This window comes from Haemaphysalis longicornis, unplaced genomic scaffold (genome assembly GCF_048455015.1).
Source record: "Haemaphysalis longicornis isolate Haplotype H1 unplaced genomic scaffold, Haemaphysalis longicornis Haplotype H1 scaffold_2, whole genome shotgun sequence".
In the NCBI taxonomy this organism is placed as follows: domain Eukaryota; kingdom Metazoa; phylum Arthropoda; class Arachnida; order Ixodida; family Ixodidae; genus Haemaphysalis; species Haemaphysalis longicornis.
In genome coordinates, this window is record NW_027526295.1 from 100,046,259 (window position 1) to 100,118,347 (window position 72,089).

The following is a 72,089-nucleotide window of genomic DNA, read 5'->3' on the forward strand; positions in this document are numbered from 1 at the left end:
AAAAGACTGGTGTTGATCTTAACATTTTCTTACTAGCCCCGCCCTTTCCTTCTAAGCGAAGCGACCATGAATGAAAAATACGTGAAATTGGCCAACGTACTGATGTTTGCAAGGGTTCTTTTTTGAAGGTAATAAGCTACCAGGTAATATTGTTGCTTGTACATCTGGTTCCGTGTTCCAAAATTATTTGTCACACATGCAGTTTTGAGTTCTTTTTTATCGGACGGGGACATTGCTAGTACATCTGACGCGCTATTTTGGTGATTTCTGCCCCACACAATCTTCCCTTTTCCTCCATGTGACGAATTATATTCAACTATTTGTGCATAACCCTTTCTGAAATTGCTTATCGGCGTTACAGCAAGGGGGTATGCACAAATGCCTTAAAACAAATAAATACATACATAAATAAATAAATAAATAAAAATATATATAAATAAATAAATGAATAATTAAACAAAAAATAATAAATAAATAATTAAATAAATTAATAAATAAATAAATAAGAAGTTGCAAGGGGAAGCCTTAAGAGCGTGAACATCAAAAACGTGGTGATCGTACTCGGAATTAGGTATGCGTTCCCTGAAATGATCGTAATTTTTTCGCTCTCAAAAAGTAGCATATACTTGCAGCGCTGTATTCATCAAAGCTTTATAGCTGTATTTACTGGTAAGGCACGCATGCATGTAACCATGTGAGTGCGCCGTCACTTCTTACGTCAGGCTTCGCGGGATGGCGGTACTTCTCCATGCTAAGCACCTGACGTGTGTTGGACGTTCTAAACTCTACCCCACCGAACGCAAAGTAATGTCTCGAGTCAAATGTGAGTGCCATTTATAGCATCTCTGTTAACACCACCATTAAGAATCCGATTGAAACGGAGCAGATTGCTTTTTTTATTTGGCGTGCGGGAGCAGAGCTCAAGCGGCGCCATGTCCATGGCGCAGCAGCCATGTCCGTGGCCATTTTCAGTGTTTCCAAGCGAAGAAAATGACAGCAAAACTTTCCAATCAATACCAGCTGTGAGAAAAGATGTGTAATTATTTTGCACTATATTTGGTGGTTGGCGGCACCGCACTAGTACTGTCAGTATTTATTTCATTTAGTTGCACGTACCGCAGCCACAATTTGCGGCTATGGCAAGAGTGATAATTGACCATCATCTTCATCATCATCATCAACAACAACAGCCAACTCAGGCCCACTGACAATGGAAGACGCCTTCGGCCTGCAGTGAGCATTGAATAAAACAATTAAAATATAAATTAAACAGACCAGTAGAGCAATACAACAAAAAGCACCATGAGGACTAATCACAAAGGCCAAGTACAAATTTTTCACCAGAAGGGAAAGTATATCATCAGTCAATCCGTTCCAGCGTTCAGCCGTTGAAAAAAAAGCTAAATATGAATATTTTAGTTCGACAATCGTAAAGCTTGATGTTAAGATGGTGTTTGCTTCTAGCAATAGACGGTGATACAAATGGGATGTCTGCATGATCAGACATGCGATTGGGTAAATGAATAAAATCGCATAACTCTTTAATTGAATGATTGAGCCGGCACGTGTCTACGGTCTCATGTTCTAGGGAGGATAGGGTAAGGAAAGGCGAAAAGCAGCGATAATGACGATAGCAAATAAATGTGGTAGCTTTTTTGAATGGCCTCTATATTATCGATTTCACCCTGCTTGTGCGTGTTCCACGCGAGAAATGCGTAGCCAAGCACAGGAAGAATCAGAGTTTTATACATGGGTAGTTTTGTGCCTTTGGGCGCGTGGGCCGACAACACTTGTCTTAAATAACGTAATTTTTTTAAAGATTTCGTGGAGGTACTTGATATCTGCTGAGACCAAGATAGATTGGTGGAAAGGACAACATTAAGGCATTTATATTTTGTTACTTTTTGTGGTGGATCTGTTAAAAGAATGGGCGGGAGGGGGACTTGCTATTGGTGAAAGGCATAAGCAGAGATTTTTTGAGAGAATACTCATTTGCCAGTTTATGCACCTTCACAGTATTTATTAACTGAATCACATATTAAATTCTGTGAATTTACTAAATGATGATGAGCTTCAGGAGTGCCAATGGATTCATACAAAACAAAATCATCAGCATAGAGACAAATTTTAGAATTCACGTTGCTATGCAAATTGCTAATAAACAGTAAAAAAAGTAGCCGTACAAGTGCAGAGACTTCTGGAACGCCTGAACTCACGCTAACAACATGGGAGTCGGCCGACTTATAAGAAACGTATTGCGAGCAGGCTTCAAGGACTTAAAATCCAAGTAGTTAGTGGTAGGATGTTCGATATGGTGTCTAGTTTACATTTTAATCTAAAGTGAAGTGCAGTGTCGACCGCTTTCGAAAAGTCAATGAATAAGGTGTAAACGTGATTCCAAATGTCCATATTACTAGGAATATTATGAACAAATTTGGTTAGCATTGTATTAAGTACTGTAACATCGCCTGAAACTGGGGTGGTGATTGGACAATACATCGTTAAATTCGAGAAATGCGATGATATGTTTGTAAATAAAATGCTCCAATAGCTTGCAAGAAAGAGGGGTACGAGTAATGGCCTTGTAATTGATGATGACTTGATTGTCACCAGATTTATGTAAAGGTGCTATTTTGCCATTTTTTTCAGATCTGGGAACGGCACCTGATTTTAAGGAATTATAAAAAAAAATTTATTGTGTGCACTGCGAGGTTCAAAGAGAGTAGCGAACGAGCAAGATGTGAGAAATGCCATTGGGGCCATTACATTTTTACTGTCCAAAATAAGTACGTGACTTACCCCGCCCTCTTCAGTGATCCCCACATCACGGATTGAAGACGTTGGATTCGAAGTGGAAAAAGAAGGAACAATAACATTTTCGACGGTAAAAGCAGACTGAAAAATGAATTAAAAGTAGTCGAAACGTCCGCTACTTTATCTATGATCGTGTCGTATATTTGGAAACAATAGCAGGAGGTATCAGGGCGGACGACTGAACGCAAAAATTTGTGGGGATTATCGGTCAGTAAACGTTGAAGGCGAGAGAAAAAGTGTACAGATACACTTTGCTGCTCCTGAAGTAACCTCTTGGCCTCATTAAACCGGGTAATACCTTCCGGATTGAACCATCTGCAGCACCCGAGTCTCCAGACTCTACGAGCTCAGTGCGAAAGTTTGCCGTTCATCCGATGTACGTCCTTGTTTTTTATTACTCCTTACGGGGATAAATTCTTTAATAGATGTTTGAACCAGCCTTTCAATAGCCGTAAGAAGTGCATCAAAATCAGCCGAAGCGCTAAATAGCACAAAGTCATCTTACCTATTTGCTAAACGTCTAAAACATAATGGTCATCAACACTTTCAAATCCGAAATACGTAGTTGAAAGAAATCATTGTATACAAATTTTGCATGTGAGGGAACCGATAACAGTCTGATAGTCAGGTACGCCATCAATTATTTCGAAGTTACAGCATTTACCCCAAAGGGCCGAGCTTAGAAATACGAGGCCGAGAGCAACGTTCATCTTGGTGGCGTCACAAACAATTTGAGACAAGCCGAAAGATACTGTAAAGTCAATACGTTCCCTCAAGATATGAGTTTCGCAACTAGCACAAGTAAGGGTGGGCAAGTAGATACGTGGGGAATTAAAATTACCCATGCAGATTAAGTTGGATGCACCAGAAATGCACTCGTACATACAGTTAGTAGATTTTGTAAAGATTCAACAGTCGAGCCAGGAGGCCGATAGAACACGCTGATAGCAAAAGCATATTTGCCGAGGCAAATCTTACACTGAAGAGGCTTGGTATCCGCGGGACCTAAAAAACAAATTTTAAGTCAGAACAGATGAGCAGAGTGACACCTCTTCCTTTCCCATGTACCAATCACTTCTATATGCCCTATTCTCGGGGGGTGAGAATTTGCAATTGAGAATACCAGCATGCAGATACGTTTCCGTTAGGCTGAGGAAGTTAGGTGAATTCTCCGAAACAAGGGAAGAAGCCTTGGTTCCCTTGGAAAGAAGGATGGTTCTTTACGAGAGGAAAGGGGCTCTGAAGATGATGTAGCCAAAGAGACCTCTGCTTGGGGATTGTTCGTTAGACCAGATACTTTGTTAAGGGTATCGGAGGTTGCAGAGGAGGATATAACAGGAGAATTCTCCGATAGACATAGTGCTTTGACAAGAGAATTCAGTGTTTTATGGCAGCAGTACAGTACCTTTTTTATTATAATGCAGCAGCCGACCGTTTTTTCGGACTCCAGAAATTCGGACTTTCTGGATATCCCTGATTCCCCGAGCAACCAGCAATTGTCACGTAGGAGAATATATCTATATATTAATATATTAATATATATATAATAATATATATATATATATGTGTATATATAGGGAGCAATAGAACGTTCAAGATGGCAGAGAACACAAGAAAAGAAAACTTTGAACAAGGTAAAAGCACGATTGTTGCCAACGTTTCAGGAAAGGCGAAGGCGTTTCAGCAAAAACGACCTGAGAAAAGCAAGTCTCTTTGCTGCAACTTTGGCAACAATCGTGCTTTTACCTTGTTCAAAGTTTTCTTTTCTTATATATATATATATATATATATATATATATATATATATATATATATATATATATGGACAACGGATATTTTGAACAATAGAAATAAATAAAGCCAAACAGTTCGGTTTTCCGGACAAAATATTCCGCTAGAGAACCACGGTGTGACTCTAGGACGACGCCATTTTAAATCCTAAACCACGTGGCTAGCTTGGGATCGGATTTGGATTGACGTGACTCCAGCCGGGGTAAAAAACTTTGAACTTGGAGGCGATATTTTGCATGTAGTCTCGCGGAATCCAATGTAAGCAATCGCGGAATCCAATGTATACGAAGAAAACGTGAAGCTTGCAGAGATGCACGCAGATGTTCTGACACGAAAGAGCAATTTAAGGCAAGGAACCCTCCGCGAATTCTTCAGCCCTGTTTAAGACATAAAAAGTTGGGTTGTGCAACTCGGGGATTTTCAAGTCCCATCAACGGGATGGGCTAACCAAGCTTATGCACCGCGCCATACGGTGAAGAGGAGGTAGTTAGGAAAGTCAACGACAAATATTTACCGCCTACCCCAATTGTGGAATATGGTCCATACCAAGGGCTACCAAACGAAAGGCTCGATCGGGAAATCGATATTGAAGAGGTTCGAGTAGCACTACACGACTTAAACAGCAAATCTGCAGCAGGCCCGGACCTAGTAACAAACAGGACTCCCAGGAACCTAGATGACCACTCAGCTTAAGAAATAACAAAATTCTTCAAGTGTTTTGTAAACAGGATCACTGCCGCAGCAGTGGAAAACAGCCAAGCCTCTTCTCATCCGTAAGCCAGGTAAAGCGCCGGACACCGAAAATCTTAGGGCCATATTTCTTACGTCGAGTGTGGGCAAGGTGCTGGAGCATGTCCTTATGAATCGATGGCAGGATTACCTGGAGAGCGAGGAACTATACCCAACCACAGTTATCGGCTTCCGAAAAAGATTAAGTACCCAAGATGCGATGATTCAGTTGAAGCACAGAATCATTGATGACTCTGGTGCCTCAGGAGATAATAAGGCGATCCTAGGGTTTGATTTCCAGAGTGCTTTAGATAACGTCAAGCACTATACGACATTGTCGCAAGTTTCTGAGCTCAACATGGGTGAACGGAGATATAACTACACCCTGGACTTCCTAACGGGTAGAACCACTCAGCTGAGGGGAGGTCATTTACAACTCAACGATACGAAGCTTGGAAGCACAGGTACTCAGCAAGGGTCCGTGATATCGCCATTACTATTCAATCTATTAATGATAGGAGTATCCAAGAGTCTTGCCACAGTGGGGATCCGGCACACAATCTATGCTGATGATATTACACTGTTGATAGACGGTAGCGACGGTCACATTGAGACCAAACTACAAGAAGCAGTCGACGCCATTGAAGAATATCTGGATGGATAAGGACTCGTTTTTGCTCCCCCAGCAAATCAGAACTCCTAGTTATACCACCACGGAGGGGTGGCATCACGGACAGACAAGAAGTCACCATCAGGAAACTACACGGTCTGGTCAAGTTGTTCTCGAAGTCAGCAAGATCATAGTACTCTGAATGATCATTGAACGGCACCGAGCAAATGGCGAGACTGTCGCACGCATCACAGCCAAGACCGCGGACGCAATGAGACTCATCCGACGAGTCACATCACGGAAAGCTGGAATGAAGGAGGACAGCCTGATCATACTAGTCTACTCCTTTGTGATCAGCCACATCACGTATGTCGTGGCATACCAAAACTGGTTACAACAAAAGCGTAACACGATCAACGCCATCATTAGGACAGGCTATAAGTCCGCGCTAGGCCTGTTTGAAACTACAAGCACACCACTCTTCCTCAAGTTAGGAGTGCATAATACACTCGAAGAGATAGCGGAACAAAAATTATGGCCCAGCTCGAGCGTCTATCTACAGCGAGGACTGAAAGAAAGATTTTAGAGGACCTATGATATGTATGCCCCAGTGGTGGTGACAACAAACTCACCATGCCGGATGAGATACGTCACCGGATCAGGGTAGATCTCCCGAAAAACATGCACCCTGACTACAACAAGGGCAGGAGGGCAGCAAGGGCTAGAAACCTCGTCGACTTACACGCCCAGGATAAGCACGCTCGCTATGTAGATCAGTGTTGCGGAATGGGCGTCCCCATTCCATTCCAATTCCATTCCGGGGAATGGCAATTTGCCTAAATTCCATTCCTTTCAATTCCTCGGAATGACAAAACTTCCCCATTCCCACTCCGGGAATTGCCGGCCACTTTAATTCCATTCCTCTAATTCCTCAACGTAGGAAAGTCATGTTGGTAGTTTTATCGGGTTATTATAAAGTGGAGGACGATGTTATCTTCAACTGGCTTGAAACCCCTTTCTCTCGTTGGGCGTACTCCCGCTCGTGTTTTCTTTTTAGGTGCCGAATTAGACAAAACTCCGACTGCAGCATGTACCGTTTTGAAACAGAGCTTGCAGCGCGCAACTTGTTTGTTTTCTTCGCGGGTAATATCAAAAAACTGTTTCCAATGTGCCATGTTGGACTACTGCGTCCGTGAGCCGCTGGGCGCAGGAGCCAATGGGCGACTACTGTGCGGTATGAAAGCGGTTTTTATTTGCCATAAAAAGATAGGAAAAATAGGGGGGTGTAGCACAGAAAGTCAAGGGGGGAGCATCGCCCAGCTCTTACAGTACGATTGTGCTCCTAAATGAACCTTTGGGCTTTTATAGTCGTCCACATGCGCCAGCGCGGAGGCATTGCCAACACGACCCCCCCCACCCCCCGTTGTGACGCCTCATTTTCGCTGAAAAGACTTCGGAAGGTGGCAGGCATCAATAAGAAATGTACTGGTACCGTATCATCCGGCCAGCACCGCCAATCTTGGTAACCGGCCCTAAAAGAGAATCGGCGCTGGAAATGAGAATCGGCGCTGGAAATTAGAACCGGCGCTGGTTCTAATCTTGTACAGGGCCAGTGTATGTGTGTGCGCCTGTGTGCATTGAACTTCTAAGGATCGGCGACGCGGCACCGGTCTTTGACCCTGACGAAAGCTGTCCTGCCCGCCACACGGGCACGGCGTCACCGGGTCAGCAACGGCAATTTCGGAAGCCTGCGCGGAGAAGCGAGCGGAAGCTCCAATGACTCACCTTGCAGAGGGCATCTTGGTACCGTCTTCGACACCACTCAACTCCCACTCTCCACCCCTAACCCCCCCACCACCTCCCCGATAAGAAGAACCCTTTTTGTGAAAGCCTAAGTGGCTCATGTCCCTGGCGGACAGGAGGGGAGAGCGGTCACTGACGGCCTCAGAGGAATTAAAGAAACCGACGAGGGGGCCGATCGAAGGGGGAAACGGCCCGTTCGTCGAAAGGCCTTTCGTCATAGGTCGTTTCGTAATAGGCCGAATTACGAAAATTGTGCTAAAGGGACATGCAGAGGAAGGAAGACAAACAATGCGCAGTTGTGAGTTGCACATTCTTTGTCTTCCTTCCTCTCTATGCCCATTTAGTGCAATTTTCGTAATTCGTAATGCACCAACTAGCCCAACAGCACATTTTACATTTCGTAAAAGGCCGTCCGTTTGGTGACATAGGATCATTCGTCATAGGCCAGTTTGTCTCGTAAGAAAGTTCGTCACAGGTGCACAAAATGAATGTCCACGTGTTCTTTTTTTTTTTGTAACGCATTTGGCTCTCCGTAAAGTAGGCAGGACGGTTTGACTCTAAAGAGAGAAGCCAAGCAGTTTTTTTTGTGGCGGGGGGGGGGGGGAGGGGGGGCTAGTGGGTTAGTGGGTTCTTTTGCTTATTTTTGCTTTTTTGGAACAACAACGCATGGAAGAAAAGCGCTTTATTTTTGGCAAAATACGTGTAATTCCATTCCCATTCCATTCCGGGCAAAATGCTCTTAATTCCATTCCCATTCCATTCCTACAAGTATTACCACCATTCCATTCCCATTCCATTCCGGGGTCGCGAAAATGTGGAATGATTCCGGAGTCATTCCAATTCCGGAGTGGTAATTCCGCAACACTGATGTAGATGGGGCGAAATATAAACAGGAAGCCTTAGCTTCCGTTGTCATGAAGGCCACCACCGGAGACACTGTGTCGACCGCAAGCGTGAAGTGCACCGAGGCAGAACGCGGAAAAGAGGTGGCCATCGCCCTGGCCATTACCGACGCAGGCTGCCAGTCGGGGATCAGCGACTCACGAACGGCAGTTCGGACTCTACGCCAAGGGACGCACCTGGAAAGAAGCTTTGCAGGTGCTTCGCAATGCACGTCTAGAAGGCCCAAGCACTGTTCGAGTCAAGTGGATCCCGGCGCATGCGGGTGAGGACGCCCCGAGTAAGAACGCAAACCACAACGGGACGGCACGCGCGGAGGCGCGAGCACTCACCAACCGCGCCCCTGCAACTGACCAACGTGGTTCGGTGCTAAGGACCGAATGGCAGACTATGCGAAATCACCAAAGCCTACCGACTGACTTGTAGGATCTCCTCACTTCCGGACCCGGGGCCGAGCCGTGCGGAGGCAGTCCTACTAAGGCAGCTTCAAACCGGGTCCCTACCCACCCCGGCTCTGATGCACCGAATGTATCCGGAGGCATATTCGACTGACAAGTGCCACCTCCGCTGCAGGGAGCCTGCAGACCAGAAGCACATCTTATGGGACTGTGTCACGAACACAATAGAAGCGACGTCAAGAACCATCCCGCCACGGCTTCCAGAAGCCACAAGGAGGTACACACGCGAACATAAAGACTGGGCCATCCAGTAGGTCCTGCGGGCGCTCGCAAGGCATGAGACCCGTGAGTCGGTAACGGCGAGCTCACGTCTCGGAGGAGTAGCCCCTTGGACGACGCCGAGGAATGCGCCGCGGTGCGTAAAAACTTCGTTCTGCCGGCCTAAATAAAGTTTATTCAATACAATCGGAATGCTCTTTTATTCGGCCTATTTTTCGTTCTCCTCGAGGTCCAAAAAATCTTCCGGCTACTGTATATTCAAACCTGAAACTAGAACACATTATAGCACGGAGAGAACCAGCGGCGTCCAACATTTTTAAGCCGTGCATGCACACTAGGAGAGGAATCTTCGTTAACATCAATTTTATTTTCTTTAAGCTTCGCTAGGTTCTCAAATATGATCGTTTTATACCGAGAATCAAGGAGCATAAGTACGACAGGGTGGAGCCATCTGTCTGCTCTCTTCTCAGTCTGTTACACCGTTCAATCTCAGAGCATACCATCTGTAGCATTGCAGTAATAATGACGCTGTATTAGCCGCCAAATAATCATTGCCTTCGTTGCCTTCCGCTGTTATCCAGTAATATATGGGATTGTTGCGCCATCATCAATTTTTAGGATCAATTTTGGAAGTGAGATGGGCTGTGCATGCGTTTGAGGATGTTTTTGGGAGCTGAACAAGATACAAGCACAGTTAGAGTTGTAATCGGTGGAAGCATTTTCAAGCACGAATTTACTAGAATGACATGTTTCAAATCTCGGATCAAAACTGAGCTTATTCTGATATCACCTTCGATTTGCTGCCGAGTTGCCCACAGTTGCGAAAGCACAGTAGCGACATCACGTTTGTCAGAGGTACCTTAATCGGCGGTTCGGGACCTAGCACCACGCTCAGATGTCGAACCAAAATTCATGAAACAACGAGCTTCGCGACGAGTGATGAGTGTCCAGTTTTTAGCTGCGGCATAGTTTTTCTTTTGGTGGTGGGAGGCTGCGGAGGCAAGATTAAGTCCGACGTCGATTAATTGGGATTGATTGTGCGGTTTAACGTGCCGGCGCTACAGAGGCGAAAACTATGTACCTAGTGCTCCAGACCACTCGGCCATGTCACCACTCAATAAGGGACTGTTAAAATGAAAAACTGCATCTGAACACGAAACAAAAATTGTGGGCCAAGCAGCAGCAATAAACAACGGTTATCTCAACGAACTACGCACGCATTATGAAATTAACGTACCTCCGTAAAAAGGCGTTGTTTTAGCATAGTGTACTCGTTGCTGCCACTATGCCCACTGAAGGCGGAACCATTGGCCAGTTTCCTTAAAGCTTCCTTGCTGGACATCAAATCGGAGCGTTGGTGATGATTGGACGATCGATGACTGTTGTACGAGGGGGTGGAGTGGACATTTCTAGAATGCACGCTGAGGGCCGCATCGCATCTATCGCGCCAGGGTGGATAGGAAAGTGCGGGTGCGTGTCACCGCCGCAGACCACGTGTCCTCCAGGCGAAATGGCCCAGCAGAATACGATGCAACGCTAATACCGGGAACGGCAGTTGCGCCGAGCGTGGATCCGGTCAGACTGACAAGTAGCTGCGTCAACAAAGGCATCGTTTTCGCATAGTGTACAAGTTGCTACCACTATGCCTTTTTTGTGTTTTTTTATTTTTATTATGGCCTATCTGTTTTTGGTCTTTTTTGTTTCAGTAGAGAATATTCTGGTGGTTGTGATGAAAAATTACCTAGTTTACCTCCTGACGATTGATATATTATGTGAACACCCCAACTTTTCCATCTGCGAGAAAAAAGGCTGGAGTTCTAATACTACCAATGCGAAACCAGTGAAGCACCGATTTGTCTTGCTCCACTGGTACGCGTGGTTTGTTTTTCGAATTTCCAGATTGTGTAGGGATGAACGCATGCGCGTTCTCAATATCTTACGATTGAATTGGTAGGCCACTGGATTCCTAACTGTGCTTGTGCTTTACACTGCGTTTGTGTTTACAATATTTTTGTTTACACGTAAACAAAGTAGGACCATATGTTTATGCACTGTATCATCAGCCACAGAGCACAGATATTTTCAAGAACTTCGGGGCTTCTAGGTCGACTTCATAAATTAGCTGCGAATTAACCAATGACAGCCACATCTGCAATTTATTAACGTCAAGGCACTTGAAGTTGTGAGACTTTTAATGTCCCCAAGTTCAGTTTTAATGCAGATGTAAATCGAACAACTTTAAGAAGACCAAGAGATTTTTCCTGCCACGGTTGTGGGATCCAAATAAAGAGTCTTCTGCCAGGCACGCGGTTTCGTGCCTTTAATATCTGCGGGGTAGAATCGGCGTTAAACTATACTGTCGAATTTTCCTGAGTAGATTTTACTGCGCCTTACAATGGGGGGTGACCTAGACGTGCAAATACGTATTTGGTGGAAGTGACAAAATGTCGAAAATCAGAAAAGCAGGTGGGGCGTATGTGCAAGGCTTTTTGAAGTAGGCTGATATTTGTTGGAAATAGCGCGCATGCTTTCCCGGAACAAATAGATATGTGCAGGTGGTGGTTGACAAAGAAATATAATTGAATTGTCCATTTTGAAAGCAATTACAAGCGGTCGCGTTTTTTGTACTTCCCTATCAGTCTTCTTTCTGAGATATGAATCCAACTTGAAAACAGCGTATGAACTGGCATCCTGCGGCGGACATAATTACACTTCCATGCACTGCGCTCGGATGTGATTTCAAGCATCTGTACATAGCGCGCCGAAAGGGATCTCCCGATAAATAACGCCTTTCCGAGGGAAAAAAATATCAAGCCATTCGTACTGGGTGTTCGAAAGTGCCTCTCTGTGTCTGTTTGACTTTCAGTAGATTTTTGCCACAGATAGCGCGAGGGGCAGGATAAGCATGCAGTAAAGCATTCATTTCAGCTTACCGTGATGCTGCGGAGTAAAAATTTGCTCAAGTAAATACACACGAAGCGGCTCGTTATTGTAGTATTTTTCACAATACACCCGGATGCCATATGCGTGCAGCCAGCAGTAACATGTTGGTGAATGACATCGTCAGGAGGACGATTTGTATAAAGAAACCTGCCCGCGCTGCCGTACCAGCAGATGGAAAAAACTTTATGGATACCGAGTAAAAGTTCTTGCTTGCCCGCGCTCCTCAACTTCACAGAACTCAAGGGACCTTGCGACACAGGGTACGGCATAAAGTAACACTGACCCCGAAGTCAGTGCACATAATGGGACGCAACGACAGCGCGGACTGCGTTTTGTGTAGTTGACCAAAGAGCACTGACGGTTTCATTAGTCTCTACCCATGGTATACAAATGCGCAAGATGACTTTGAGGCAGCGTTACTACGTTTGCGCAATTGCCATCTTACAGAAGAATATATTTTGGGCCCGCGAGCTGACACCATGAACAAAATCGTGCCTTGAAAGCTCTGCTTGTATACACGTTAGTGAACCATCTCTTGATTCTCAGTTGTAGGTTACGAGATTTGACGGGCTGCGAAATACTTTCTCACATTTTTTTTAGTATGAGCGATACGTATGTGAGTTGAGTTAGCGTGAAGGTGTTTCTGCGCCTCGTTGCATGTGAAACATTAAGTGTTTCTGCGCCTCGTTGCATGTGAAACATTACATAGCTCATTGGTCGATTCCGCTTTAATTTCTCATGCCGTCTACGTTCACTTTTCTCTCATTACCTTTGCCCCAGTTGACAATACCAGTCCTTAGAACAGTGTCTCACATTAACCTTTGTCCTTTTAAAAAATGTATACTCTCTCTTTCTCTTTCTCTCTCTCTCTCTCTCTCTCTCTCTCTCTCTCTCTCTTTTTTTTTCTCTCTCTTCAGCTTTCTCTGTCTCAGTATTTATTTATTTATTTATTTATTTATTTATTTATTTATTTATTTATTATACCTCACAGGCCCATTGAAGAGCATTGAGTAAGGGAGGTTACATTTTTGTAAGAGCATCATAAATAGCGGGGAAAAAGAAGAAAAAAACAAGTACACAATATCAATTTTGGGTAATCAGCTTACGGACCTAAATGAAACACGTCATACACGTCTATAATAAATAATTATTACAAACACACACAGTTTTTGCGGAGTCGAAAGCAACAGAAAACACTCAAATACAAGGGGAAAACATCCATAAACAGTAACAATAACATTCTGGCAATTCATAATTCCATAATTCTTAAGAAAAATGTCGGTGCGGATTTTCGGTAAAGCGAAATTCGGTCAGAAACATCATTCCAGTGAATGATTGCTCGAGGCAATGAAAAATGCCTGTGAAACTATGACTATTACGAAGGCGTCGTGACGTACGTACTGGAGCGTTAACAGGCAGCGGGTTAGGCTTCATGCTAACTATGTATTTATAGAAAAGGCATAATATAGGGATAGTGCGGCGGGTATCTAGCGGCTGAAGTAATAACTCTTGTTTGATTTGGGTAACGCTAAGGTGACGGTCATACTTGCGTGTAATAAATCTTGCGGCTTTGTTTTGAATAGATTCCAGCTGGACGATTATGTAGTTTTGGTGAGGGGACCAGATGCTGACGTGAATTCTGGCTGTGGACAAATAAAGGTTACATACTCATGTTTACGGACAAGGAGTGGTGCGCATGGTAAATTTAGTCGCAGATAACCGTGTGATTTAGAAGGCTTTGCGCAGATGGCGGAAAATGTGGGTACTCCAGGAGAGATTAGGTGTTAGATGACAACCAAGATATTTATAGAAAGCGGCTTGCGAAACTGCACTCTGGTTCATGGAATAAAGAAATTCTGAATTATCGTGTTTCCAACTAAAAAAGATTACATTGCACAGTGCCAAAGCCCAGAACTCCATGCTTCAAATAGTCTGCGAATGTCTGTCGTTCGCCGGATTTAGTTTGTGGGTATTGTCCATTCGTCTTTAGAAAGTATTGCGTTGAAGCAAAAAATGGCAGTATCTCCACTCCATCGATGATGATGGCGAGGGTGCGGAGTAGGGGACTCGAAATGACATCCAAGTTGCACCCCGAGTGAATTCCGAATTGCGCCCCGACCGTCATTCGATTTGAGCCGGGAGTGTCACCTTGATTATTCCCTCAATAAAACTGCAACTCAAGGCTCAAATCTAAATTCTCTTAATTTTCGCTTGATGGTGATGGGCACGCGGATGGATGCGGACAGACATTGGGAGGTCCTAAGGTACTCCGCACCGTTTCAGGCGAGGGAGTAAGCCGTTTGACTATCAGGTAATAACTGGAGTTTGTAGCCCAATGGGTAAGGCGACTGACACCAACTCTGTCTGGTCGACCAGACACAAGCTCGAATCCTGCCGGTGCCTCTGTGATTTTTTGCGATTGTAAATGCTATGGGCACGGACACGGACGGACATTGTGCGGTCCTAAGGTGCTCCGCTCCTAAAACACGGAATGGCCTTCGTATGTGCGCTCCGACATGTACGCAGGGAATATGCACAAAGTAGGGCACTAACACACCTACCTACACCGTCCTCGCCTGATCTCCAAGAAACAATGTTTATCACCTGTAGACTTTAACATGAGACACTGGTGGGGACGCGGCTTAAAACGGCAGGGGTGATACATGGGTTTTTTAGCAGTTCTTCCACTATGGCAATCAAGAATAACGAAAATGTCCTTTTGGCCTCTTTCACTCATAACAAGAAAGAATATTGAGTAATCTTCGGGGGGGGGGGGGGGTGCGTTACGCTGGGGTATGGGCGTAAGGGGGGGGGGGGGGGTTAAGTAGGGCTTCACATGAATACGTTACAGCTGAACAGGAAAACAACCAAACACATAATATTTGCATCCGTTAAGAAAATCGCAGGACAAAAATATCGAAATTGTTTTCTTTAAAGGTAAGCTTCAGTGTGGAACAAAGGAAGATGTTTAGGCGTGTGGTTCCAGGAAAACGTCCACTGGAACGCTCACGTTGATAAATTATCTGTGCAACTTAACAGATTGATTGGTTGCTTATACAAATTGTCACGACTTATTCCATTATTGGTAAAGAACATTCTGTACTGCGCGCTTTTCTTTTCCAGGTTTAGTTACTGCACGAAAGTATGGGGAACCACGACGTGCAGAAATTAGAGCAGACTAACTGTACTCCAGAAAAAGATTTTAAGAGTACTCAGCCCACCTCGACTTTTGCATACTATCCCACTGATTAAGAAACACAATACATTTCAAGCAACCTAAATCTACCACCTCCGATATTACATGATATCAGGAACAACAAATTAACCGTCAGCGAAAACTGTGTCAAAAGTCAGTACGTGAAACCTGTTTATAGCGAATAGCAATATGCACCGCGATTAGTTCGATATATCCAGTTCGATATAGTTCGATATAGCCGTTCGATATAGTTCGATATAGCCGATATATCCAGTTCGATATAGCCGAAACCGCCTATAACGAACTTATCGTTACAAGTTCGCAATCCGCGGGAGCCCCCCCCCACCCCCTCCACCTCCCCAACTCCTCCATCCCCGCATGCAGAAACGAACACAGTAAAGTAGCCATTACCATACGCAAAATAATCTATTTATTGCAAATAAAGCTACTTTCCGCCGAACTGCCTAATTTGCAAACAAAAAAAGCGGTTATTTTTGTTTTCACTTTCGTTTGGCGGCTTCAACTAGCATAACATTCTCTACACGAAACATTGTTTGCACCAATTCGAGTCCGCGTCCTCCAAAATCTAAGAAGCGTTGGCGGAGCACGTCGACTGCCGAAAGCGCTTCATTATAAGCGTCGGACGGCTTTCATTCGCGACATCATAGGGAACGTTCACTGATTCACTGATTCACAGTTCACCGATGCTGCTGTCTTGGTCCGGACTCGCTGACTGCGCGGATTCCGTCGTGAGTCCCGCGCGTCGGAAACAGTTACGGAGAGTGTCGGGCGTCACGTCGCTCCATGCGAGGCGCAATGTCTCAGTCGTGACTCTTGCTACGCGGTCGCTGCCAATACACATCTCAATCGCCGCTCCGAGGCCATTCTAGGCGCGCAGAGTTCGATATATCGGATGTGAACTTCGTTATAAGGAATATGTTTCCCATGTATTTCCGTAACTGAATTATTTTTGTTCGATATATAGCATAATTCGCTCTATCCGGGTTTGTTATAGCCGGGTTTGACTGTATTACACTTTCCATAAACCGCATATAAAGAGTCCAATCATTACAACTATGGTAAGCAACACGTAAACTACCAAGTCATCACTCTTGTAAATGAAGTGGGCCACTCATGAACTTTAGTAATACCAGTTCAAGAAGGAGTATAAAACACTAATTATAAAAAAAATGACATAAAATTCTAATAATATTGGAGACTGCGTATTGAAAATAGCGTGCCCGAACTAGTCTGTTTTATGGATGCTTCATGTTTGGGCAAAATTTGAATTTTTATTTGCACCATGCTAACTTGGTATCTTTTGGTTTATTACGGCATGTAATGTATTCTATGGACGTTATTTTTTGTACATGTGTGCCATAATGAAATAGATTTTGATGTACATAACGATGTGTACTGTGTAACTTTTGCATATTATGTTCATCATGTAAATGCATAGTCGTGCAAGACCGCTGTTGGGGGAAAGCGTTTGTCAGGCTTCTAGAGATTTGCTTTTCCTACGGTATTTGCGTCATCTTGCCCTGTATGCGGAAAGAAAAAAAACTTCATCTGCATTGGTTACATCAAAAACGTATGTGTGAGCGAGAAGATCACCCTGTCTAACAATGGGAAGGTACGAGGTAGTAGCCCTCAATCATACGCCACCCTCACGCGCAAAAAACAATAAGGAGGCGTAGTTCTCAAAATATTTTAATCCGCTGCAGTTTGTAGAAGTTTTGCTTCCGCACGGGTGAGTGAGCCGCAGGTTGTTGCGTAAGTTAAGACTAAATTTCTTTCCTTACTTGTCCCCCTCTACTGATATGTCGACATCAGCCCGACTCAGCGTGAGAGCTGTCGGAAGAGTAGAGCAGTGATTCGACTCAGGGGCTGTGGCCATTCTCCGCTCTTTGCTACCACTCTTCACGCTCTTTCCCTCTCTATCTAACTCCTCTCTTGATGAGTGGAACCGAGGTTCGCTCAATGCTATTCAAATTTCCAGGCCTCGCAGTGCTCGCACGCCTTCTCCTGGGACAGCTCGCATCCTTTTTTTCTATCTTTTGTTTTTTGTTCTGCTTGCTTTCATCTCGCACGTGCTGGAGCCTCTCGGCGCCATTTTGAACTTGTCGTTTATTTTTCGGCGGCCACTTGTTTTGCTCGGTGACCAATGAGCCCTCCTAACTACACGGATGCGGTGACTGCAGGATAATTCCACACATTTTGCCTCAACTGTACCGACAGTTTTTGTTGCGCTAAATAATGGGGACACGTATGACAAGTACCAGAGGTTCCACGAGTTTCGAACGGTTCTGCTTATATAAGAGCCGTGTTCAAGTATCCTCTCACCTTTCGGCCGGAAGGCTGAACCGAGGCACAATCGGATATCTTTTCAAATCCTGTGTTTGGGTGCGTTACGCCACGTGACTGCGATGGCCAAATAGAATGGCGGCGGACGAGCTACCACGATAATCCGGTAGCTTTGGCTTTTGAGCTGGCGCCACCTGCTTTACGTAATGGTTTGACCACTCCGCGCGGTCAGGGACTTTAGGTGGCAGATGTCTTGTATTTGTATTTGCTTCTCGGTTGCAATAACGTGCGTGGGAAACGTACTATGAGTGCATGAGAGAGAGAGAGAGTGTGTGTTGGGTCACGTGACCACAGGTGGGGACATGTGTAGCATTGGTTGGTTCTTGTGGCCAATCAATAGATCATTATAATTATTTTGAAAGGGGTTTTCCCTATTTCTTGAACGCCCCCTTTGGAGGCGTGGTTTTTGTTATCAAAACCGGAGTGTTGGGTTTTGTCCGGGGTCGGTCGAGAGGGATCTAGATCAGTATAGATCTTGGCCGAACAAGCTGCTGCGGGCAGATTGACAATGTAACCGTCATTCTGTACCTGTGTAAATACTTGGAGTAATGTAAATGTGTAATATCCAGGAAGAAAGGCAGTCCTCATCCCTCACCTGCTCCAAGCATCAGACGTTGGTCATAGGAGCGAGTCGAGATCATCCTTTCGGCTCGGCAATCAAAAGAACTTCACTATTTCGTCTTCATCATTCACCAAGAAGATGGAGAGGCGAAATTTAACTAAGGCCTTAGCAAGTTCGTTTAGAATAGAGCTCTGCCTGACGCAGGCAAAATCTTTCGAGATATCAAGAGGAAGTATGAAGCCTGAGTGTTTTGTAGAGAATCAGCTGTCGATGAATCGGCGAAGCACGTCAGACTGCTGGTCGTACGGAGATTCGGGTGGAAACATTTTGGTGAGTACAGGTAGAGATTTACATTCTTTAGGTAGTGAAATATTTGATTGTTTATGAGTAGCAGCATGAGCTTCCTTCACACGGCTGCGAGCCGAATTACCCACACTTGCGGGAAATTGTTAGGAGAACTTGGTTTCTTACTAGGATTTGGTATCCGAACACATAGGTATACCTTGGGAAGCAGGAGTTGCAGCCTGGTTTCACATTAACCTATTTATTTGAGCCGTGACATTTCACCGAGCCAGTTCTGTGAGGTTGTGCAGATGGGTCCATTCTATGCCGTTGAATCCAGGGGAAGGGGTAAATGCCCAGTAATTAGTAGCTGTAGTGAATTGAATCCTTGTGGAACAGGATTTAAGTTTTAAGCATGCTAGTGGAATTGTAATTTTGGCTAGAGAGAATGGTGGAGGTGTAGAATACAATAATGTAAGATCCCGAGATGTTCGAATAGCTTCATCAGGGCTAGCCTACTCGACTACGTTTTGAAATTTGTCAGGTTCACGAAAAAAGAATTTATAAAAAGGAAGAACACGCCTTACGGTGGAAGTGGGAGACATCTCACGCAATGTTACAATAAAAACGAAAGCGGAATACGATATCTCGTGTATGCGACAGCAAAGCAAAGGATGGTGGCCTCTGATCGACGAAATTACGGCGACCGGATTGCGGCCGAAATGCGCAGCTGAATACGGCATAATGCGATACCAGCGGCAGCGGAGTTTCCTCTCCAGCACCAGATGCTAGTAACTGAGGCTGCAGCAAGTGCTTCTCATGTCATCTTGCCACCCTACCAATCATTATTCCCACTCTTTTCTTGTTTTTACTCCGTTCCCGGGCTCTGGAAGCCACCAAAGTTCAAGAGCACATCAACTGGATCGGCTTAAAAACGCCCAACTTGGTCACAGAATTCATAGTAACCCAGCTCATCAAAATTCCTGCCTCATATACTAGGGGGCCTGCAAGACCACGTTTAGGAGACCACAAAGGACCGAGTACAAGAAATCACAGCTGGCAATCTAGGTAGAAACAAGTGGCTCCATGAGCACTAATCTTCTTGGCCACATTTTGCGGTTTTTTTATGAAACTTACGCCTGCATTAATGACAGGCTCCTTTTAGAGCGAAAGCTCAATTACTCCAAGTACAAACCCAGAAATTGTCTCATTTCGTGAACGCGACCTCCAAGCTCAGCCAAAGTCAAGCCAGGGCCTCGTGCCGTTGCAGAATGATTACGCCTTCTCGCTCGTTCGTTAATAGGCGGTACTTCAGAGGTAGGAATAAGAGAAAAAAATCGAAAGGCGCATACCGTGAGAAAAACATACATCATGTATGACCTCGTGAGGCAATACTCGTACAGCTGAGAGGAGTTATGCACATTTTGTTATTAAGCTCACTTTTCTGGGCTTGGCTTAGATCAATAAAGGGGGTAATTTAGAGAGCCGGTCTTGACATTCAACAGGGTTGGTACAAATGGGAAAATTCCGCGTGAACAACGCGCATTGCAAATGGTAGGGGAGGTTGGTTTTTGGGTTGTATAGAGCACGCAGTGTGGTTTGAGAAGAAGCCCCTATTATTGTTGCGTAGGCATGGTCAGTTTATAAAAGGCTGTTGGAGACGGTGCACTAACCTAAGTTATGAAAAACCTTCCCAATGGCTACGAAGTCCGTCTTTTGCAGCTGGGCGGTGTTTGGACATTGAAATAGATTCTTCTGAATACGCGCAGCGACGTATTGCGATGTTGTCATGTTATGCGAATTCCAGTGGAAGATAGGAGTAGTGGTTTCCCACCTGTAGGAGCCATTGGAGGCAGGTTGGGCTATTTTGAGTAATTCTGTTTACGTAGATATGCGGTGGAGGCTCGTAGTTGAAGTCACTGGTTTGGTGGTATTGTGGATCAGGGTGGGCTGAGCCGCCCTTCATACTGGTGGTGGTGTTTGAAACTTCTGATCGATGTGTGTCAAAAGTTCTCTTTATTTAGAGTCCGGAACGTTACGCAGCACTATAAAAGTTACTACAACTTGTCCAGTCACTACGTACTGTTCGAATTATTGAAATTATTGGAAATCATGGAAAGCTAGCTAACTAGTAACTAACAAACTAGTCTTCTATATTAGATAACAATGTTTTCGAAACACATTAACCGAACACCTAAATTTGCTAGCGCGTTTATTCAATAAAATAGGAAGAAATGGACAATAAATTTGACATCCCAACGTCAAAACGTAGACAACTGAACCATTAAGCTATTCTCTGCCGCCGCAGGTCGCTTCGTCGAATTCCCAGCTTGGAACAGGGCAGATGTCGTCATATTGATCAATACAGTGCTCCGGTATGTTGCTCTTGACTTCGTCTGTGACCCACAGAATGCATTCTGCGTTGATAGGAAACAGCAATTTACATACCACCATATGGCCCGAAGGTAACAAAAGCTGGCATACCAGAACATAAGGTATGCAGGACAAAATATTCTTTTGTCACAACATCGGGCAGCTCTTTGGACTAGTACACAGGTAAAACATAACATTTGTACGTTTCTGGTGTAGCTTGTTACATTTGCTTATGTATGAGTAATGTTGCAAGCAAGGAACACATGTTTAGAGTGCTCCAAGCGAATACATGCGGGATAATAATACAGAACAAAGAGTATCTCGATGGGCATGGTTTAAGGAAATGTGGGTTCAACCGTCAATTCCTAAAGGAGAAATAAGAGTGAATCGCATGAAGATTCGTTAAGTTCCGTATAGTGAGAACGCTTCCCCGTATATTTCTCGTTCATTCAACAAAGTTTTGAGCGGTCGCTGTGCTTTGTATTCGCTTCCATTCGGGATTGGTTTTGTGTAGTTTAAATTCGTATAGTTATTTGGACTGTTTATCACTTCCCTCTCTTTTTTAGCTTACCATTACTTCTTCGAGGCAACAGCAGGCGTCAGATGGTATTAAGTATACAAAAATGCACTGGCACCTAACACACTAAAATTATTTTATTTACAATTTACTAGCAAAATTATACTTTCAATGATATTTTATTCGTTGAATAACTCTCACTTTTATTGTTTAAGCTGTTTTACTCTCGCTGACACGCAGCTTATACAATGCTCACGCCGAAAATTTGAAGAGATTCTATAATTGTTCCGCCAACAAATAATTTCAGCATAGGTAAGTCACTTCAACGAAGCGAATCGTCGTTTTGAGAAAACCTGATAACTCACGTTCGATGTCGTTGTAGGGAACTCTCACTACTACACAGTCCTTGTAGTCGGTATAAATAAATTTTGCTACGTTTTCCTTGGGGTTATCTGAAATATGTCCGTATAAAGACAGTGAGTCAAGCTTTATTCAACGTGAAAAACAAAATATCTTAAATACGAAGACACCTCTTTTATGTTTTTTCATACAAAAAGTAAAAGTGCAGGGTTAATTTTTAACTTTGTCAAAATGGTTGCCTCGTGTATGTTGTTCATCCAGTTCACGCGGACAAAGAGCGTAAACGAGGTTCTTGATCGTGTGCATTGGAGCACGGCTGGTCTGGCATAGTTCGCGAGCGCGTCCAGAGCAGCCGTGGTCAGACATATCGCTTCTGGTAAATGTATGATGTTATAGAAAACCTTGAACAGCACATCAATAAATAAAATGCGACGCTTGTGCTTGCTTCACAAAAAGTCTTCTCCCACCGACACACGTAACTCTTTCTCCTTTTTTGCTCTTAGGCTCTTTCCCTTTTTCGCTCGCCCACACGTGGGGTGATTTGTTTCCGAGATCACCCGCGTGTCTCCAGATCACCCGTGTAGTTATGTGTTTTCTTGTGCCAAGTATTTCGCCATCGTTCAAGTGTGCGCCGTCCCTCCCGACTGTGGTGATGCCACAAGCTGCCAAAAACGTTCAAGCTCGTGCATTGTTACTATTAATTTTTCAATCAAAGCATCTGTTTGCCTCACTGATGATGTTCGACATTGCGCCAAAACGCACTAAAGGAAAGCAAGCTTTACACAATGAATTTCACAAAACGATGATGATGATAACCGAAGGCACTTGAAGAGGCTCATAGAACAAAACATGGCGGCCTATCCTCTCAATGCGTTGCCAATGTCATCGACAACGATCCTTCTGCCTACCCTGCAACGGACACCCGCCGGCAAAACAAGTCGGGGCACGCGAGCGCGTAACAAAATACATCGCGGCGCGATCTGACTTTTGCACTCTAGTGTCGAGATACCGCTGTGCGCGTGTGCGTCCATCCCAGGTGTATTACCCTGTCTTTTCCTTTGCTTCATGCGACAAGGGTGGTAGCATTGAGCGCTTGGCGTTAGGGGCCACAATTTGTGCTCAATACATCTCGTTGGCACACTGTTCGGCTTCGGACGGTGGGGGTAATGCGGGTTTTGCTCTATATGCCTGGCTGTGACAAAGATTTATTGACTCGTACGCATTGTTTTTCACCTCCGTCTGAAACTCTGACAAAAGACTCATTGCAACGGGATTGTGATATCGTAGTTTTAAAGGTGATGTCGTTTGCCCGTCTAAAAAAGAAATTTCGGTTTGTGTTTGTGCCAACCAATTGAACGCGTATAGAAACACATAGTTTAGTTTTGTTCTTTTTTATCAAACCCACAATCGTGCCAATTTCTTCACGCGTTTTTCCCCTTGAGTACGTGGTTTAGTACGTGTGCAAGGTGACCTCTTGTTCCACTTTATTCAAATAGATTATTTCCCATCTCTATTCCTCCCCGTTTTGGTGTGCCCATTTTTAGTTACCAACCAACTGCAGGTTTTCGGCAGAAAATACAAGTACGCAATGGAATATCTATGGCAGGAGTTTGTCAGCGAGACGAGCAGGATATGTCAGCGCTCATTTCGGCGCACAGCGAGCAACGCACTCTTCACACTTACCTTTCGCCTCCGAAGCGTGGGCGAGCGAGGCATGTTAGACAAGACAGTGACGCGTATCGCCAAACACTGAATGCGACCAGCGTTTCCACTTGAAATGAAAACAAAAGACACCGTACTACACTGGGTTGGAAGCGCACGCGCACAACAGTCTCTTGTGAACTTTGAACGATGCCACGAAGAGAAGCACCGAACGCTTTCTGTAGTGTAAAAACAGCACATTTTTTAAGGCCTGATTTTTTTTTTGCTTCGGCAAAAATCATGCACCCTCGCATTCTTTTTAATTTAGAAACTGCAAATATCACTTATGCATTGATGTCTTGTCTGAAATACGCCTAATCTTTTCTTTTTGCTCAGCAATATTGACAAATGTAAACAATGCCACTCGATTTAGTAGTTCGGACATACTTTGCCTACATCAGCGTCTCGTTCAACAATTACTGCTTACTTTTGGACGGGCGCAAGAACCGAAGGTCAGACAGACACTGATATACAGACCAAAATGTCTTCGTTAAGTGTCTAATACAAAACAATCGTCTTTAAAACTCTTACAGGTGTCTGAACTGAACCTGAGTCTCTCGCCTTATGGAGCCAAAGTACATCGCATTTTATCATTCCGGCACGGGTGAAGCAGCATTTAAGATGAGCCTCTCTTGGCCTCACTGATGGCCACCGCCCCGTCATCGAAACTCTGTGCGCCCTGACAACGCCAACAACAGCGAACAGATCCCTCACGAGAACGCTGGGCGTATCAACCATTGTTGTCGTTATGAGAAAGGGGGATTGATTTTTTTGTGCACGCAAATGAGATACAACCACTGCCGGATGCCCAGAAACAGGCGTCGCAATAGGTGAGGCGTCTCTCTTAACGTGGCCATGCCGACAAAATACAAATTTGCTTTATTTGAATGATTTGGTGTTTTACATTGCTACCCCCGCTTTTCCGGCAGCAAACGATGCTTTATTTACTGCGAAAGTAATGAATTTCAGCCAGAAGTGTGATTCTCCCGCTAAATGGTGTTTTTTGACGTCTGCGATGATATATCTAGAACATGTGTTGAAGCGAATGTTAGTGCGCTGTTTATTCTGCAGCGAACTGCAGAACGTTTTGTTTACCGTCAGCACGCCTAGATGGCTCCACCATACCGTCAAAACGGCTGTCCGCCCTCGCTTTGTTTGTGACCGTACTTGCACGTGACTTGTTTTTGTTACAGTGGGTAGTAATCGTTTCGTGAAACATTGGGCATGCTCGACAAACAGGGTCACGTAAGACAATTTCACTTGGGCCAATCGGCCAGTGTCGTGTGAGATAACCCCAAAGCGCAGGACTGCTGTGCAGTGAAAATAAGAGCAGTGCGCACAGTACGACAAGCGGTACGCACTGGTGCTTGTTTGTTTACGTGTACTTTCGTAAATTTCATTGTTTACCCCGCCATTCATAATGCTATATATAGAATAAATATGTGTCAAATTTAAGCTGGAATAGCTCGTTCTGCAAGGTAATATGCCCAGCGTAACTGGCTTTTGCTTTTACCGGCTTCCGCCAATCGCACAGCTGCCCATGATACATCATAGTTTCTAGTGCGGGAAATGAGGTAGTGGGTCGCAGGGACATTCTCTTTTTGCCTAATTATATAGCTTATTGCAGGTAAATTTGCTTTAAAGGTGGGGTCAGTATTATTCTAGCAAGACACTCTTTCGAAGCAACCAAACTTGAATTTTGTCTGCATTACCCCTTCGGGATATGGCTCCATCCAGGTGTTACATAATTGCACGGCTCAAGTTGAAATGCCACGGTAAGACCAGCGCCAACATGTGTACGGTCTTATTTCGCAGTCACAAAGTTAACGGGAACTTAGGGATCCAATTTTCACTCAAATGTGTCCGCCACGTTAATCGAGCTAGCATGTTTTTAAGCGCTGTTTTGAAATTATCTCGCTGCACAAGCATGTTTTAGCGTATAACAATAACTTGGCGAGACTAGAGTAACTTTCAGATCGAGTATTTGCATCTGGTCTTGAAACACTGAATTAGAACTCGAATGCAATATTTTTCAGACTGTTTACTCAGCCTGTAGGCTTTTCGCCCCGGGGATATGATATCGAAGTAGTGAAAATTGGCATTCGTTACATGTGTATTCTATTCACTTCCGCATAGCATTCGTTACATGTGTATTCTATTCACTTCCGCATAGATTAGCGAATGAGTCGTTCTTACCGTCCCAGAAAAAAATAGACTCGTCCTTTGAACGTCCAGCAAACATATGCATGGTCGCGTTCTTTCTGAAAGAGCAATAATAAATGGTTACGGCATGCTAGTCTTTAAGTGCTACGGGTTACTCAAGTATATTTTCAGAGTGCGAGGTACTCTTCTAAAGCACCTTTTTGTAATGTAACACCGAGAAATACCCGTTTGGGAAGTATCCTGGCACAAGCTATGTGGGGGCTGTGTTTTTTTTTCAGGCAATTCAGGTCCGGTGTGATGCTGTGAAACGCGGGATTATAACCGCGGCCAATTAGGACCATATTCCCCTCCGACGTAATCGCTTGCTCTAGCGAGTTGTATCGTCGACCGGGTGCTCGTCCTGTAAAACCTTCCCTAGTGTTTCTCCAAGTGGATCCCTTCCCTGTTCGAAAGGGCTCAGCAGTCAACACACAGTTTCACGAGTGAACACTTACGTCAGCCTTCCTTTATGTCTTGCAGTATTTACAACTCCCCCCCCCCCCCCCCCCCCACAAACTTCCGGCTCTTCCTGAGCAGAGATCTTTGTCAGCGCTGTGAAGTTATAATCAGATGCTGAACACTGATTCCTCCCTGCTAACACCGAAGGATGTTTATGCCTTTCACCTGGTAAAGCATTCCTGAAGGCAGACGGTTTTCATCAACTGCAGGACTGCTTTTAAATATTCTGGCTTAAGAAACGGTTTATGCGTGTCATTGTGTTTAAAAACAATTTTTTCCCAATCAGCTTTTTCTCTGGCCTTTATGCATGGGCTTTAGTCTCAACTTTGCGTTGGAGGAAGAATTGCGTCTCCAACTTGTTTTGGTAGATAGTTATTGCTTTTTTAACTCCAACTTGTGAGTTTGTTAGCACCCATTCATGTTTTATTTGTTTGATAATACCCTCCGGCGGGGGGCTCTAGGGGTGCCTGAATAAATAATAAATAAATAAACTGTACGTTTCCGTGACTGAATTGGACATTTTCCCTAAGGCATGGCAATAAATAATTTTTTTGCATTTTCCCTCAAAGCTGCATTCTAGACCTACTATCGTTTATTAGGTCACATTTCGGCCTAGTACCGGTGGTTGAAGATGATCTCTGGAACATTTTTAAACACTGCTGAAGACGTTTGGAAAGTGGCCAAGGTACTTATTTATTTTGCATCGGGAATATTATGACAACACAGACAGCTTCGCTGTGTAGTAGTCTGGAGCAACAAGCTAATAACGCATATTTGCATGCATTCTCAAGACCCTTAATGACGATAACAATGATCAACGCGTATGGAGAAGACACCAACCCGCAAAGCCCGTGTTATTTCATAGAAAAAACAGAAATGAGGTTGTTCGGCGTAATTGTCGAGGGATGTAAATACGATTTAAAGGTGGTCACATTGGCTTTCACATATGTTGGTGGAGTATTAGACGCATGTAAGAACTACAAAAATCCAGCTGTCATGTAGGCACAAAACATGGTGTCATTGGGGGGTAAGGCACACATCTATGCAAACCTGTAGACTTGTCGTGTAATATATCAACGTAACTGGGCCGAAACTGCAGTCTTGCGAAGTAAGCTTTTAAGATATCTACTTATAAAGCAAATACGCGTACGAATAATGAGACATGATGCAAATCACTGGTGAACCATATTTTGGGTTTCGGTGAATTAAAAAGGCTGTCCCGTAAAAATAATACAAGACGGGCTATGAAACGTTAGAATTTTAGAGATACAATACACGTAGCTACGGCAGATTTATACAGCAGTATTTGTGTCGACGCCCGTATATTTTCATGCCGTTATAGGATTGAACGGCGATATCTTGTTGAGGTTGAGGATTGGAAACGAACCGGAGGAAGGTCAGCCGATTGCCACCCCAAACTCCTCGTAACGTTCAATAGTTTTTTATGTTTATTTTTCATGGTATTGCGTATGAAATACGGGTGTTACAGTAATGACCAGGGCTTTCTCCTTCAAGCACTCATGACATGTGGCGCCAGCCCACGGTGGACTTAAGAATATCAAGACCTTCGTTTCACGGCAATTTACGCATCGGCGGCCTTTTACGGCATCTACGATATCAAACCCAAAATAGCAGAAGGGTTTAAGAATCCCCTTTACAAAATACATAGGGAGAGTGTAGAGATTACTATACCAACGGGCGCATGAAGGTTGTTTCGAGCTGCCTTGAAGTAGAGTTCGCGAAATGACGCCATGAGGCGGCAAAACGATACCAGTGGCGGTATGAGGGGCCCCGTTTGTTGCTATAGTGCAGTCTTGGTATTTTGCCCTGTGCGCCTATCATCCGGCTACCCAAAGCGTCCCGTTACCCCTTGTACACGCCATGACCTGGGGTGTAGTGCTAGTACAGATGTGTGGGCGACAAAAGAACATGGAATCTGAACGCCAGCAGCGAAATGCAACATTGTCGTGTGAAAAAGGAGTGGAAGGCCGCCAATGCAACTGGTAAAGTGGGCAAACGTGAACATTGGGGCGCTTAGCATGCAAAGAACGGAGGATGCGGTGTGCGACGCTCGAGAAACACAGCCGTGCGGTCTCCTGGCACCAGAGGAAGGCGTCCTCATGAGGCAGAGCGTCATGTTCTTGAGGTAAGAGAAAGTTTCTCACGCATTTCTAAGTGTCCAGCAATGCATCTTTGAATAATTTTCGATGAAGGAACCATAAATTCGGCGTTGATTTTTGTGACAGTAAGTTACATCAGGCTTCTACCTTGTCACGCGAAAACAATGTTTTCTATTTTATGTTTTGCTTAAAATTTACTTTGTCAGAGAGAGTCAAGCAACAGTGACCTGGAAACTAAAGTACGTAGAGAAGTTTACTAGATAATATTTTATTCAATATCAAATGAACGAGTCACTGTTTTGAGTTGGCTATAAAAATTACATTGTGTATATGTATTGCCAATATTAGCGCTGTTGTCTTTCTCAGGCAGAATACCTGGAATGGCCTTTGGGAACCAACGACCGAAAAACAAGATCAGGAGTTTACGTGCACGCTTGGATATTCGCGCCTGTCCCACTTCGTGTGCTACGCAGTAGTACTTCTTCTGGTACTTTAAAAATTATCGGCTCCGGTGTACTGAAATGAACACAGTTTTTTTTTTAGAACGAGCAAGCTTAGACAACACACAATTGGACCGTACTGATTTGGTCCTATCGTTTCCTATTTGAAAAGTAATCAAGCACACGAAAACGCCATTTCACCCATTCCCCCGGCAGAGACTCCGGAAATGCATTTCTACTTTTCTATAAGCGCTGCCATCCTGCCTCTTTAAGCGAACCACTGCGGCATGGCTTTTTTCTCTGTAGTCTCTCTTTGGAGTCGGTAACTAACACTACAGAACGGCTCATAGTCTGGAGATAAACCTTTCAGAGCCTCCGTAAGGATGTAGACCGTCTTGCAACATATATGAACCCGCGCCTCTTGAGTCCCATCAAATCGTTCCCCTTCAAAATTGTACACCTTCTAGTAAAGGGTAAAGGGCTAACTTGCTGTAGTTCTGGGGAGCTTGCTGTCAACGCAATACCATACACAGCACCATAAATGCCACCTGGTTTCAGGTTTAAATCACCCTTGGGAAAGCGTACGCCTAATACTGTCAACGAAACGCCACCAATGTATATTTGGATATACAACCCCCACCCCCATTCCTCGCTTCCTCGAGACGATAGTCGTCTGCTACCGCAGCCACCATGACGGAAGTTTGAGAATATAAGAAAGCAACTTCTCTCACTCTATGTGAGGCTGTGCCTGCGGGCTTGGACCAAAGGAATTTTTGGCTGTGAACAGGGCCGTCTACATATATTATCCGGAACCACATTAATGAGGGCTATCACTTGGAGACGTGGGGTATCTGCGCAACAGTGAGGAAGAATGCGCCGAGAAAGACTATATATTTTCATTATTTTTCAGAGACCTTTCTACCGTCCGCACACTCATCTGGCATTGCGCACAGGCTGACCGATTAACAAGTTGCGTAAACGCGTACTGCCAGCCTTCATCATGGAAAGAGCGTTCTGATGACGTATCTTTGTTGCCCTGCAGATGGGAAAAGATGGCGGAATATGTTAAACTTGGTTGCAATAAAAAGCGCAACGCAAACGCACTTTTTCGACTTATCCCTTAAAAAGTAAGCTTCCTTGTATCGATTACATTTGGAACCTATTTGGCCTGTCTAGAAAATATTACTGTTGCGGGTTTCTCTGTTGTTCCCGTGATTACCTGTTTTTGCCGTCTTGGTCCTTGAGCATCCAAACGTAGGTAGAATAAGGAATGTCCTTGTTTAAATAGGTTCGCACGTTCGTTAGGCAGTCGAGGTCCCCGTCGTCGTCCTGGTCGAAGATGGCCACAACGTAGTCGAAAATGTCGAACAGCTGGGAGGCAAAACACTGGCGCTGATGACCCATCCCTAAACTTGTATCCTACAAATCTCTGAACGCAGACGAACGACTTCGCTTATCAATGAGCATCCTTAGAAAAGAACCGCGTCAAGTCAAAGCGGGCTTTACTCGGCCTTTGCGTTATTAATTCCAGTGGCGCAGATAGAAAGCCACACGGATGATGCTTGACAGGGCCTGTGCCCCTTGATACACACATATATAATACAGAAAGATTGCGTAAAGTACAAGAATGTTTGAGAAATATTCAAAGATTGTACAAGTAATTAGGTGCTTGTGCAGAACACATCGGTCACGGCAATATAGTTCAACAGTTCATGAAATAATCAAATTGTGGGGTTTGCAACAACCCGTACATAGCTGTACAATCTAAAAAGAACTGTGCGTTATCGCCATTTGTATCCTTCATTGTAGCGCAGCAAACATAACAAATAAGGCACGGAATCTACTAAGGGGTTGGATCAGGCAATACCGGTAGTGCGTAAGACAACGGTTGTCTTCCAATATTTCTACGAACTGAAGTTTGAAAATATTAGCCAGGGTTATGCTGGCCGGACAAGAAAGCAGTATTTGAAATGGAACAGAACGAGCGACTTCTATTTGAGTAATTTTAAGGTTAGTAGCATGGGACAATCGTAATCTTGAAAGGATGCCAGCGACAAGTGCTACTTCCTAAGCAACGATATTAACGCGTTAGGTGACAAATGAATGTTATTCGATAATGATGCCACGGCTTTTGAATGAGAGAACAAGTTGCACAGCAGTGGTATCGATCAGTCTCTCTGAAATAAAGTGTACCATGTTAATTTTAGGTCATTACCTGTTTCTATGCCGTTAGATACAAAGTATATGCGGTATTTACTACCGCCCACTCTATGGAATGTTATTTCGTCCAATATGCTCTACAGGAAATGCTTGCCTATGGAGCTTTTGTTATGAAACTTGCATGCGTTCAATCAAATTTTTCTATACAATTGCTCTCTTAGCCAGGAAAAAATAATTGCACCACCCAGAAGATATGTTGATGCTGAAAAATAGCGAAATATTACCTACTCTCTGTTTCACTCGCGAAGAAAACACCTTAAACGGCAGATGAGAACTGGAAAAGACATTTATTTGTGCTGGCGTAATGAGTCTACGAAAATGCTACTGAAATGAAAGGAAGACTTGTGGGGGGAAAAAATGCCCCAACGCAACTGCACTAACTTACAAATTTTTAAGTAACTGAGGAAGGAGTAAAATAATATATTTTCTACCACACATCCGGACAAGTTTCTTTTAGCTTAGGTGTGACCGCTTTTCAAACATGCACATGTCTTCAACCTGTGCCCAACGTTGATTCCTTTCTTCCTATACAAAATTTCTCAGACCAAACGGCAATTTTTAGTAAACTATATCTACAGTTTGCTAATGTCGTTTTGAAGAGTTAAAATGAAAGAATCGCAACATTTGGATTAGTGATAGAACTCGTAGGTTAGTGCATGGTGATCTTTTATTCATCTGGCCGTCTGGGTGAAGGGATGCATTAGAAACGGCCTTACACACAACAGAAACGTGTTTTCACATTGTATTTTGTAAGATTTGTATTGTTTGACTAATACCAGTGTCTGAGAGAGAGAGAGAATGCATTTAATGGTAAAAGCGAGGTTAGCCGAGCCATATCGCTTAGCATGCTACGCCATATGAGGGAACGAGAACATGAGAGTATGTGAACTGAAATAAATAAATAAATAAATAAATAAATAAATAAATAAATAAATAAATAAATAACGAGGTAATGCACACAAGTGTTCAAGCACATACACAGAGTTTGGAAGTTAAGTTCATCACAGCACTTGTTCCAGGCCAGTACTACGCAAGAACACCAGCAGAGCTTTGGTAGCCCGTACGGCCTGGCGTGGGTCCGACCAAGGGCCCATAACTGCCCTTAGTTCAAGGCCTGCGTGGTGTGGTATTGGAGAGTGTGCCAAGGCAGACTCTCCAAACATACCAGTGTCAGTAACATATATGGATATTATTATTATACGTATAAATTTTCCTTATAAAATATTCTTTAAATATTTTTAAAATTATTTTCTTTTTTAAGCAAAAATAGAATATAAAAAACATTGCTAGCGCTGAACGTACGATGAGGCCCGCTTTAGTCACTTGGTAACATCTTTATGACAGCGAAAGGCCATCCCACATAAACTTTATTGCGAGTTTCTCTAGCTTTATTACGGAACGAGCGCGAACGGAACGAATGTACGGTTTAAGGGAACATGTGCTTTGAAGTATAATAATATCAGTCGCACACATGGGCACCAGAACATCTGAATAAAATTTTTTTTTCCACTTAGGTTTCGATGGGAGCTGGTGAGCCCAGGGCGGCTGAGGCGGAATTTTAAAACTGTACGATTACTGGCCCCATATTGGCGAAATGAGTGAAATACTCAAACTGGTATAATCATTGAAACGCTGACAGCCATTACATGAGCTGTAAAGCCCAATACAAAACAGGGGCCATTAGGCAACCGCATTCGTTCACGTACACGTTTGTTAGGGTAGGCTGTAAAGGATGTTAACAACAACCACATGTGATGTAGATGAGTGAGAATGATAATTTTTATCAAAATATTGCGCTTCATAGGGGTACGAACGTTTACTAGTAATCATCATATAGAATTGACCAAATTTTTTTTCCCAGTCACTACAGGACACGAGGGTAATGAAGGAATAGAATATAATAAAAGGCTCTTTCAATAGTAAAAAAAATTCGCAGTGTATCTGCCCACTTTGCTGCAAATGCTGCCGAAGGACAAGTCTTTCCCTGCGCCGCTGTAACGTAAATGACTCCCTCCGCTTTCCCGCCAACCGCTCGCGCTCTTTCCCTCCCGTTTCAGTCGTCCCAACAAAACAACGTGAAGGTTTGATCAAGTCATCTCAACTTTAGCGCGATCAGGTGCTCGCGCGCCGTCTATTGGCACCTTTATTTACTGTTCAACTTGAAACACCAGCACGTGGTCCAGAATTTTCGCGTGCTGTACCTGCATTTTTGGGTCAAAATTGCTTTCAACGCGAATTTTTTGTTACAGCGAATATTGAGCATCCCTGTCTATTTAATAAAAATAAAACTGGAAATGCCTCTTATGTATTCATCAAATGTGCCCAATGTTGTTTTTTCCTGAACAATATTGCCAAGTAGGAAGTGTTTTTATATTAAGAGGGTTTAAAAAGTTGCGCCTATATAAAGCTATCTTTCGAGTATTCCTTTAACTTTAGGCCAAAAGTCTGAGACAAACAGACAAAACGTTTCCGCTATGAGTACCCCAAGAAAGACTATCGTCTTTTGTTGTGTGTGTTTATTATGGTTTACGTTTGTGTATTTCCTCTGTTACTTTGTTGAAACTGATAAGTGCACAGTCTCAGTGTTTTCCTTTCTGCATTATGCTGCGAGTTACTGTGATAGAACTGTTTAATGTATTAAGAGAATTGATGTATTAACGTGGAAAGGGGGCCGGGAACCCGTCAGGTGGTTTTCGCCTTTAGCCCTGGTCTCCTGTTAGACATGTACACTATTGAAGAACTAAATACAGAAAATAATGGTCGCGTACCTGCTCAATTTTATGCAAACGTCATCGAAGGACGGTTGTACTCTTGTGCCGCTCCTGCCACATCAACACATCTTTTCTTTCTTCCGCCACACTCTCACGCTCTTCCTTTCCCGTCTCTATCCTCCCACGATAAAAACGGCGGAGCTTTTTTTTTAATGAGAATCTTTATTCCATAAAACACGAAGTATGTACAGAAAACTGTTTGGGCCGATAGCTGCAAAGTCTAGTGGCCGGTCCAATATAAAATTACAAATAATTCACAAGCAATTCCAAACACTTAAGAGGGACAGCGTGGAGGGCTCAAGAAAAATTGAGATTTACACAAGGTTACATATCATACAACTGGACTTTTACACATTCACGGATCGACACAACAAATCCAACAGAGACATAATGACACTAAAAAGATGATTCACATAGCAAGAGTTTGGGATAAAATTCCACTAGGCTTATATTGCTGTTTAGCGGCCATTTTAAAATTTCTCGCTGTTTTCAACTCTATCGGAAGGTCGTTCCATATTTTGACTCCACTGAACTCAATCAGGCGTTCACCATATACAGTGTTACATTTGGGAAGGTTGAGATTGAAATTGGAGGCTTGTCTTGTACTACGATAGGGTAAGGTGAAAAGGCTTAACGGAAAGGGAGAATTGGTGTTTGTTATATTGTTGACCACTAGCGAAATTTTGTAGTTGCGCAAGGACTAAATTCACAGTACGTGATTATCCCGGAAAACGTTGTTCCTGGAAAGACTTGAATCAGTGGTCAACGCAGTCAATGCTCGTTTTTGCATACGAAGTAAAGGCGATAGGTAGGTTTTATATGTTCGCACCGAAGATTCACAACAATACCTGATATGTGAATGACAGAAAGCATAGTAGAGGGAGCGTCGTACATCTTACGGAAAATAATATCTCGCCTTAAAGAGCGCGTGGCAACCAAAAGCTAGTTTCTTGGATACCCTAATAATTTGTTCTTTCCAGTGTAAATGAGAGTCAAAAGTAACTCCTAGGTATTTGAAATGCGAGACTTGCTGTATTAACCAGCTGCCGAGAGTAAATGCAAAAGAGTTGTTGGTGGTCTTGTACCTAGAGTTAAAAATGACACTTAGTTTTGTGTACATTAAGTGTTAAGAGGTTTTCAAAAAACCAAGAAGACAAGTTTTTCAGCTGACTGGTTATTTTGGTTTGAATTACCTGAAGAGGTGTTCCAGAAACAACAACAGCGGTATCATCTGCATACATTATTAATTGTGAGGAGTGAATAGCCTTTGGGAGATCATTTATATAAAGTGAAAACAATATGGGACCCATAACGGAGCCCTTTGGTACACCGCAAGTTATCTCTTTAACGTCCGACAAAAAGCCATTTATAAGTACCCTTTGCTTCCGGGAGGATAAATAGCTATGAAAGAACTTAAGGGAGCTCTCTGTAAAGCCATAACTTCCTAATTTCTGCAGCAAGATGGGATGATAAAGCGTGTCAAATCCCTTTTTAATATCCAGGAAAACAACAACAGCTATGGTATTTTGATGCATCGCAGAATTAAGAGCTTGTGATAAAGTAAGTACGGCTGTTGAAGTAGATCTATTTTCTACAAAACCGTGCTGATTATGTGCAATAATATTATTTTCTTAAAAAAAATTTCACCTGTTGCGGAATTATTTTTTCGAAGAGAGTGTTCAGTGCACTCAGTACTGATATCGGCCTGTAACTACCTGGTTCCTTTGGATCTCCATCTTTGTATAAGGGGACCACTTTTGCAACTTTGAGTACATCAGGGTAACAGCTATTTTCAAGGGAATGGTTGAGCAGGTGACATAAATACGGACCAATGATATCAATGCTTTCTTTTATAACCCGCATCTGGATACCATCAAGACGCGATGCTTTATTTACTGCCATTTTACCGACACTGGAGCTTACATCTTCCATAGAAAGTTTATGGAAACAGAAGTTATTGTATACAGTTCTGGGTGCAGGTGTAGTAGATAACTGCAAAGGAAATTGCCGGGTGAGATCAGAACCAACATTAATAAAGTAATTGTTAAAATTATTCGCAACGTGAGGGGAGATATTACTGGGTGTGACCTTATTTTGGCGATCTATTCCAATTACGTTTTTGACAATCTTCCATAGTTGTTTGATGTCATCTTTGTTTTGTGTAACAATTTTCGCGTAACACAGTTTTTTCGATTTTCTAATCATTGCTACTGACTTGTTTCTGTAATACGTAAACTGCTTGCGGTAATACTCATTCGTTATGTTTCTTTTCCATCTGTTGTAGTACGAATCCTTACTCTTCAGAACAGCAAGTATGTCTCGAGTTATCCACGGGCACACAGGATCTTCATAATTATGTTTGACGTATTCGCGTGTAGATTGTGTAAGAACATTTGTGATGTAAGAAATAAAATTTTCAAATTCAATGTTTACATGGTCACTACCCAGGTTTACAAAGTTATCTTTTCTAACGCTCACATAATCAATACGAGTAGTTCGCTTTGGGTGACTTTGAAAAGGCGGTCTCATACAGGCTTGTGGTAAGAACACAAATGTTGGGCAATGATCGGCAGCAACGACATCGCATACACCGGCTCGCAAATTTATATCTAAGTTGCACAACCTGTGATCTATGAGAGATGCGGATTGATTGGTAATTCGAGTTGGGGAGTTAATGACATCTTTAAATTGAATGACTGCAAAAGGAAGACATAGTAACTACAATTGTCCGATAAAAGATCAATGTTAAAATCACCGCAGACTACGATAGGATTGTTGGTTGTCGCATATGACATCAAAATGGTTTCCATTTCAGAAACGAATTTTTGCACTCTAGAATGTGGCGTACGATAAATAACACCAATTATGAGGCCACACTGCAACTTTAGGAAAAGGGCTTTAGTTGCGTCGCTGCTGTGTTTCTTAACTTGAGAAGCGCAAAAGGCAAGTCCAGCTTTGATAAAAAACGCTACGCCACCACCGCGTGTACGGCTGCACCTACGCAGCGATAGCATTTTGTAGCCTGATATAAAATCAGATTCCCCTACCTTCAACCATGTTTCTGTGACGGCAATGACGTCACATCGGAAAGAAATCTGTGACAGGTAAGCCAGAAGATTATCGGAATTTTTACGGATACTTCTTACGTTGCAATGTAGAATAGATAAATCATCAAACGCAAGCCTAGCTTGCTCTATTTCGTAAATGGTAAAAGCCATCTGATTAAACAACTCTGATCAGGTCTTCTGCGCATGTCACATGGAGTACTTTTGTTTTTTCTGCTTTCTGAATTAAAATTTTGCCGTCGGAAACCCAAGTATATTTCCAGTTTTTCTCTCGCTTTGCTGCCAGAGCCTTTCCTAGTAGTAGCTTATTCGCAGGACAAAGATGTTTATTGATGAAGATGGGATCATTTTGCTCAAATCCTAGCACAGATATATTTAGCCGGCATTTCTTGGCTGCTAGTAGGACACAGTTTCGGCCCTTCAGGGAGGCAAACTTCACAATGATATTTGATTTAGTTTTATCTTTCATTGGGACACGGGGTATAACTTTGATGTCTGTTTCCTTGATATCCACTTTCAGCGAAGAGCAAATGGTCTGCATTGTTTCTCGGAGATTCTCATCTTGTGTCGAAGGGACGCCTTTTTTTCCAAATTTGTGTTCCTACTGTACTGCTGTAGGTCAACCACCTGACTCCTTACTTCTTTCAATTCTTTTACAAGGCGGTTATTTTCCTCCTTGAGGTGGCGGTTGTCCTCTTTTACAGAAGAAAGGTCTCTTTTAAGCGTTACTATCTCTGTCTTTAATTCTTGAAGTCCTTCCATTATCCCGCGTTCCACTGCTCACGCGCGATGTCGTGGAACCTTTCGTAACTATTGGACTTCTGCCACGACCCTAGGTACGGCACAAATGCTTTTTTTTTGTAATTTCGGGTCAAAAAATTGTTTTCACAGCGTGTATTAGTATTTTGTATCGAGAAAGCAAGTATTCACCCACTTGTACTCAACCCAACACTGCAAGTACCAATAGGGAAGAACTCTCCCCGAGGCACCCTGATTTTAGCCCAAATCTTTTTCTACGCTCGCAACTAGTTTTATTCCCTTTTTTACTGACAATAATTCGCCCTATACACCAATTTTACATAACCATCTTTTAACGAAAGCATGCAGCGTACAACTCACCTGAGACACAACATACTTTTTTTGGCGCTCTTTGGCCTTGAAGCCACTGCGCCATTACACACAATCATCATCGTCACCAATATGCATTGAAGGTTTGTCTTAAATATGCCCAATGATTCTGTTTTGCTGAACGGTGTTCACAAATATGAAGTGTGTTCCTGGCTTAGTGGTTTGAGAAAATTTACCATTGTGAACTTCTCGTTCAAAATTTTATTCTGCCTTTTGACAGAACCACTGAATTGAGCGACAGACAGACAGATACACAACGAAAAACTTTGTACTGAAGAAGCCGCAAAAACTATTGGCGTTAAAAGTAGCGGCGCATTCTGTTAAATTCAGCATTGCGTAGCGTTAAATTCGAGGGGACTTATCCTCCCCTTGAAAGAAAGCTTCGGTAGGCTCAACGAGGCAGCCATAGAAAAAGGAATGCTAGAGATAACACTCTGGGATAATAAAAAAGCTGACGAAGCTTGCACTAAGCCGCGCAAGGCTTGGACCACAGCGAGGATGCAGGATTTCTTTCAACGTCAGCACTGAAGGACACATCACCACGCACCTGTACAAGTTATAAACTTTATTTCATGTTCCGTCATCGCTTTCTACTGTGGTAGTGGCAGTCATGGTCATATGCATCGATATCGTCGTGTTCCTCAGGCCAAGCCTTACAGGCCCGGTAGCGCGTGACGACAGTGCTGGATATTTTTTTAAAGACGATAGTCTTTCTTGGGCTACATAAACCCAGAAATTTTGGTCTGTCTGTATTTCTGTCTGTCTGTCTGTCTGTCTGTCCGTCTGTCTGTCTGTGTGTGACTCGATTCAGCCACCCGGCCAAAGCAAAACAATGCCTGCGCAATAGTCTTATATAGTCACAGCTAAATCTACCCGTCTATGTCCGGTGTAATGTTCATACTTGTCAACATTGTTGAAGAAGAACAAAATATTACGCAAATATGAGACAACAAATCAATACAGAAGTGATATTAGCAGTCTTCCTTTATAAAAAATCAAACATGCTTGACTTTTGCGAAATTAAATACATCAACTGCAGAAAAATAATTCACTCCGCCGTCGCCTGCTGTCGCCCGCGCCACTATAGCTTCTGGCGCCATTTTAAGAAATCAACCGGCAACAGTTACGCAAGGTCCCACTAGATAGGTTCCACGTTCTGCTTGCAACGCACGTGGAGTAGGGAAACGCGGTTCTATAAACGTTGAAGTAGGGCGCCTCGATTAACGTGCGTCTTCGCCGCACGGCAGCGTTCGCATCGAGACACCCGGTTTGGAGCAGTGGAACGCGGGAAATTTAAAATTATTTAAGCAAACCTTTGGCGTCTTTACCTTGGGAGGAGCGCGACGCAAGAGGAACAACATGAGAGGTGAGCGGGAAAGCGAAGGGAGGCATTTACATCGCAAAAGCCGATAAAGACTATCGTCTTTTGACGGCATTTGCAACGAAGGGAGCAGATACGCGGCCAATTTTTCACCAAAGGCACTGCGCGTGCCGTGTACTGTCGGCGGTCGCCATGAGGCACGCGCTCACGAGCTCTCGGCATTTTCTTGGTATTTTTAACGCGTTACGCGTTACGCGCCGCACATTATGGCAAGCTGCAACAGCGTCGCTGTTAAAACGGCACCATGGATTAGAAAAAAATCGAAGAAAGCACAGTAGTTGGCATTAGGTCAATCAGTTAGGCTTGTGAATGTTACAAAATGCGGATGACGGACGGCAGTTGGAGCATCCATTGAACGAAATGGCTATCAATGGGGGTGAACATAATAGAAGAAGAGAAATCATCAACGGAGAAACGAAGAAACGGAAGTTCTGGCTCCAAACAGGAGGGTTGGAAGTCTCCTTCAATGACTTAAAGGAGGGGATGACGATGATTAGCGCTCGGGTTTCTGAACGGAGAAGATGGCGTCACATGGAGCATTGTTGAACGGCTCCACCTGAGGGGGTCAAAAGTATTCTTAAAAGAGCCATGAAGACAAAATAAAAGTTTGTATTATTCGAAAGATTTCGTGTTTTATAGCGCCCCCAGCGCTTGTCCAAATGCAAGCGATGCTTTAATCACTGATAAATTAGTTATTTAAGTTAAAATTTTGATCTCCCCGCTAAATCGTGCGTTTTCGTGGTCTGCAATGACATTTTACCGTTAATGAGCCTCGATGGCGCCACCATACCATGGAAAACCGTTTTCTGCCTTTGGTTTGTTTTTGACCGTATTTAAACTTGGCTTGTTTTTGTTCAGGGAGAAAATATTCGTTTCGTGAAACAAAGTACTAGCTCGACAAATACCGTCACGTAAGACACCGTTGGTTGCGTTAATCGGCCAGTGTCGTCTGAGACAACCCCAAAGCCCTGCAGTCCTGTGCCGGTAAACCAAGTATAGTGCGCGCAGTACCAACAGCAGCAAGCATCGGTACTTGTATATTTACGTGTGAGTTCGCAACTTCCATGGTTTGCCCCACCATTCTTACTGCTTTAAAAAGAATGTGCCCTAAATTTCAGCGCAGATAGCTCGTCCGGCAAGCTCATAAGCTCTGCCTAATTTGCGTTTTCTCTTGCCGCCCTCAGTCAATCGCACAGCTAGCTGGTATGACATCATAGGTTCTGTTGCGGGAAATGATCTAGTGGGTCGCATGGCCATCCCCTTTTTTTCTAATTATATATGTAGCTTATTTGAGCGTTGTTTATGTTAAAAGTGGTGTCAGTATGATTCTAAAGAGGAAATATTTTGAATGAACCAAACTTGTCTTTTCTGTTCATGGCTCCTTTAAGGATAGACAGTATTGCAACAGCTGAACATAAGAATAATAAAAACAATAAATCAAATACACGGCATCCATTTGTAATTTGAAGAAAATGTGGAAAACCCACATCTGCAAGGAGTTTTTTAGTTCCTGGAAACAAGATCACTAAATGCAAGGAGCCAATCTAGTGCATGCAACAACAAACATATACAGTCATACCCGACTATAACGAACCCGGATACAGCGAAGTGTGCTATATATCGAACAAAAATAAATCAGTTACGGGGATACACGCGAAGCATATTCATTATAACGAACTTCACATGTGATATATCGAAATCGGCGTGCCTAGAAAAGCCGTCAAAACGCATGGTCCTGGAGCGGCGATTGAGATGTTGATTGGCCGTGACCACTGAGCAAAGGGCGTGACTGAGACATTGCGCCTTGTACGGAGTGACATGACGGCCGTCACTTTCTTTAACTGTTTCCGACGCGCGGAACTCAGGATGGAACCCGCCCAGTGAATGAGTCCGGACCAAGACGGCAGCTCGCCAACCTTCCCGATGCTGTGCCGAAAGGAGTGTCCTTCGAAGATTTGTAAGCCTCTCGGACGCGGGCACCATCAGCAGCACCGCCGTAATTCTGATGAAGAGCACCGAGGAGGCAGAGGATGTCGCGAGTGAAAGCCGTCCGACGCTTAATGAAGTGCTTTCGGCCGTCGATGTCCTCCGCCAATACTTCTTCGATATTGAAGGACACGGACTCAAACTGGTGCAAACAATGTTTCGTGTAAAGAATGCTGTGCTAGTTGACGCTGGCAAAACGAAAGGGAAAACAAAAATCACCGCTTTATTTGGAAGTAGGCAGTTAAGGTGTTAAGGTGGAAAGTAGCTTTATTATTTGCAATAAATTGATTGTTTTGTGTATGGTAATGATAGACTTTATTTTGTTCCTTTCTACATGCGGGGATGGCAAGAGGGTTCCCGCGTATTGCGAACTCGTAACAATACAGTCGTTATAGGCGGGTTCGGCTATATCGAACTGTTGGGTATATCGAACAAATCGTGGCGCATATTGCAGTCCGCTATAACCGGGTTTGACTGTATACGCTTAAAGGTGATCCCAATTTTGCGGTATTTCGCGTAATATATTTAGTATCTTTTATAGTTTGTTACAAAGGGTTTGTTGACCATGCGTCCGCCTCGCAGTATCTGTTTTCCAAATATTCGTTGCTGGCTTTATACGTAGCAATGTGCGCGCTCTGATCCGCTAATCGCAAGGATTTAGCCGTTTGTTTTTTAATTGTGGTTTTTTGGTTCTCCAGAGGGTAACATTGATCATGTTGGCAACTGGCTCCATATTGTATTCCAGTATTTGGGTGTGTCTTAATTTCTTTGGGCTGAAGCCAGCCCAAACTGAGTGGCAGTAGCTAATCGCACTTTGAAGTTACTATCGTGTACTGGGAACAATGTACAAAACAACGCAGATGGCAGCAAAGCAGTATTTAAAAAAATAAGTTTCCCTCCATTTTCCTTACAAAAACTAATAAATTCTGTAACCAAAATACCTTAACAAAATCAGCGAAGAGCCTCAAAACAAGAGGTTTGGCATCAGTGGTGAGATGTGCTTCGAATGGGTATATCAAAGTTGTTAAGGTCCCTTTGCAACCATCATGACAATCACATCGGTATTAAGTTTAACGACGGTTTTTTCTGTAATCCTCCATCCCGGCAAAGTTATTTTTCAAGCACGCTTAACAACATAGAGTGCATTGTCAGAAAACAATAGCTATGCTCACGCCATTTTTTTTGTCACCCTGAATAACGCAAGGTTATCCCAGTTTCCTAGGAAATATTGCGCGATTAGACAAGGCTTGGTTGTTTCAGATATTTTTCCAGTGCAGGCGCATCTGAAGTCAAGGGACGCTAAAATCTGACTTTTGTGGTCTTCCTATCTGTATCTTCTTTGACTAATTGCTCATCGTTTGGTTCGGATTTGCTTGTATAGTGTCCTAATTTTCGCGCATAGGGCACGGTATATAAATCCTGATATTCGCCCGGTTGGTGGAGAGTAATAACACTTGTACTACGGGAAAAGCGCCAGGAACAACAAAGCATGGACCTTTGTCCAGCAAAATTCCTAGGGTTCCGCCGAATGTTAGCGCATCTTCACTACTTCGCACATGCTTGAAAGTACTGAGCTTACATCTGTTACTAGGAGACATTCAAAACTCCTGTTTTGTAAAGGCCAAATAAGATATATTTCTTTTATACATGACCTTGCTTAATAAAACAAAGGAAATTTAAAAGTAAACAGCCGCAAACGACGGAAATATTATAGTGCGCGTATTTTCTGTAATGCACCGCCCCTTAAGTTGAGTGGCGTGATTTCAGCATTTAATAAATTCCCAGAATTCATAAAGCGGCCACCGCACGCAAGAAAACGGAGCCCGATTTCATTCAAGTTGCGCGTATTTCTAATAAAGTGGAATAGTCTGCCTTAAGGGTTCTCGTTTATATAGACAATTCCTAATGTGGCTTTTATTTTAACGAGCAACTTCCCGCAAGCGACTTCAGGCTGCTTTATCCACATGTAAGGTAAAACTGCATCTCTTAATGAGCGAGGAAACGCCAGTTTGGATATACAAAACCGAAGTATTGGGAAAGACAGCACGATTTAACTTACCTTAAAAACATCAGGGGTCTCCCGTTGCAGCGCATTTTTGGGCCCGGCGAAAGCAGTGCTCAGGTTAAGTGAGAAAGTATAAAGGCCAATAAATACCACTGAAGCCAGAATATTCATGTTTGCGGCTGAAGCTTGTTATGCTGAAGCGTGTTATGTTAGGCTGAAGCTTGTTATGTTTGCGGCCGAATGAAAACTGGCTATACGCAAATGCTTTATATACAGTAAACGGCTGCTGACTTCCCGGTGTATGCAGCAAATTGAGAGGTCCGACGACTATTGCAGGTGAGCGTATGTGAAAGGCAGTAAAGCTGCCAAAGTAGCGACATGGAGACCAAATTGCTTTTATCCAAAAGCCTTTATCAATTATACGCATGTTCAACCAAGCGCATCACCTCAGCCACTTCGCCATCGCAGCCGAACACCTGTAGCTGTCACCATAGCAACCGAACATGCACCACCGAAAAGTTACGCTCCTACAATCCAATAAGGACTGAGCGGATAAAGAGCAAGTGTGGCTGTATCAAAACTGGAAAGTCAGATTCTTTTTCGTTGCCGTTGGTCCTGAAGTGATTTCATCTAGTTGCTGAGTATGTCGATTTAATACAAGTACCGTATGGCAGGCCAATGGAAGGAACATAGCAGGGTATTTTTGCTGTCTCGGAGGAATTGTGTTCGTTTCAGTGTATTCCTTTACACTTCCGTGTCATTTTGACGCGTCTTTTGCAACAACTGACGCAGTCGACATGGCTAAAAGCAAATAAATGCCGCACATAGGCTGCGGCATCCTCTTAGCTTTCCTTTTATTTCCACTCTTATGCATGATAATTCACGCAAATGCTGCTGGCTTTCGCCATATATTTACTGGAACTGACACGAGCCGTGTTACCGTAAGCAACCTTAACCTGAACTGGAGCTACATGAAACAGGATAGGATTACCGGTCCAGGACGAAATAGTACGACCTCACGTTCTGAGAAAGCATGGACAATGTTGTTTGGTTTCTTTCCTTTCTTTAGCATGAACCTTGAAATGCTCCACACATTTTGCACCAATCAGCAAATACGAAATTCTCAATCATTCGCATCAATCAGTACATTCTCAGTTAAAACATTCAGAAAGAGGGTGGTGGTTGCGCCTTCTGGTTGTGCAAAAATGGTCGCATTTTATGCAGCCGGAATGCTGTATGAATTAGTGGCTGTGCCATTCGCCGGCATGAGTCTCCCTCTACTAGTTCAAGACCGGCAGGCCGCAATCTTGCTGCACTTCGCATTGGGGAGAGCCTACGCTTCAAAGGAATCTGTTTCTAGACTTCCACAGTTTGTTTCGGAAGACGTACACTCTGAATTCTGGAAGTGACTTGTGAAAGTGACAACATTCTACCCCTGAAAATTCGCATGAAACATGTTTCTAGCAGTCACACGCCTCGCTGGCTCAGTGGCTAGGGCGTTGCGCTGCTGAGCACGAGGTCGCGGGTTCGATTCCCGGCCGCGGTGGTCGTTTGTCTGATGGAGGCCAAAAGCAAAAACGCCCGTGTGTACGAGATTTCGGGGCACGTTGAAGATCCCCAGGTGGTCAAAATTAATCCATAGCCTTCCACTATGACGCGCCTCATCGCCTGCGTTGCGTCGGCGCGTGAAACCGTACAGTCATTAATCATGTTTGTAGCAGTCTTATACGCGAAACCGAACCAGGTAATGCCGCTTACGTTCTTTTAAAATATGACGCTTGGTGACCAAACACAAGTCATGTCTTTTCTGCGTTGGTACATCCAAACTTTGAACACGTACAAAACCAAAGACCGAATTTGGCTCACTGTCAATGGAAGACGCCTCCGCCCTGCAGTGAGCATTGAACAGAAAATTAAAATAGAAATTAAACAGGCCAGTAGAGCAATACAACAAAAAACACCATGAGGACAAATCACAAAGGGACAGTACAAATTTTCCAGCAGACGGGAAAGTATATCATCAGTCAATCCGTTCCAGCGTTCAGCCGTTGAAGGGAAAGAAACTAAATTTGAATGTATTAGTTCGACAATCGTAAAGCTTGATGTTAAGATGGTATTTGCTTCTAGCAATAGACGGTGAGACAAATGGGATGTATGTATGATCAGACATGCGATACGCTGAATGAATAAAACATCGTAACAGCTTAATTGAATGATTGAGCAGGCACGTGCGTACAGCCTTAAGTTCCAGGGAGGATAGGGAAAGGGAAGGCGAAAAGCAGGGATAGTGAGGATAGCAAATAAATGTGATAGCTTTTTGCAATGGCCTCGATGTTATCGATTTCAGCCTGCTTATGCGTGTTCCATGCGGGAAGTGCGTAGCCAAGCACAGGAAGAATCAGAGTTTATACATAGGCAGTTTAGTGCTTTTGGGGGAGTGGGACGACAACGTTCGTCTTAAACCTAATTTTTATAGAATATTTTGTTAAGGTAATTTTTGTGCTCAGAACAAGATAGATAGGTGGAAAGGATAACATTAAGGCATTTATATTCTGTTACTTTTTGTGGTGGATCCGTTAAAAGAATACGTGGGAGGGGGACTTGCTATTAGTTAAAGACAAAAGCAGAGATTTTTTAAAATAATACTCATTTGCCAGGTTACGCAGCTTCACAATATTTATTAAATGAAACACTTACTAATTTATGCGAATTCACTAAATGGTGATGAGCTTCAGGATAGCCAACGGATTCATACAAAACACAACCATCAGCATAGAGACGAATTTTAGAATTCACGTTGCAATGCAAATCGCTAATATACAGTAAAAAGAGTAGCCGTACAAGTGCACAGAATTCTGGAACGCCTGAACACACGCTAACAACATGGGAGTCGGGAGAATTATAAGAAACGTATTGCGAGCTGGCTGCAAGGACTTAGAAACCAAGTATTTAGTTGCGGGCTGTTCGATGTGGTGTCTAGTTTACATTTTACATATGGTGTCTAGTTTACATCTAAAGTGAAGTGCAGTGTCGAACGCTTTCGAAAAGTCAATGAATAAGGTGTAAACTTGATTCCACATTTCCTTGTTACTAGGAATATCGTGTACAAATTTGGTTAGCTGGGTAATAAGTACTGTAACATCGCCTGACTATGTGCTGGTAATTGGACTAAACATCGTTAAATTCGAGTAATGCAATGGTATGTTTGTAAATGATATGCTCTAATAGCTTGCAAGAATGAGGGCTAAGAGAAATGGCCCTGTAATTGCTGATGACTTCATTGTCACTAGATTTGTGTAAAGGTACTATTTTTCCATTTTTTTTCACAACTGGGAACGGCAGCTGATTTTAAGGAATTAAAAAAAAATGTTGTGGGCACTGGGAGGTTCAAAGAGAGTAGCGAACGAGCAAGATGTGAGGAATGCCATCGGGGTCGTTACATTTTTAGTGTCCGAATTAAGTCGGGGATTTAACACGCCCTCTTCTGTGATCCCCACATCGCGGATTGAAGACGTTAGATTCGAAGTGGAAAAAGAAGGAAGAACGACATTTTCGATTGTAAAAAGAGAATAGAAAAAGGAATTAAAAGTTTGTAGAAATTTCCGCCGCTGCATGTATGATCCCGTCGTATATTTGAAAAGAATAGCAGGAAGAATCAGGGCGCATGACTGAACGCCAAAATTTTTCGGGGATTATCGGTACGTAAACGTTCAAATTGAAGGCGAAAGAAAAAGTGTTTAGCTACATTTCGCTGCTCCCGAAGTAACCTTTTGGCTTCCTTAAACCGGATAATACCTTACGGATTGCAAGATCTGCAGTGCCCAAGTCTCCGGACTCTACGAGATTAGTGCAAAAGCTCGCCGTTCATCCAAGGTATGTCAGTGTTTTTCCTATTAGTCTTCACGGGGATAAAATCTTTAAAACATGTTTGAACCAGCCTTTCAAGAACAGTAATTAGTGCATCAATATCACCCGAAGCGCTGACTAGCACAAAGTCATCTTACCTATTAGCTAAAGCGTGTAAACCTAAAGGCCATCCACATGTTCAAAGCCGGAAAACGTAGTTGAAAGAAATCATGCTTTACTGATTTCGCATGCGAGGGAAACGATAACAGCCTGTTGGTCGGATAGGGCATCAATTATTTCGAAGTTACAGCCTTCACCCCAAAAGGCGGAGCTTAGAAATACGAGGCCGAGAACACCATTCATCCTGGTGGTGCCAGGATAAATTTCAGACAAGCCGAAATATTTTGTAAAGTCGATACGTTCCCTGAAGATATGAGTTTCGCGACTTTCACAAGTAAGGGCGTGCATGTAGATACCCGGGGGATTGAAATTACCGATGCAGAGGAAGTTGGATGCACTAAAATTGCACTAGTACATAGAGTTATTAGATTTTATAACGTTGCAACAGTCGAGCCAGGAGGCCGATAGAAAACGCTGAGGGGAAAATCATATTTGCCGAGGGAAATCTTACACTAAAGAGACGTAGTTTCGGCGGGGCCTAAAAAAAACATTTTAAGTCAGAGCAGATGACCAGAGCGACACCTTTTCCTTTCCCCATACACCGATCAGTGCGAACTGCCCTATTCCGGGGGGGGGGGGGGGGGTGAACTCGCAATTTAGAATACCAGCATGCAGCCACGTTTCGGTTAGGCTGATGACGTGAGGTGAATTCTCCGAAACAAGGGACAGAAGCCTTGGTAATTTTTTATTATGCTCCTTGCAGTTAAGCTTAGGAGGGCCAGCTTTTCGTTCCTACCGGGGCGACGACAACTGGAGAAGGAAAGAACCGTCGTCAGGGGAGGTTCCCTGTGAGAGGAAACGGGTTCTGGACATGATGCAGCCGAAAAGGGCTTTGCTTAGGGGTTGTTCGTTAGACCAGATATTTTGATAAGGGTATCGGAGGCTGCAGAGGAGGATATAACATGAGCATTATTCGATACACATATTGCTTTTACAAGAGAATTCAGTGTTTTATCCCAGCAGCACCGTCCCTTTTTTATTAGAATGCAGCAGCCGACCGATTTTTCGGACTCCAGAAATTCGGACTTGCCGGATATCACGGATTTTCCCGAGGAACCACCAATTGTCCCGTACGAATAATATGTATGAACAACGGATATTTTCACAAAAGAATTAAGGCCAACAGTTAGGTTTTCCGGAAAAATATACCGCTAGAGAACCGCGATGTGACTGTAAGACGACGCCATTTTGAATCCTATACCACCTGGCTAGCTTCGGATCGGATGGGGTTTGATTTGAGTCCCGCCGGGGTAACAAACTTTGATCTTGGAGGCCATAATTTTGCATGTAGTCTAGGCCGGAAGCAATCGCGGAATCCAATGTTTACGAAGACAACGTGAAGCTTGCAGAGAAGCAAGCAGCCGTTCTCATATGAAGGAGCAATTTAGGGCAAGGAACCATTCGGGACTTCTTCAACCCTGTTTAAGAGATAAAAAGTTAATTTTTGCACTTCGGGGATTTTTGGGAATGCTCCTTTATTCGGCCTATTTTTCGTTCCCCTCCAGGTAAACAAAATCTTCCGGCTATTGTATATGCAAACCTGAAACTAGAACACATTATAGCACGGAGAGAACCAGCGGCATCCCACAATTTCTAAGCAGAGCATGCCACTAGGAGAGAAATATTCGTTTATCTAAATATTATTTCCTTTAAGCTTTGCTACGTTCTGAAACATGATCGTTTTATCCCGAGAATCAAGGAGCCTAAGTATGACAGGACGGGAACCATCTGTCTGCTCTCTTCCGAGTCTGTGACACCGCTCAATCTCAGAGCATTCAATTTGTAGCATTTGAGTAAAAATGACGCAGCATTAGCCGCCAAAAAACTTACTGGCTTTGTTGCCTTCCGGTGTTAGCCCATAATTATGAGATTGTTGCGCCATGATCGATTTCCAAGATCAATCTTGGAAATGAGTTGGGCAATGCATGCTTTTGACGAAGTTTTCTGGAAGCTCAACAACATACACGCAGAGTTACAGTTGTAATCGGTGCAAGAATTTTCACGCGCGCATTCGCTACACGAACGACGGATCAAATCTCGGATCAAACCAGTTCTTAATCTAAGTAATATCACTGTCGATTTGCTGCTGAGATGCCCGCACTCGCGAAAGCGCAGCAGCGACATCAGGTTTGTCAGAGGTACCTCAATCGGCTCTTCGGGACGTAGCACCAAGCTCAGGTGGCGAACTAGAATTGACAAAATAACGAGTTTCCGGACGAGTGATAAGTTGGCTGTTTTTAGCGGCGGGAGTAGTTTTTTTTTTTAGGGGGTTGGCGGAGCGGTAGGCAGGATACGACCGACGTCGATTGTTTGGGATTGACTGGGGGGCTTAACACGCCGGCGCTACACAGGCGAGAACAATATGCCTAGCTCTCCAGACCACTCGGCCATGTGACCACTCAATAAGAGACTTAAAATAAAACACTCCATCTGAACATGACAAAACTAAAACTTGTGGGCCAAGAGGCAGCAATAAAAAAGGCCATCTCTAAGAACTACGCCCACATGAAAAAGGCGTCGTTTTAGCATAGTGTGCACGTTGGTGCCACTACGCCCACTGAAGCCGAAACCACTGGACGTTTCCTTTAAAGCTTTTCTGCTGGACGTCACATCCGAGCATGATTGGACGATCGATAACTGCGTATACTAGGGGGCGGAGTGGACATTTCTGGAAGGCGCACTGGTGAACACATGGCTGGTATTGCGCACGGTGGGATAGGAAAGTCCGGGTGGGTGCCACCGCCGAAAACCACGTGTCCCTCCAGGCAAAATGGCTCAGAAGAGGACGATGCAACATTAATACCGGGAAGGGCAGTTGCGCAGAGCGTGGGACTGGTCAAACTGGCAAGTAGCTGCGTGAAAAATGGCATCGTTTTGGCATAGTGAACTAGTTGCTGCCATATGACTTTTCTTGTTGTTTTTTTCTTTTTATTATGGCCTATCCGTTTTTGGTCTTTTTTGTTTCAGTAGAGAGTATTCTGGTAATAGTGATGTAAAAATTATCTCGTTTACCTCCTAATGACTTGTATCTTATGTGAACACCCCTACTATTGCATTTGCGAGAAAAAAAGCTGGGCTTCAGTTTAAAAATACCAATGCGAAACCAGTGAAGCACCCAATTGTCTTATTCTACTATTAAGTGTGGTTTGTTTTTCGAATATCCGAATTGCGTACGGATGAACGCATGCGCGCTCTCAATAATTTACGATTGAATGGGTTGTGGCAAAACGCATTTTTGCTCAATAAAATCGAGCTGCCACTGCATTTCCAACTGCGCTTGTGCTTTACATTGTTTTTGTGTTTACACTAATTTGTTTGCACTAAACACATTACCACCGTATTTTTATGCAATGTTTCACCGGCACCGGAGCGCGGATGTTTTCCAGAACTTGGAGACTTATAGGCAAATTCATAAATTAGCTGCAAATGAACCAACTGCCGCCACATCTGGAATTATTAAGGTCAAGGCACTTGAAGTTGGGGAGACTTTGAATGTTCCCAAATTCAGTTTTAATGCAGCTGGAAATGGAACAACTTTAAGAAAAACAGGAGATTTTTGTGGCCAGAGTGGCGGGCTCCAAATACAAAGACTTCTGCCAGACACGTGGTTTCATGCCTTTCATATCTGCGGGGTAGAATCCTCGTTAAACTATTCTGCGCTTTACAATCGTGGATGGACTAGACGCGCAAATACGGTATTTGATGGAAGTAACAAAATCAAGTCGGACATCACAAAAGCAGGTGGGGCGTATGTGCAAGGCTATTTGAAGTAGGCGGATATTTGTTGGAAATTGCGCGCATGCTTTCCCGAAACAAATAGACATGTGCAGGTGGTGGTTGACAGAGAAAGATGATGGAGTTGGTAATTTTGAAAGCAATTATAAGCGGTCACGGTTTTTTCCCCTTTCTTGTCAGTCTTCTTTCTGACATAGGAATCAGACTTGAAAACTGCGTATAAACTGGCATCCCGCAGCGGACATAATTACACTTCCATGCACTGCGCTCAGAAGTGATTTCAAGCATCTGTACATAGCGCGCGGAATGGGATCTGCCAATCAATAGCGACTTTCCGAAGCAAAAAAATTATCAGGCCATTCGGACTCGGTGTTTGAAAGTGGCTCTTTTTATCTGTTGGACGTTCAGCAGATTTTTGCTGCGGATAGCGCGAGGGACAGGGCAAAAATTTAGTAAAGCATTCATATCAGCTTACCGTGATGCTGCTGACTGCAAATTTGGTCAAGTAGATACCCTGGAAGCGGTTCCTCCTTGTAGGATTTTTCACAATACACCCGACTGCCATATGTGTGCAGCCAACAGTAAAATTTAGGGGAATTAAATCGTCAGGAGGACGATTTATATAAAATGTTCTGCCCGCGCTGCGGTACCAGCAAATGAAAATAACTTTAAGGGTACCGAGTAAAAGTTCTCGCTTGCCCACGCTCCTCGACTTCACAGAAGTCAAGGGACCTTGCGACACAGGGTACGGTATCAAGTAACATGGACTCCAAAGTATCTGCCCATAGTGGGACGTCATGACAGTGCGGACTGCGTTCTGTGTAGTTGAATGAAGAGCAAGGACCGATTCATTAGTGTCTACCCGTGGCATACAAATGCTCGAGATGACTTTGAGGCAATGTTACTACGTTTGTACAATCCCAATCTTACAGAACAATAGATTTTGAGCCCGTGAGCTGACACCATGAAGAAAATCAGTGCAATAAAACTCTGGTTGTATATACGTTAGGGAATCATATCTGGATTCTAAGCTATAGGCCACGATATTTGATGAACTGCGAAATAATTTCTCACATTTTTTTAAATGAGCGACACGTATGTGGCTTGAGTTAGAGTTAAGGTTTTTCTGCGCTTCGTTGCATGTTAAACATGTCTTAAGTGTATACAACTCATTGGTCGATACCACTTTTTCTCATAACTTCTACATTCACTTTTCTACCATTACCTTTGCCCCAGCTCGGAGTACCAGGCCTGAGAACAGTCTCTCAGGTTGACTTCTTGTCCTTTCAATAAACGTTTACTCTCTCTCTCTCTCTCTCTCTCTCTCTCTCTCTCTCTCTCTCTCTCTCTCTCTCTCTCTCTCTCTCTCTCTCTCTCTCTCTCTCTCTCTCTCTCTCTCTCTCCAGCGTTCTTCCTCTCTATCTGTCTCAGTATTACACAGTGCCAAAGCCCCGATCTCTATGCTTCAAATAGTCTGCAAATGTCTGTCGTTCGCCGGATTTAGTATGTGGGTGTTTTCGATTGGTCTTTAGAAAGAATTGTGTTGAAGTAAAAACAGGGAATGTTTTTTTTAATGTGCGCTCCGACATTTACGCAACGAATACACACAAAGTAGGGCACTAACACACCTCCCTACACCCTCCTCGCCTGATCTCCAAGAAACAATGTTTATCACCTGTAGACTTCAGCACGAGACAACGGTGGGGACGCGGCTGAAAACGGCTGGGGCGATACACGGGTTTTTCAGTCATTCTTCGACTCTGACTATCAACAATCAGGAAAATGTCTTTGACCTCTTTCACTCATGGGAAGAAAGAATATCGTGTAATCTTCGGGGAACTGCTTTACGCTGGGGTGTGGGCGTAAGGGGGGTTTAGGTAGAGCTTGACATGAATACGTTACAGCTGAACACCAAAACAACCAAACAAATCATATTTGCAACTGTTAAAAATCACTGGACAAAAATATTGATATTTTTTTTCCTTGAAGCTAAGCTTGAGTGTGGAATAACGGGAAGGTTCAGGCGCATGGTTCCAGGAAAACTTCGCTGGAACTCTGACGTTGATAAACTTGCTGTACAACTTAGCAAATCGATCGGTTGCTTATACAAATTGTCACGACGTATTCCTTGATGTGTAAAGAAAATTCTGTACGGCACGCTTTTGTATTCCAGGTTAAGTTACAGCACGAAAGTATGGAAACCCACGACGTGCTGAAATTACAGCAGACTAACTGTACTCCAGAAAATGATTCCAAGAGTATTCGGTCCCCGACTTTTACATACTATCCCACTGTTAAAGAAACACAATAAATTGCAAGCAGCCTAAATTTACCACCTCAGATATTACATGATATCAGCAGAAACAAATTATGCGTCAGCGAAAACTGTGTCCAAAGTCAGTATTACACTTTCCATAAACCGCATAAAAGGTGGCCAATCATTAGATCTAACTACGGTAAGCAACACGTAAACTACCAAGTCCGCACTCTTCTAAATGAAGTGGGCTACCTCACAGAATTTAGTAATACCATGTTCAAGAAGAAGTATAAAACACAAATTATAAAAAAATGACATACAATTCTCCTAATATTTTAGACTGCATCTGTAAATAGCATGCCCAAACTAGTCTTTTTTTTAGATACTTCACGTTTGGTCGAAATTTGTATTTTTGGCATTTTTTGGTTGATTACGGCATGTATGCTATCATAAGGACGTTATTTTGTGTACATGTGTTTCATAATGAAATAGATTTTGTTGTACATAATGATGTGTACTGTGTAACTTATGCATATTATGTTCATCATATAAATCCATAGTCGTGCAAGACTGCTGTAGGGGGAAGCCTTTGACAGGCTTCCAGCGATTTGCTTTTCCTGCGATCCTTCCGCCAAATTGCCCTGCATGCGGAAAGAAAAAAAACTTCATCTGAATTGGTTACATCAAAAACTTACGCTTTAGCGAGAAGATCACCCTTTCTAACAACGAGAAGGTACAAGGCAGTAGGCCTTCAATCATACGCCACCCTCACGCCCAAAAAATAATGAGTAGGCGTAGTTCTCAAAATCGTTTAATCCACCGCAGTGTGTAGAAGTTTTTGTTCCGAACGGGTGAGTGAGTGGCAGGATGTCGCGCCTGTAACGCCCAATTTTCTTCCCTTCCTTGTCCGCCTCCACTGATACGTCAATATCAAAATATAACAGCCCGACTCAGCGTGAGAACTGTGGGAAGAGTAGAGCAGTGATTCGTCTCAGGGGCTGTGGCCATTCTCCGCTCTTTGCTACCACTCTTCACGCTCTTTCGCTCTCTATCTCACTCCTCTCTTGGTGAGTGGAACAGAGGTTCGCTCAATGCTATTCAAATTTCCAGGTCTCGCAGTGCTCGCGCGCCTTCTCCTGGGACAGCTCGCATCCTTTTTTTCTATCTTTTGTTTCTTGCCCAGCTTGCAAGAGCACGAGCGAAAATTCTGTTCTTCTGTTTGTGCTTGCTTTCATCTCACACGTGCTGGAGCCTCTCAGCGCCATTTTGAACGTGTCGTTTATTTCTCGGCGGCCGCTTGTTTTCTTCGGCGACCAATGAGCACTACTATCTACACCAATGCGGGGACTGCAGGATAATTCCAAATATTTTGCCTCCAATGTACCTACAGTTTTTATTGCACTAAATAATGGGGACACGTATGACAAGTGCCAGCAATTCCAGGAGTTTTGAACTGTTCTGCTAATATAAGCGCCTTGTTCAAGTATCCTCTTAACTTTCGGCCGGAAGGCCGAATCGAGGCACGATCAGATATCTTTTCAAAGCCTCTGTTCGGGTGCATGACGCCACGTGACAGCGGTGGACACGTAGCATGACGGCGGACGAGCTACCACGGCAATGCTCAGCACTTACAACGACATCGTTATCGACGCCTGTATCTAATAACAAAGGCGAGCACCTGCACCCTCCCGCGCTTCTGAGAGAGAGAGGAAGCGCAAATGAATGCCTTATGGTATGCCTCGTGCGCAGGAGCATCCGCCTCGCCGGCGCCGCTTTTTCAGGGTTCCCCGGAACGACGGTTTTTAATTGCAGAGCATTTCAGTAACTCACGATGTCACCCGCGTTGACGTCCGTAGGCGTCGGTAGTCGTAGTCCGCACCCCTCCCCCTACGCTATATAAAAAAAAATACTATCCGGCGCCTGGTTTCGATCCCTCGACCCTGTGGGCAGAGCGCAATGTACATGGTGCTCTACCCACTGCGCCACAAAGCCGACACAGAATGGGAGGTTACGAACGCGCCTTATATCCTTGACTCATTCAAATTACTGCTGACGAGCGCTCTCTCGTCAGCAGTTGCCACAAGTGCAACAACATTAACGTAACGCAAACTACTTAAAGTCGTGCGCCCCCTGAAATGCTCTGCATTTGATCGTGCCCCTCGCGAGGGGGATGTTTCATTGCGTCGCCATGCGAACAGTTTGCCATTATAGTTTCCGCCCGCTGCGGTCGGTGTTGCCACGGTTCAAACCACGGCAGGGAAGCTGCGCGGGCGTTCGTTGAACGGCGTGCGTTTCACTTTAACTTCGTCTAACTCTTTTTTCTTTCTTTGACCGCTCCGAAAGGCAGAATAAGTAGCATTGTCAGCCACTTTATCTAGTGTAAGAGCGATTCCCGCAGCGCCATAGTCGGGACAATCAGCTTTGCCCCCGAATACCTCCTGCACTCTTGGCCGTGCCCTACTTTCGCACTCGCACTGCTATGCATGCGCGAAGACCGCTTAAAATCTTAAAATGAAACCGCGAAAACAATCTGCACAATTTTCTTCTGACAGCACCACGGCACCCTGATACAATCAGTAAGAAGCACCTTTTGCGATTTCAACGGGCCGATTAGGGGCAGATATATACGGACATTACACGCACCACGCTGTCTTTTGGGGGCCTCTATTAACTGAGAAAAGACATGCCTTGTTGACACAAGTCTGTCTAGCGCAAAAATAGCTTCCGCATACCGCTTTTGCTCATGAGCAGGAAACGTGAGTGACCACTGTCGGCCAGTGCGGCTGACTATTCGCTTGTTCTCATTTCCGTGTTCAACTTATCTCCGTACCCTTAGGCGGTTTAAAAACAATCTGGGCGTGTCTGCTGCGTGTCGGATTAGATTTGGGTAAACGGTGTTCATCAACTGCGAAAGGAGCCACTTGCTGTCCCATGGCTATTCAGCGGCTGGAACAGCGCAGCGGCTTTTTTTTTTTTTTTCAGCGGTCGCTACAATGATAGGTAGGCAAGCTTTCAATCTTACGTTGTTAATTTCCTCGTTCGGGGTGGCTCTTTCGAGTCGGAGAGAGAGAAAGGTACACCACTGGCCGATTATAGTTGAAAGCTGTCTTTCGTGCTTTCTTTTTTCGTTTTCTTGCGTTTCTAATTTTTTCTTTTTTGTCTTTTCTTTCCTCTTTTCTTCTTCTTTATTTTATTTTATTTTTCTTGCTCTTCCTTTCCTCCTCTTCTGACCCTTCCCCTTCTCCGAAATGCCTCGTCCGGAAGGAACCATATCATAAAGAACCCCTAACAGGCTAAACTAGGTAGGTGCAACCACGCTAGGAACGATGTATGATACAGAAACAGCACTTCCTCACCAGAGAACGATCTGACCAGCCTGCTGTAGTAGTGGGCCGCCCCTTCCCATGACTAACCAACTCAACTCTCGGTCCTAGTCCCCCGTCAGATGTAGAGCGCCTGTCTGCGGCGGCGGTCAGAACAGCGATGCAGCAAAGGATGCAACAAATATCTAGCTCCGGGCAGGCTACCGTTGGAACTTGAATTTGGCAGCCTTCAACGCACGCACCCGTCCAGCGATGGAAGCTTAGCTGTACTACTAGAGAAGCTCTGGGACATTAAGTTGGATATTATAGGTTTAAGCGAACTTAGAAGAGCAGGAGAAGACTTCATGGAGCCAACTGGGCATATTATGTATTACAGTGGACCCCAAGAGAAGAGAGAACACGGAATGGGATTTGTAATCCACAGAGAAATAGAAGAAATCGTGGCGGAGGTTTTCAGGATTACCGAGAGAGTCATGGCTGTTGTGATAAAGCCAAACAAAAGATGCATGTTAAAAACAGTGCAATCCCGTGCGCCAACAGCTGAATACCATGATGATGCCATAGAGATTTTCTACGTGAACATCGAATTAGCACTGCAGAAGGCAACAACACAATTTTTCGATTGTAATCGGAGACTGACGCAAACGTTGAGGAGAAGCAAATGGGAGAATGGTAAGAGAAACTTTCGAAAAGGCAGCCGCAACAGACGGGGAGATGTACCAGTGGGATTTACGGATCATAATGGCGTCAGGACAATGAACACATTCTTCCTCAAACAAAAACAGGAAATGAACATAGAAATGTCCCGACAGTTCATCAAGAAAAAAGAAATTGACTTGATGTTTACTGAAAATCCACGAATTGTGCTAAACGTTGAGGCACTAGACCAGATTCGGAGCGCTCATCATAGGATTGTTAATGCACAGTAAGGCTGAATCTCAAAATAGAAAGAAAAAACTCGAGAAAAGTAAGAAACACAGCATGAATTCAGTGAGAGACAGAAAGCAGGAATTAAAATAACCCTTCAAAAGAAATTTGCCCTCCTAAACAAGGAGAAAAGGCATAGTTTGGGCAGGCTAAACGACAACATAACAGCGGCAATAACAGTATCTGGAGCAGCTGTAGAAGAGGCAACATATAGGAAAGAAACTGCAAGGTAACTTGTACAACGAAGGAACTAATTCCTAAACGTAGGAACGGGAAACTGTCGAGTAATGCGAAATAAATACACTTCGCAGAGCTCTTGAAATTGATTACCAATTCTAAAATGAACGAAATTGGCACGTAACATGACAGTTATCGAGGAAACGCTGGAAGCGGGAGGATGCCTAAAAACAGAAAGCTAGATACTGGCAAAGACAGAACGTACACACTGAGAGAAGAAAAGGGTAACATAAGGTACAGCGCGTACGAGATAATAAAAGTCGAAGAACGACTCTACACCTGGCTCTACGCCAGCGACGTTAGACCAGGGGTAACAACAGAGTATACAAGCTGGGATGGCGAAGTTACAGTAATAACCAAAGACAAAGTTCAAAAGGCTTTCGTAGGTTGAAATCACGAAAAGCTGCAGGTGATAAAGACCTAGCGGTGGTTCTTCAAAAGGAAGGATGACGTACTGGGCTGGAAAATCTTGCTGCGCCATTCTCGGAATGCTTAACGACTTTAGAAGTTACCATAGCCCGGAAAACGCCAACATGATTCTGAATCCCAAATAGAAGGATAACAAAGGCTTTAAGAATCACAGGATATGTCAGCATGCCCTAAGATTTATACAAGCTGTTTACCAAAGTAATAGTCAATCGCTTAATTGACAGCCTAGGTTCTCCACAACCCACAGAGCAGGCTCGTTTTAAGAAAGGGTACTCGACAATACACCGCATTCATGTCGTTAAGGAAGCAATGCAAACATGCTGAGAGTACACCAAACTTCTTAAATCGCAATATCGCAATTATACACTATGAAAAAGTGTTTCATTCAGTGCACACTGCCGCAGTGCTGGAAGCATTAAAAGAGCAGGGAATAGAGTGGACCAACATAAGACCTCTAGACATATATGACAATGTACAAGCAGGATAATTTTTCAGAAGCAAAGCGACCAATTCCAGATCCGACAGGGCGTTAGATAGAGAGATACCATATCGCCAAAACTATTCGTAGCGTGTCTGGTGGTGGCATCCGAGAAGCTTCATTGGGAAAACCTACGATTATGGATAAGTGGTGAATACGTGAGCCATTTGAGATTTGCCAGTGACATAGTCTTGCTAAGTCAATCGCGGAACACCTCAATCAAAATGCCTGAGGAACTGCAATAAGAAAGTAAGGCCGTGGGACTAAAGATAAATATGAATAATTCGAAAGTGATGCTGAAAAAACCTGCCGAAAATGCCCTTTTTAGCTTATGTAACGAAGCACTAGAACATGTAAATGCGCAAATCTATCTAGTGCAGGTTGTCACAGGTGCCCCCGTCAACATAGAGGACTTCGGCGCAGCGAAGGTATGGGTTTGCTGCTTTCTGCAAACACCAGAAAATAATGAAAACCAACCCACCAGTATCGCTCAAAAGAAAAATATACAACCAATGCATCCTGCCGTTGTCTGTATACTCCACATCAAGGGCAGTTAAAGCCACTTTCTGTACGCATCGAGGAAAATTAGCAACAGACTCGCCTCAGCAAGGCCAGTGAAGTCTGCGTGAACTGTACTCCGTGGTGTTGCCGCGCGCTTCCTATCTGGAGTCCGAGGTTTTGGTGCCATTCCGTCGTCCTGCATGTACAGTGTACCCGTGATGCTTTGCAGCCATGGATATGTTTAAAAACATCCGGAGGACGTGCGAGAGCTTCCCTGATGTACCACGTGTGCTCCGTAAATATGGTTCATCCCATGCACGGGAATGTGCTGCGCTGACAACCAGTCACGTCCTAGCCAGTTTCAGCCAGTTACTTTCATCACCATTAAGGGTAGCACATACCTGACTGGAATAGCACACAAAGTTGTCCGGAAGCGAAGACGCAAAGTTCCTCTCCCGACTAAGTGCGCACGTCGAGGGGTATCTAGAAAGAACACATTCGGAGGTAGGCAGCCTGGCTGCTCAGGGAGGACGCGGCGCCTTCATAGACTTTAAATTTCAGGGGCCTGTCCTCGACTTTGATGCCAGCAAGATATAAAGCACCCTATTCGCCCATTTACTGGCTGAAGCTCGTAGCATAAATCGATTAATCGACTGTCGTTGCTTGGAGACTGTGTCCATACTGTGTGTTCGTCATCTGGTGTCAGCTTTATGTGAGGGGCGAACTCGCTTCGGGGCTCGGGCTGTCGGTGTGTCACATCGTCGTCGTCTCATGTCGTCATAGTGATGGATAATAAAGCACTGGGATACTCGTCTTCCAACGCCTCGCATTAGAACGTTTCATCTCCGTGGGGAAAAACTCCACCAAAAGAACACACCGGGACACTCATTTTTCAACACCTCACGCTACAACGCTTCGTCCATCAAAGACGCGAGGCTTAAAGCAAAGCTGTATGGCTCTTCCCCCCAACGGTTTCATCTCCGTGGACAAAAGCGCCGAGGCTCCAAGAACACACTTATACACTGCGTGCTTCACTCCTCCTCAGATTTCACGTTCTGGTATCATCTCCGTGCCCAAAAACGCCAAGGCGCCAAGAATACACGTATACACTGCATGCCTCGCTCCTCCCTAGGCTTCACGTTGGTTGGGAAGTACCGGGATTTTTTAGTTTTCCAGGCTATGCAAGCGGTCTCGATGTGTCCCTTGTCCCTTCTTGGAAGAAAAACGGCATTGGCGCTGACTTATCTTGCATGTTGAATCGTCGTGCTGCCCACGCATAGATACCAGCTTTGTTTTTGGGGTGAAGCTTTGCTTTCCTTCTTTGCTTGAGAAGCTTTTTTCACCCCGGCGGTGGTTGGCGCTTCCTCGATTCCTCGGCAGTGCGTCAACGCACTGTCTGATGATGGAGCCATAGCCAAAGCACGTTAAAAAGTGAAACGATTCTGCGCGAACGGCAGCCTATGTCGGAGGTGTTCGCTGCGGATGCCGTAGACGAGCCTATACTGAAGCCTGACGTCCTGGGCAGCATTGTTGGCTTCGTTGGAATGGCTGGTTGACAGTCCGCGGGTGGCTTCAATGTTGTGTACGTTCTCGTTACAACCCCAAAATTTAGGCTGGCCACCTTCCAACTAGCAAAATGAGCGACCCGATGATGGAGGGTCGCTCATTTCACCCGCGGGACGTGAATCGTACTTGCCTCCCCCTCTTTCACCAGCGGGACGTGAATCGTACTTGCTGACCCTACTTCTTACGAAAAAGAGTGAGTGAGTGAGTGAGTGAGTGAGTGAGTGAGTGAGTGAGTGAGTGAGTGAGTGAGTGAGTGGGTGAGTGAGTGAATGAGTGAGTGAGTGAGTGAGTGAGTGAGTGAGTGAGTGAGTGAGTGAGTGAGTGAGTGAGTGAGTGAGTGAGTGAGTGAGTGAGTGAGTGAGTGAGGGGGTAAATAGATGCATCTAGTCTTGCCAGACGTGCCAGCAGTTGATTCGCTCAATTGACACCTTTTAAAACAATGCCAAGACAGACGCCGAAAGTTACAGATCTTCGCGTCCTTGAAAAAGTTCTTTGGAGCCCACGGTGCCAACTTTGTGTTATGAACCGGGTTAGCTGGTATAAACAACACATCGCGCGGTTGGTCTGGTTGGTGCATTAGGGGTACACGACAAAGCGCTAAAACAGAAAGAAGGATGACACAGATCCACTAAATATTTTTTTTATATTTGCCAATACTCCCATTGAAACAAGGCGCTTCTGTAATGGAGTGAATGTGAAAGCGTCAGTTGAATTCTGGAGCGGATATGCCTGTATTATGTGCGGTGTCATGGCTAAGTCCTCCTGTTGTGCGAACAGTTTATACTGCCTCATCATACACACCACACTGACGAATCTTGTAGAACAAATTCAGTGCCAAGCGAAATGCAGTGCGTTCATTTTCCGCAGGGTAATGACGTTTCCACCACCACCCGCCGCGGCGGCTCAGTGGTGATGGCGTTGTACTGCTGACCAAAAGGATGCGGGTTCGATTCCCGTGCGCAGCGGGCGTTTTTCTGATGGACGCGAAAAGCGATAACGCCCGTGTGTTCGAAATTTCGGCGCACGTTAAAGATCCCCAGGTGGTCAAACTGAATCCGGAGCTGTCCTTTACGGCGCTTCTCATCGCCTGTGTAGCTTCGGCGCGCGTAAACGTCACCATCAATCAATCGATCAATCAATCAATCAATCAATCAATCAATCAATCAATCAATCAATCAATCAATCAATCAATCAATCAATCAGTCAGTCAACCACGTTTCCACAATGGCACGTGTCAGTTGGTGCTCATCTGTCCTCTTATGGGCATTATCTTTCCACCTTCCTGACATTTTCTGCCTCTTTCGGGTAATATGGTTTACAGTCTTGGCTAACTGGCATTCTTACCACTAAATATGCATTCAGGTACGAAGAACGTGCATTGCTACTCACCTAATTTCTACTGGTGTGATAAGAAAACTTCCTTTTTTTACGTATTACGAAGTATCTACCTATAACAGACGATTCTGACTGAAGCGGCTAATTACTTTCACTGTGTCAACCTTTGGTCAGGCAAAATCATTGAGCTGTGGATGTGCAGGAGGTCCATGCTTGAGCTGCATTCCGGGCGGCCACGCATCAAATCCACTCACTGAAAAATTTACAAATTTTCTTTTTACTCAATTTGTCATTTTTATATAGGAGCATCGTTATTAAATGTGGGTGCTTGCCGAGATATCATTGAGTGGTTTGTGAATTTTGTTGGTAGTAGTACTTCGCGCGTACTAGGAACACCAGATTTTGGAACGACACAGTTTAGGAATCCAATCAAAGGAACTATATTAGAAGGATGGCATGTGGCACCATAGTGTGAAGCTTAAACGTATTTACAACCATATCACATGCCTGGTGTGTATGCGAGATGGAGCCAATTGCTTGTAGGGCTTGTGGATCAGGCTTAGACGAGTATCTCTTCATTATAGCGGCACACTTCTTGAGACCTTGCCTGAGTGGTGTGCTTTATGAGTTGATTTTATATAGAGTTCACATGTTACGGAGGATTGTGAACATTTTGCTTGTCTATTCAGTGACTGCGTTTGTATCGAGTGGGCCAAAATAAGGGCACTTGAGTTTGGCAGCACAAAACTCAGTTAATTAGGGTGCTGGTTTGGGCCTGTTGGTATAACATGACGGAGAATTGAAGTGCAAGGACACAGGGACAAGCGAGCGGGACACACAAGGCGCTTGTGTGTCCCACTAACTTGTCCCTGTGTCCTAGCGCTTCAATTCTCCGTCAGTTAGTTGTAATATCCCCTTGTCTAGTGGACACGTATTGCAATCTGAGAATGAGTTTAAGGCGAAGATGTAGAAGGTATCGCGAACACCTTCCGTAAGGGAGAGTTGATGTAGGAATTGTGAGATCAGTACATTTTGAACGGCGTGTGCAGGCTTGGTCCATTCCATATAAAATCTGTATAAATTCTGCACATTGATTTACTGGCGAGTTTCGATTATTAGGACATTATAAAAATCAAACGGCTGCCGTTTGGAGCGGTTTGGGAGCATACTCCCGGACAATACGGTCTAGCCGCACAGGTGTATTATAAAAAGCCATGTTGGGTTAGTTTTGATGCCATCGTTTAGTCAACCAGCAACGCTTACTTCACAATGAAAGAAAGTGGCTATAACGATGACAATGGTTCAACGCGTGGCAGATCCCTCACTGTGTTCGGAGACCATAGAATGTGTTGCAGAGCCCCACACTTCTAGGTACAGGTGACGTCTATCAATGGTATCAAACGTGATATGCCATTTGGTCAGTTTACAAGTGGGAGTAGGACACTTTGAAATACTCACAGGGATGGCCAAACATTATAGAGAATGTATTAAGTGACTGCAATGTTCTGAATGTGACAGTTATGCCCTAAAATATAAGTTAAGCCTGGCGGGGTGCTCACAGTCCTGGTGGGTTAGATGGTTGAATGAAAAGTGTTAAATGGGGATTTTCGTGAAAGAGGCCAGTTAATACTTAATAACACTTAATAAACACGATAAAAGATGGTACAGCAAGAGCTCAAACACAGTATAGCAAGGTATAGCAAGGGCTCAAAGAGTCTAGCGTGTTCAATGGAGCTTAATGTGTTGACGTTTGAGCATGGGTCCACTAATTGTTGGTGACGGTAACATGGTGGTCGTCTACAAGACCAGTGATGGTGGCATGTTTGTGCGCGTATGTGTGCTCACATGAAGTTGGTTATCCTGGGTTCTATGGAGGTCTTCGCGCACGCAGACAAGTGCCTCAGGGGCGATGGCTGATGCTTGAGTCGTCAAGCACATATAAGCTTATGCGCGCAACCAGATTTACGAAAGCAGAGGTGTCTTGGTTGGGTGCAATATTAGGAGCATGCGATGTAAAAGTTCTTTTTCGTGGGCAAACATTTTTCTTTCGGCTCTTAGAAATCACAATTTCTGATCACAGGGTAGACTCTATGTGGGCTCTCTTAGCTGCTGAATTGGACAGCGGCCCGTTTGATCAAGATCACGTTCGCCACATGAAGGGGGGTAGGAGTCAACTCTCACACAGCATAGGCTCCGTGCAGTCAAGTTTGCCGAGCGGGCGTAGCGCCATCTACCGCTCCTCCGCGCAACACTGGGTAGGCCGAGCCGCACCGTACTGGCCGGCCGCCTGCTTTAGGCTCTGTGCACGCGCCTTTCGCAAGGGCGCGTGCAAGTGGTGAGGTGCGCTTAATAAGTGGCTCAAGTTTGCGGAATACGCTGCAACGGCGACAGGATGGAGTGTTATCGACCTAGAGAATTTAAAAAGAAACAAAGCGCAGAAGGGAAGCTACCGCCTTCGCTGCCCTGAATCGTCCGAGTTGGGAATGCTGGTCACAGCCTCACAGGCGTCACATGTTTCCATGAAATTGTTAGAAAATACAACGGCGATGACTAACAAGCAGCTTACACGCTGCTGTCAAAGTAAAGTATATCGGTTTGCCAGCTGTTAATACTCGTAAGCTTGCAACAAATTTCCCCTCTTAGCGAATACCGCGCGCATTGGCAGTATTTGAACGAAGATTGGATTTCTGCTTTGTGCATGTGTCTTCAGCGGCGTTTATAATGCAAATTCATGCGGCACGTAACACTCAGCTGTCGTTTTAACGGGGCTCACAACAGCTACTTCAGAGAACAATAAAAATAAACTGAGTTTATGATGATTCTAATATTTGGAGGCCCTGCTTACCCCGTAAAAAGGAAGAGGTAGTCTTAAATCGTTCACAGGCATTTCCTGGCGGGCTTGCAGCGAAACCCGTGTACATTCTGAATGTATTCACGGAAAAGGAGACGGAAGGCACAGAGGTTGTAGTCTTTCGCTCCTGAGGCGATAATTGGCTTCGTGCTAGGAGCAAAAAAACGTGCTCGCTCCGTGTTCGCGGGGTGGGACGAACTGGCACCAGTGGAAACCAACTGTCAGGGGCGAGGAACAAGACGCATTCTGGGGATGTTTGGCGATAATTCAAGCCGTGAAATTGAAAATCGTCGTCAGGTTCGTTTCTCGGCCGGAGCGGCCGCTTCTCCGATAGAGGAGAAAAGCGAAAACGCCCGTGTGTTCGAGATTCTGGCCACGTGAAAGATCCCCAGGTGGTCAAAATTAATCCCGATCCCTCCACTACGGCGCGCCTCATCGCCTGTCTGGCATCGGCGAGTTGAACCGCACAATCAATCGAAAATGTCTGCCAGTTGGTGCGCAGTTCTTGATGCTTCCCACCCGCATGATCCACACTGGAGCCCGCGTATTTAAGGTAATTATACTTGCTTTGAAGTCAATGCTACTAGCACGTAGCGCATTGTACACACCGCACTACACCCAAACAATCGATCCTGTGAGACGGGCACCGTACTCGCGAAACCACTGCGGTCCGATTTCAAGTATGCGAATAAAACGGCTTTTTTACAATGTTGTGGACAGCTAATTAATTTGTGCTTTCTAGTGAAAACAAAAATTCGCTGAAAAAAACTATGTGGAAACGTGCGCACGAAAGGCTCCACCTGCGCTTCTGCTATGAATGGCAAAGTCAATATCGCTTGCCCTCCTCCTCCGTACGCGTAGTCAACAGTTCAGTCCTTCAGTCTATTCCTAGCCCGGTGCGGCAGAATTACTGTAGTATGTTTTAATTCATATAAAACTTAAAAATTGCGTATACTACATTTCATCCGGTGCCGCCAAGCACGAGCGCATCCGAAACCCGAGCCCGCTGGCGAGCGGTGGCCGACCCAGTGTTTTTCTTATTCCCCGATGGCGGCGCTGGGTGTCGCGGCTCAGTGTCGCCCTCTGTTCACTGCACGGCGCCTATAGGACACGGCCAGAATGTGCGCTTTCAGAAAAGACATCGGGAATACGCTATTTTGTGGCAGGTTGGCAGGCTGTCATAGGCGCAGAAACAGATATTCAGTGAACCTCGGCGTGGAATTTTATTCAGGTTGTGAGCCGCGCCGTTAATATCAGCTATAACTTTAAGTGGGCTTCTTGACACCTTTTCCACTTACATTTAGCGTAGAAAAAGCAAAAGCGGCCGCCCTCAATTATTTAGTATTTAGGAGGCGTTCTGTTTTATCGCACACCTGTAGAGTGTGTCATGATCACCGCATTCTAACAGCGATCTGTTAAGCAAAAACTCGCAATAGCACGTTTTCAACGTCTGAATACGAAGACTCAAAGGAAAGCAAATATTTTCCTGCATTTGGATGGTAAGCCCCTAGAACGTGGCTGGGATGTTGCGTATAATTAAAAAAATTATTAAACGAACCCTCAGACGATTGACCAATTATTTCAACATCTACAGAAAGAGAGTTGCAAAAACAGGCAGTTATTTCAATTACGGGGGCATGAAAAAACGAAGGATCAGCTTTACACAGTACCGAAAAGTCACTCGCCTGATGCTTCCCGGACTAAAAGGGTTAAAAGCGCCATGCAGACAAAATACAAAATACAAGTTTGTTTTATTTGAAAGATGCTGTGTTTTGTAGTGCCCCCAGTTCTTGTCCCGAAGCAAACGATGCTTTGTACACTGACAAATTAATCAATTTAGGTTAAAATTTTGATACTGCCCCCAAATCGTGTTTTCATTACGCCTCTAATGAGATAATATGTACTGGGGAGTCTTCAACCTGCAGTGCACCCTGTTGCGACAATGAAGGGGCGACTGCAGACGGGAAGAGGTAAAGACGCTGATAGGCTAACGTAACTGTTTACTTCATAGCGAGACGTGAGCCGAAGCCAAAAAAACATACAATGCCCTGACGGGCGAGGTTACAATACAGGACACGAGCAGAGCGACCGCATGGATTCGCTGCTCAGACAGGAATGAATTTCAACGTTTGTGCTGCTTCTATTTATACCCAAAAAACGCCCCCAAGAGTAACACGCCACGAAAATCACAGACACACACACACTCTTTCCATAGTTGGTGAGTCATTCATGGCTTCGTCCCTCGTGGCGTCCGAGAGAGGGGAGAGAGTGTCCTTGAAAGGTGCCGGGGTCGCGTTATCGAAGTTGATTGCGCCGATAGCAAAACGTCTGAGCCGGGGATGTCAAGGCGGGACTCACCGACGCGCAGGTGCCTGAAGGGTGTGGCGAACGTTGTGAAGCATGCCTGGGCGTGCCGCTGGCAGCCGCCGGAGGTGCGTTGCAAAGCGACGTGACTGACCCGGCATGGCGAGACACGAAAGTACGATTCACCCACACGCGGGCGCACGTGGTCGATTCCCACGTGGTGGCTGATGCGGGAAAATACGGCGGCGTTGGCCGATTCGTAACAGCCCGCATACCCCGGCAGGCCGTTTTCTGCCTTCGTTTTTGACCGTATTTCTGCCTGGGTAGTTTTTTAAGGTATAAACTAGTCGTTCCGTGAAACATGATGTTCGCTCATCAAATATCGTCACGTAAGACACCTTCGCTTACGCCAATTCGCCAGTGTCGTCAGGAACATAAGCGCTGCAGTGCTTAGCAGCTAAGACAAGCATAGTGCGCGCAGTACGACAGCAGCACACATCGGTACTTCTATGTTTACGTGTACCTTCGTAACTTACGCGGTTTTTCCGACCATTCGTACTGTTATAAAAAGAATGTGCCCTAAATATAAGCGCAAATAGCTCGTTGCGGCAAGCTTGTCAGCCCCTCAAATTTCAGTTAGCTTTTGCCGGCCTCAGCCGATCGCAGAGTTGGCGCATGTGACATCATAGGGTTCTGTTGCGGGAAATGACATAGTGGGTTGCATGGCCATTCCCTTTGTCGCTAGCTCTGTAGCTTATTTGAACGACGTTTACCGTAAAAGTAGTGTCAGTATGATTCTAACGAGTCAATCTTTCCAATGATCCAAACTTGTGCTTTGTCTTTCTAGTAAAAGTACTTTCTAGTAAAAGTAGTAATTTAATGCGATTTAAACTAGTTAGTTTAGTAAGCTTTAAGGATCCCCAAAACACGTCGATAACAACAGAAACTAGGCGTCAACTTACCCGAACACTCACTTCCAAGTAGAACTACATTGCATCAGACTGGAATATCATCTTAATAACCATCAGAGTGGTTTTTTAATCAGGGCGTGAGCTTTAATCAGACCACCCTCCTTATTTAAAACGCTTGGTGCATGATCCCTTCGTTATGAATTTCTGAACCTCCTACATGAAACTATCTTGTTCATGTATCTGTGCACGCCTTCATATACTAAGTCACAGGGCAAACATTTGAATTGGGAAAGGATCGGGTGGGTTGAACCCAACACAAAACCACAAAAAGGAAGAAAAAAACGGAGGAAAAAAGCAAAATGTTCTTGCAAAATCACCCACCAAAGGATAGCAAAATGAAGCACAGATCAGTTTGACTTATAAACCCTCTCTTCTCAGAAAGGGCTGCACTGGAGACACTAACACAATCGTACTCTGCAATCGTAACACAATCGTAGCACAATCTACAATTGTACTGGGGCAGCTTCGGCCAGTTGAACAGCCCAGAGTTAATTACACAAGCTGGAGCTACGCAGTACGCCCTCCCACTGCTCATTGTTATTGATATTGTTACATGACAAAGAAGAGGGGACCCGCCGCGGTGGCTCAGTGGCTAAGGCGTTGCGCTGCTGAGCAAGATGTCGCGGGGTCGATTCCCGGCCGCGGCGGCCGCTTTTCTGATGGGGGCGAAAAGCAAAAACGCCCGTGTGTACGAGATTTCGGCGCACGATAAAGATCCCCAGGTGGTCAAAATTAATCCGGAGCCCTCCACTACGGCGCGCCTCATCGCCTGCGTTGCGTCGGCGCATTAAACCCCACAATAAATCACAAAGAAGAGAGGAGTGGCGCGCTCGGGCATAGAAGCCTTACCGAAGACGACGATGCCTGAAATGTAGCATAGCCCCGGTATGCATTCGTGCTATCATGTCCGTTCAATAAAGTCATCGCTTCATTAGCAAGGTTTGTGTTTTCGTACTGCCGCCGCGTAACAACATCGGAACCTAGTGGGAACGCCTGGGGATATTGTCACTACCGAGAATCTATGCTTTCCAGGTCACAAGGCAGAGGCCCAGCGAATTGGGTTACTCAGAATGCATCGCCGCACGTGAAAGGAAGAGTTAATAAATGCTTCCGCCAGTGCAAATATTTTGTTTTAAGCTGTTAGGCTAAGGCCAGCACCAAAAAAAAATTGGCCCTAATCCACGCTGTGAAGGTGGTTTGAAAGCCAAGCTTTAAATGACATCCACAACAATTACCCACGCGGCGTCACTTGAATTCACATACGTGGCTCTACAAAGAGTGCAACCGGAGATTCTGCCAGCCGTTACCTGGAATTAGCGGAGGCGGAGACCCGAACGCAGCTACAGCGTCCGCCACTGCCCGGATAGAGCGGCGGACGCCGCCACTGTAGCCCCGCACGTGAGTCAGGAGAAAGAAAGCGGAAAGGAGCGTCTTTCGAAGGGTGAGACCGCGGAACTTAGCCATCCTCATGTGCTAGCTTGGCGCGCGACATATGGGCAGACCCCGAAAGAATTCGGCATGTGAGCTTAGTGATTCCCATTTATACCGATTTAAATTAGTAAGTTTGAGAATTGCGAGCAAGTTCAGGAAACTCTTGTAATCGCTAGTTATCAGAACGAGTTGCTCCTTTCGCCGTTGTAACACCTGTTAAAAAACAACCGAATTGGTATTCACCAATTAAGAAAACGGAGTCCCTTTCGTGGCAAGCAGTGCGCAAAGGGCAGCGTTCCTGCAGCGGCCAGATGTCTGTCTGTGGTTGTACATTTTGTTTTCCCGCCCTGCAAACGAATCCTTCAGGTATGTTGGCCGTACGACCACTTAATTCCGTCAGGTGCGGGTTATTCTTGAGGTGGTGTCGAACAAGTTAATCAAGCCGTGCGAAGGCACCTCGAAATGGACGCGAAGCTGCGCCAAAACAGGCCCAAAACAACCGTCGCTAAAGCAGACGTCAAAGCCGTACCGCCGATGCCGCCGCCGGCGAGGAGGCACTTCCGCGCTGGGAACGCTGGGTAAGTTCTCCATGCCATCTACAGTATGCTCACTGAGTGAAACCGTCCGCCTTCCCTTCTCCCCCCGCTGCCGCCTCCGCGGCGTTGGGAGTTTGTTGTCCTGCACGCAACGAAAGAACCGGTGGCTGGTAGAGCTAGAAAGCTTAGCTTTAAAATAAATGTAGTCGCTTCCTTCCAAACTGATAAAGGTCAGGAACGGCTAAATACAAGTGAGATTCAGCTTCAGATCAAGATTCAGATTGCGTCGATGATATGTAGAATTACATGAGGCGGTTAGAGACAAAGCTCCGACCCCATGGTTCATTGGACAACAGTGTGGACAAGGAAAATACGGCAGCAAAAAAATTTCACATACACCTTTCGACTGCAGCATGTACCCTGTGTAAATCATACGTTTTGGATATAAAAGCGTAGTACGTACATATAGCAGCGCTATACACAACGGAACAATCGCTGTACTAAGAAAAAGCAACACGACTACAGTGCAGGGCAGTGCAAACAACAAAAAATGCAGTAAGGTGAACATCAGTAAAGAAACAGTGCTATCAGGTTCTTTGGGGTTACATTTGCTATGTTCACCATTTGTATATACAGTGTTCAATAAACCTGGTATTATTGAGCTTAATATCTTATTTCCGGAGTCAGTCCGGTTGGTGGGTACAAACTAATGTTAAAGGTTATGCTGTAGACAGAATTATTTCGAGTCAAGTTTGCCAAGTTAAGGAATGTATTTGTGTTATGCATTCGCTTGTTTATTAGTGCTTTACAGAGGCGATAGTCAAATAGTTTTTGTACCTGAATCAATTCGAATCTTTTCAGTACAGAATCGACCGAATAATCCATGGGTAATAATTTGATGACCTTACTCTGTAGCTGAAAATGCTTAGAGATGTGTGACATAGTTTGACCATTTGACGAGGCCCATTCCCACATTTACACAGAATTTCATTGCCTCCGCTAATCAGATCTATGCAGTTTTTCTCGTCTAAAAACAAACTTCTGCCGTCCGCATAGGTTATAAATTTTACGGAAGATCTGATTTGCACAATGTCGTTTATGGAAATAAAAACAATAGCTTATACACGATAGAAAACCCGCCGCGGTGGCTCAGTGGCTAAGGCGTTGCGCTACTGAGCACGAGGTCGCGGGTTCGATTCCCGGCCGCGGCGGCTGCTTTTCTGATGGAGGCGAAAAGCGAAAACGCCCGTGTGTACGAGATTTCGGCGCACGTTAAAGATCCCCAGGTGGTCAAAATTAATCCGGAGCCCTCCACTACGTCGCGCCTCATCCCCTGCGTTGCGTCGGCGCGTTTAAACCCCACAATCAATCAATCAATACACGATAGAAATAAGGAATGGTATAGAATAGACCATCTTTTATATCAAGTAACTCGCTATTTTGATAAAGCAGTCCTAATACTCTACAAAGCTACCCGATCTTCCCGAAAGCTCTAGAAAATACCCGGATTGTTTGCAAATCCCAGAGCACATACCCTGTAAAGATCGCGCCAAAAGTTTTGAAACATTTTAGTACTTCTATGGGACAGGCATCAAGATGCAATTATTCAGTCGATTTATTTGTTTGCTTTTAGCTGAGAAAATAACAGCTTTAGTTTTCTCATGCTTTGTTATTAAGCCGTTTCACAAGGCCCATTCCCACAATTAAGCTAGAATTTCATTGCCTTCGCTAATCATGTCTGTGTAGTTTTCATCGTTTAAAAAGAAACTTGTCCCATCCGCAT

The 72,089-nt window shown here is 44.4% G+C and overlaps 1 protein-coding gene across 1 annotated transcript; it reads right to left on the reverse strand.

Moving 5' to 3' along the window:
• Window positions 1-20,866: 20,866 nt before the first annotated feature.
• Window positions 20,867-43,691, reverse strand: LOC144169056 (uncharacterized). The gene is made up of 5 exons (XM_077698055.1): window positions 43,454-43,691; window positions 30,063-30,214; window positions 25,819-25,883; window positions 21,927-22,013; window positions 20,867-21,088 (listed from the first exon to the last, which is right to left on the reverse strand). The coding sequence occupies exons 1-5, from the start codon at window positions 43,568-43,570 to the stop codon at window positions 20,961-20,963; spliced, it is 549 nt and encodes a 182-aa protein (XP_077554181.1). The 5' UTR covers window positions 43,571-43,691; the 3' UTR covers window positions 20,867-20,960.
• Between the last annotated feature and the right edge of the window lie 28,398 nt (window positions 43,692-72,089).

Excerpts from the sequence above, each read along its gene's own strand:
- LOC144169056 (XM_077698055.1), bottom strand. The coding sequence starts at position 43,570 with ATGAATATTCTGGCTTCAGTGGTATTTATTGGCCTTTATACTTTCTCA. Across the intron at positions 25,884-30,062 it reads GACCAAGACGGCAAAAACAG|AAAGAACGCGACCATGCATA; the intron begins GTAATCACGGGA and ends TTGCTCTTTCAG. Across the intron at positions 22,014-25,818 it reads GTCTATTTTTTTCTGGGACG|ATAACCCCAAGGAAAACGTA; the intron begins GTAAGAACGACT and ends GACATATTTCAG.